This window comes from Psammomys obesus, unplaced genomic scaffold (assembly GCF_907164565.1).
Source record: "Psammomys obesus unplaced genomic scaffold, mPsaObe1.curated_primary_1811, whole genome shotgun sequence".
Lineage (NCBI taxonomy): Eukaryota > Metazoa > Chordata > Mammalia > Rodentia > Muridae > Psammomys > Psammomys obesus.
This window is the reverse complement of record NW_026585698.1, coordinates 13,972,857-14,027,042: the sequence shown is the minus strand read 5'-3', so window position 1 is coordinate 14,027,042 and position 54,186 is coordinate 13,972,857. Positions and strand designations below refer to the sequence as shown.

At 46.4% G+C, this 54,186-nt stretch overlaps 1 protein-coding gene across 1 annotated transcript; it reads right to left on the bottom strand.

The window, feature by feature from the left end:
- Positions 1-20,623: 20,623 nt before the first annotated feature.
- Upb1 (beta-ureidopropionase 1) lies at positions 20,624-48,001 on the bottom strand. Its single transcript, XM_055598950.1, has 10 exons — positions 47,846-48,001; positions 42,208-42,379; positions 40,303-40,390; positions 33,277-33,371; positions 29,771-29,932; positions 28,016-28,185; positions 24,287-24,368; positions 23,582-23,624; positions 22,255-22,409; positions 20,624-20,785 (listed from the first exon to the last, which is right to left on the bottom strand). The coding sequence occupies exons 1-10, from the start codon at positions 47,947-47,949 to the stop codon at positions 20,675-20,677; spliced, it is 1,182 nt and encodes a 393-aa protein (XP_055454925.1). The 5' UTR covers positions 47,950-48,001; the 3' UTR covers positions 20,624-20,674.
- Between the last annotated feature and the right edge of the window lie 6,185 nt (positions 48,002-54,186).

The window sequence follows — 54,186 nt, the reverse complement described above, 5'->3', positions numbered from 1 at the left end:
GATTTAAAGTAAATAAACAAAATAAAAATGAATTACTAAAAAAAAACAGTAGCAAAATCGTTGATACGAAGTAGCAATGCAATCATTTTATGGTTGGGGGATGGCCACGACAAGAGTAACTGTGTTAATGAGGCCGCAGCATCAGGAAGGTTGAGAACCACAGGAAATGGTTGCGTTAAGCCAGACATCCCTTCCTGGGTTGTAATTAGTCGAGCTCAGTGAGTCAGCCAATGACAGGCTTCTCCCCAGAGACCATTTCTTGTCTGTTTTCAGTGGTGTGGGCTGAGCTGGTGACAAGGAGAAAGCAGCAACAGAGACAGAGGGCTTGTGGCAGAAGAGAGGCAGGCTTCTGGTGGTGGCAGACACGCTGCTCCCAAATGATCCCGGCAAGCGCCTTGAGGGGTCCTGACTATGGAGGCGCTCATCTGGCCAGATGCCCAAAGCAACAGCTTCACAGTTTCAGAGCAGCCAGCCCGCGGAGCAGAAGGGCAGCGGAAGTGGAGACACGGGAAGGATAGGCAGAGAATGGAGACTGCGGAAGGATAAAAAGTTGTAGGAAGCCAGAGAAGAGAAACTGCAGGCATCTGCCACTGGGAGAGCTCCAGGGAGGGTCCTGCTGTGTTTCCAGGGCCAAAGGTTTTAAAACCCAGACTGTGAGCTGTTATGCAGGACCCTGCCATGGGCACAAGGACTGGACCGCTAGAGAGCGCTGTTTGCAGCAGCCGCAGCCTGAGCACTCCCTCAGCTCACTACTGCCAAACATGTGGGAGCAATAAAATCTGCCAGGGTGTGAGGAGCTAGCTTCTTGCCTGTTGGTAATGTCAGCCAGCTGACGGTTGACAGGACTCCCTTCTGAATTTGTGTGGTCTCATTGCTTTGGAGAATGATGCTTTGTGTCTTAGTAAAAGGAGCTGCTGCGTTTAAAGCTTCTACTTGTCCTGCCCAATCACCTCTTTACTGTCTGGCCTTCTCTGGTATGATGGAAAAATTCAGTCAGCACATCTTACCTGCAATTGACAAATATAATTAGCTATAGGAAACACAAGAGTACCAAGGCAGTTCCATGAGAGAATTTACTTCCCACCGAAAGGAAGTATCCTGTTCTTTTAAAATCCCACTCTTAGGTTCAAGTTCTGCATAGTCAGGTTAGAAAAGAGTCAGTTCCAAGTTTCAGGAAACCCCGTGCCTGCTGCCTTTGTTACAAGTCTGTAATGATGTTCACATATTCTGTAATAGTCTACCATCCACAGCAGTCTTAACTAGTTGCTGAGGGGTCTTAGGCTCCTGAGTGCTGGAATTGCCTGTTTTCAGTTGGCTTTGAGGCTTGGCTACCCTTGCTGCAATTGAAACCCCAGCAACACTTTATATTCAGTGAGGGGGTTAAGACTCTGGATGGTATTTTCCAAGCAAAATTCTTAAGTCAAGCTGGCAATGAGCAAGTTGTAGTTGGTCCAATAGAGTAAAATTAAGTGCCCCGAGTACCTAGCAGCAAGAGCAATGACAGAGAAGCAGCCTGCTTGAACATAGTGGGCTGGGGTAGTTTTAGTTTAGGGGCTATCTTCTTTGTGTGTGTGTGAATTCTCCCCTATAGAATTCCCACCACGCAAATGAAAGCCGTCCTGATCAGCCAGTGTTTGACTCTGGGTAGGAAATGGATTTACAGGGCTACACCTGTGTGGTACTGGGTTACGGTTAAATGGATTGTCCATGCTCAATTTTGTGATCTCTACTCATGCTTTGTACAGAGAGTATTATTATTATTATTATTATTGTTATTTTACGATGTTATTGGGAGTGTTTCCTGGATCAGGCCTTAGCAGAAGCTCATTTCTTTTTTGCTCTCTCCACCATGGTTCTCTTTGTACACAAACGATCTACTAGAGTTTCCTGTTACAACTAACTGTAACATTAAAAAACCATTAGCCAGTGTTTCTCAACGTTCATTCAAACTAATTGTTGTAGGGGTGGGGTAGGGTGGAGAGAAGGCTCACGGTCAAGAGCACTAGCAGCTCTTCCAGAGGACCTGAGTTCTCTTTTCCCTGGCATCTACATGGTGGCTCAGAACTATCTGTGACTTCAGTCAGATGTCCTCTCTGATCTTTGCAGGCACTGCACACAAGTAACGCACAGAGACATACATGCAGGCAAAAACCCATACACACAAAATAAAAATGAAGAAAAAAATTTTCAGGTAATTTGAGCTAACTTTTAAGCGGAGTGGAAAAGAATGCACCTTTTAAACCAGGCATAGTCAACTATTTGGAGGCAAGCTTGTTTGAAACCTTTTGCTATTTATCTATTTATGGATTTATTGATGTATGTATGTATGTCTGTATGTCTGTCTGTCTGTATGTATGTATTGTGGAAGCAGGGCACACCTATCCCATGGCCTGGAGGGGGCGTGTCAGAGCACAACTTTGTGGAGTGAGTTCTTTTCTTCCACCTTTTTGTGGGTTCTGGGGATCAAACTCAGGTCAGCTGGTTTGGCAGCAAGCACTCTTTTGTACTGAGCCATCTCGGCAACCCCAGAAAAGGCATTTACCAGGAAATAACCATAAATAATCATAAGGCACCGAAGAGCGATTATCCTCGGCACTTTTGTTAAGTGTAAGTCTAGAATAAAACAATAGTCTTCAAATATGGTTTTTCTTGCTGTGTGTTTGGTTTTTCAAATGATATTTTTATTAATTCATTGAGAATTTTATGCAAAGTATTTTATTTATATTCATACTTTCTCTAACTCCTCCCAGACCTACAACTCTGATCCATGCAACTTCTATTTTCATTGAAAAAATTAACATGATATATTTGATCACTATTTTCCCTTCCCTAAATTCCTGCCAGATGCTCTCCACCTCTCTTCCCATTCAATTTTATGCTCTTTTTCTCCTTCTTTCTCTCAAATAAAAACCAACCAAACAAAAACAGCAAAAGAAACACAAAATCTCCCACAAAATAAAAAACTAAGCCAACAAGCAAGAGACCAATAAGACAAAAAAATGATAATAAAAAGAAGCCTAGACAAAGCGAAATGCAACAGTAAGTTCACCATTAAGTTCAAATACCATTGAGTTCATTTTATATTGACCAATACTCCCTCAATGGCACAGAAAATGACTTTCTGGACAGAAAACTGATAGCACAGGCACTAAGACCAACAATTAATAAATGGGACCCCATGAAGTAAAAAAAATTTCTGTACTGCAATGGGAAAAGATCCTTGCCAATTATACACCTGAGAATTATACATTAATTATATACATTATACATATATAATTACATAAATTATACATCTGTAGTATCTAGAATATATAAAGAACTAAACAAACAAACCAAAATCCCCCAAAATTCCAATCCCCAAACCAAACCAACCAACCAACCAAAACCCTGAACATCAAGAAGACAAATAACCCCATTGAAAAATGGAGTATTGGTTGAACTAAGCAGAGAGTTCTCAAAGGATGGAACACAAATGGCCAAGAAACATACACATGCTCAACATCTTTAGTCCTCAGGGAAATACAAATTACAACTTTTTGATTTCATCTTACCCCAATCAGGATGGTCAACATTAATAAACTATTTCATTTATTATAAATAATGACAGTATGTGTTTTGGCTTCTATGTCAAAATCAGGTGTCCATTGGTGTGTGGACTCACGATGGCCTTTAATTAGATCCTGCTGATTAACATATCTGTTTTTATGCCAATCCCATGCTGTTTTTGTTACTATAACTTGAAATCTGTATTGATACTTCCAATGAGCTATTTTTATTACTATTCAAGATTGCTTTGGTTATGCTGGTTGTGTGTGTATTTCCATATGAAGTTTAATGTTTTGTTCACAATAATTATCAGGAGTTATGTTGAAATTTTGATAAAGCTTGCATCAAATCTGTAAATTATTTTTGTAGGCCATTCGAAAATATTAATTCTACTAATCCATGAGCATGGAAGAGCCTTCCATCTTCTGGTGTCTTCAGTTTCTTTCTTAGATGTCTCAAAGATTTTATCATACAAGTTTTTCATTTGCTTGGTTAGAGCCAAGTTTTTAGTTTATTTCTTTGTTTGCTTGTTGAGCCTAGTGTGAAAAGTATTGTTTCCCTAATTTTTTTCTCAGTCTGTTTGTCATTTGTATATAAGAAGGCTACTGATTTTTGTCTGTTAATTTGTATCATGTTACTTTGATGAAGTGTAGAAAACTTTGGTTGATTTTTTAAAGGTTGTGTGTGTGTTTAAAATCCTATTACCTACAAATAAAGATACTTTGACTTATTTTCTATTTTAATCCCCTTGATTTCCTTCAGCTGTCTTGTTCTCTGCCTAAGACTTCAAGTACTATATTTAATAGGTATGGAGAGAGTGGACGACCTTGTCTGTTCTGATTTTAGTGGAATTGCTTTGAATTGCTCTGTTTAGGTTGATCTTTACTGTGTGCTTGCTGCAGGCTACCTTTACTATGTTGAGGTATTTTCCTTGTATCCCTACTCTCACCAAGACATTTATCATGGAGAGGGGTTGGATTGCATCAAAGGCCTTTTCTGCATCTCATTAGATGACCTTGTGGCTTTTGTCTTTTAATTTATGTAACTTATTGCACTTATGGAATTACATATGTTGAACCATCCCTCCATTTCCAGGATGAAGCCTATTTGGTTATGGTGGATAATCTTTTCAATGTGCTCTTACATTCTCTTTGCAAATATGTTATGTTCGATTTGCATCTCCATGTGTGTGTAATATTCTTTTTTGTTAGGTCTTTTGGTGGTTTTGGTATGAGGCAATAGTGGCTTCAGAAAAAGAATTAGGAAATGTTCCTTCATTTTCTATTTTGCAGGATAATTTGAATAGTATTAGCATTAGTTCTTCTATGTAGGTCTAGTAGAATTCTGGGCTAAATCCATCTATCCTTAAGCCTTTCATGGTGAGAAGAATTTTAATTACTGTTTCTATTTCACTTGGTGTTAAAATTGCTCATTTGATCTTGATTTAACTTTGGTAGGTCATATATATCAAGAAATCCATCCATTTCTTTTAGGTTTTTTTCAGTTTGATAAGATTTTTAAAGTATGCCCTTATGATTCTCTGAATTTCCTGTTGTAATGTCTCCCCTTTCATCAGTAATTTTATTTATTTGGATCTTCTCTCTTCATCTTTTCATTAATTTGGCTAAGGGATTATCAATCTTGTTGATTTTTCTCAAAGAACCAACTCTTTGTTTCATTGATTTTTTTGGTATTGTTTCTGTTATTTGTTTCTATTTCATAGATTTCAGGTTAGAGTTTGAGCACATTTTGTCATCTAATCATGTTTTTGGTATTATTTCTTCTTGTTTCAGAGATTTCAGGTGTGTCACTAAGTTACTAATATATGCTCTCTCTCTCTCTCTCTCTCTCTCTCACTCTTTTTGGATTGGGTATGTTCAAGTTTGTATATTTCCTGATGTTTCTGTTGCCATTGATATGCAGTCTCATACCTGTTGAGACTTGTTTTGTGTCCTAGTATGTAGTCTATTTTGGAGAAAATTCCATGAGCTTCTAAGAAGAAAGTATATTCTGAAGTGTTTGTGGAGTGTTCTGTAGATGTGTTCTAGGTCCCTTCAATTTATGACATTATTTAACCCCAACACTTCTGTTTCATTTTGGTCTGGATGACCTGTCCATTCAGAAGAGTTTGGCACTGAAGTCACCAACCATCTGTCTGAGAGTCAGTATGTAATTTTAGCAGTAGCAATCCTCCTTTTATAAACTTGGGTGCCCTTGTGTTAGGCGCATGGTTGCCAAGAATTGTAATATCTTCTTGGTGGATTTTTCTTTGATAAGTGTGCAATGCCCCTTCCCTATATCTTATGATTAGTTTTGGTTTGAGGCATATTTTATCTGATATTAAAATGGCTACTCCTGATTGCTTCTTGGATCCATTTGCTTAGATTATCTTTTTCCATCATTTTACCTGAGGTGATGTCTGTTCTTGATGGTGAAGTGTGTTTCTCAGATGGAGTAGAAATATAGGTCCTGTTTTATAATCCAGTCTGTTAGTCTGTATCTTTTCATTAGAGAATCAAGACCATCAACATTTAAGTTATTATTGAGCAATGTGGGTGATCTGTGGTATTCATGCCTCTAAGTCTGGAATTCTGACTGTTATTTTTATAGAGTATAGCAATTTGAAAACTCACATAGAATCTCAGCACCTCACACCCAAGCTCTGTGACCAGGGACAAATTATTCAGCTCATCAATTGACTTCCTCATCTACTGGATGCTTCTAAAGAATTAACGAAAAAAACTGACTTAATTAGGGTTACTATTGTTATTATGAAACACCATGACCAAAAGAATGTTGGGTAGGAAAGGATTTGTCTTAGGATTTCTTATAGAAACCGGGATCACAAGCCCAAAGGTGACACCACCCACAATGAGCTGGGCCCTCCCCCATCAATCTCGAATTAAGAAAATGCCCTACAGGTTTGCAAACAGCCTGATCTTATGGAAATATTTTCTTCGTTGAGGTTCCCTCCTCTCAAATGACTTGTGTCAAGTCGACATAAAGCTACCCAGCACAAGAACCTGTAAAAACTGCCTGACAGTGAACAGTAGATAAATAATTTTAAAAACAACTATACCAATTGGAGTTTGCCAGGTTTGCACTCTGGGAAAAGAGAGAACCGTGTATTCAGGACCTCTGGGCTATGATTCAGACAGAGTCAGCCGTCAAATTTTCCCACAGATCAATGGAAAGTCACTGAACTCCGTCAAAACAGTGGCATCCTTCCAGCGTTAGTTAGTCTGCTAGGATCCACTGCTAACTCCTGAGGTCTGACACAATGGCATTTCTGTCAGGGATGGGAATCTAAGGAGGCTTGGGAGATTTTTTTTGGGGGGGTAACTAAAATGCTAAGTGTCTCCAACTGCTTTTTTGCTTTCTTTCTTTCCTTCTTTATTTATGTTGCTATACCAATGACACATTAAGACCAGTCTATTGTCATCCTAACAGTTAAGTCAAGGAAGAAAAAAAAAACTAGACTTTCATACTGTCTCTCCAACAGGGACATGATGTGGGTAGTGAATGTCACAGATTATTCCTTAGCCCTTGGTATCATGGGGTGGTGCCCCAGGCTCCAGGGATAAGGTTATGAACATGGATTCTAGGGTCACAGGTCTTGGTTGGCTGAGTCAGAAGGACTGAAGAGTCAAAGGACGCCTGGGCTAAATAACAAGAGATTCATCTCAAATAAACACAGAAAAGGGTATGGATGCCTCTTTAAAAAAGACATGTGATAGTAACTTGGATTTAAAAAAGAAGTTTTTTTGAACTGATACCAGCAAAAAGTTTATCTGTTAATATAACTGCCCACCGTTGAGACAGAATGGGAAAAGGAAGCATACACATTTTAAAACATGGCTCTAACACCTTTTGCTCTTCTGTGGCCAAGTTCTCCAGTTTGAATCACAAGCTGGGCATGAAGACAGAGGCCTTTAATCCTAGCACTTGGAATGCAGGGGCAGGCTGGTCTACATAGCCAACGAGACCCTATATTAAAAAGCAAAAACAAAATTTGTCTTGAATCTTCTTTAAAAAAAAAAATCAGACATTATTATAACACACCTATTTTTCTTTACAAGAAAATTATGTTGTGTATAAATGTGTATATATATGGTATTTTAAAATTTAATTGACACAATAGAATAGTACATATGTATGGGGCACCAGGTGATATTTTGATGCACGTATGTATTACATAATGTTCAACTCAGGCTAAGATATCTATCTTCTCATTTAGCACTTCTTGGTAATAAAAATATTGGCGTTAAGTACAAAGAGTAGAAGGAAAAGCTCTCTTATTGAAGGACATTTAGAACTCACGAAAGGACAGGGCTCTGGGGAGCAGATGACCAGAGAGGAGGTGGGGATCTCACTGTGGACAGACGAGGAGGTGCCACCGGGTAAGACAAGGACAAAGAGACAGGCGGAGTTGAGGGGCTTCCTCCGCCACACCCTCGGCCCACTTGAGAGGCTCACCCAGGCAAACAGATGCCCGAGCCCCTCCGGTCTGTGTGTTTCTACAGCTGCGACTCAAGAGCTGTTCATCTTCCCTCCGAGAGATTTCTTGGCACGAAGTCAATGGGAGTCCGGGCTCTGGGAGAGTCTCAACAAAGCAGATGGGCCAGCGGCAGCCAGCAGGCTTGTTGCCTTTGGCTGAGAGCACCGTCCTGGAAGGGGACAGCCTGTGAGTGGGTCCTGGCAGGCTCGGCCGTAGGCCTGAGTCAGGCAGCCCACTTCTACAAGCTTCCTTCTCTTCTCGGGATTTTCTGTGCCTGTTGAGAATGTAGTGCTTTTGATCCTTTGGAGTATTCACAAGTGCGTGGCACTCAGGCTCAAGGGTCCCCGGCTTCTGGTTGCTCTGTAGTTGCTGATTTCCCTCTGGATTCTTCTCCCTAGTGGCCAAAATTGTCCTTGCCTGGGCCACAGTGTTTTCCACTGTAAGGCTCTTTATAGTAAATTACGTACTCTTCTCTGGATTCTTTCAGCAGCCCTCGTGTGCTGCTACTGTCCGACTTCCACAAATGAGGAGGCAGAAGCTTAGACTTTTCATACCCTAACTACCCACTTAGACTTTGACCTCGTCTGGCATGGTGAGGTACATCTGCCATCTCAGCCACTCAGGAGGCTTGGAGGATCACATGAGCCCAGAGTTCAAGACCAGCCTGGGGAACCTAGCATCTCGGGGTTTTTTCGTCATTTATTTACTTAGCGGAGGAGGGAGGCTAGTTCCACAGTGCTCACTCGGAGGTCTGGAGATACTCGGCTGTGCTTGGTCTCACGTTCTATCATGTGGGTCCTGGAGACCCATCTCCAGTTGTCAGGCTTTGTGCCAAGCACCTGTTGTGTACCTTCTCTGCTTTATGTTGGTCCTAGAATTTAGTACCCCATCGTATGCTACGGATATTGCTTTTTCCTCTGCCCTCTCTTCTCTAAGACAGGAGGTTCCTTCCGGAAAGGTCTTTGCCGTTGTCTTTATCGTTTAATCACTGTGTTCCCCAAGGCCTAGAATTCTGAGTGGCACTTAAGCACTGGTCGAATTAAAGTTAAGTGATTCTTTGCAGGAACGTAAATTGGTGTAGATTCTATGGGAGTTTATTCAGCAATGGTAACGCTCGACGCAGTAATTGTGAATTCATCCTAGAGGTCAAAGGTTCACGCATGTGCACATGATCATAAGTGAATGGACGTTCACCACAGCTTGCTTTCTAGTGAAAGGCTGGAAGCAATCAGCTTGTTTATCAGTTTAGGGACTCCTTAAGTAAGTCCCTAGGTTCTTACGTGCATTCTAGAGAGGGCGAAAGGAAAGGTTTTAAATGAGCGTGTGTTGTAATGCCCCATCTAAGAGGCACACTATTTAGTAAGAAAACAAAAAACAAAAATCATACTGTTAAGTAAGCAAAGAACAGCATGTTACTTCTTTCTATTTATATTAAAAATATGTGGTAGATTTTAAGAGGTATTTGCTATGCCTGGGCTATTTCTGGAAGACAAGAAAAATAGTTGTCCTTACAGGAGGCCAGAAGTTCTTGGCTGGGATAGGAATATATTAATATTAAGATATACTTCACAGGTGGGTGGGCTGGCGCATACATTCTACCGTAAATCTTGAGCAAAGGCGAGAGTAAGATGAGTCATTCTGGGGGGGGGGGAGAGCTTAGGCTGTATAAGCTGATATGTCAAAAAAAATAAAATCAAATAAATCAAAATAAAAAACAGACGAAACAAAACAAGTTACGTTCATGAACCACATGACTGCAAAACTGCAATGCTTTTTAGCGTATTGCAGTAGTTTTGACATTGTGATAAGAAGTTTACAGATAACAAAATTATCCATTTTACCCTTTCCTGATGTAAGACTGAGTGGCGTTAAAGTCCTGAGATTATGCACACGTCTTCAGTAGTCAAAAACTTTTTCATACGCGTGTAAGCAATTATAAGGTAGTTTTACTTCTAAAAATTATGTGTGGGTGTTAGCTTTGTTTTTTCTAAAAATTACTCTAAAAGACCATAGCAGGTTTGGAAAACATGGTAGCATGCCTAGGTTCTCACGGCTCATACCTTGTAGCAGCGAATGTTAAGTTTATTATAAAATATTAAATATTCTGTGGCTGGCGAGATGGCTTAGAGCTTAAGAGCACTGGCTGTTCTTCTAAAGGTCCTGAGTTCAATTCCCAGCAACCACAAGGCGGCTCATGATCATCTATAGTGAGATCTGATGCCCTCTTCTGGTCTGCAGGTATACATGCAGGCAGAGTATTGTATAAATAATAAAATAAATCTCTAAAACTATTATAAATCCTTACAGAGAATCAACTTGTCAGTACTTCCGGATAATCAATGAGATGTTTGGTGTCGTCTAATGCTCCCAAGTCATAAATTACATACACAGCTTAGGGTAGGTGGTGGGGAGGCAAGGTGGAGGCTGAATTGAGGAAGCCTATCATTAGCAGGCGTCCAAATCCAAGGGATTCAGAGTCAGTCATCAAGAGATGTTTTGTTCCCTCATGTTTTGAGCCCCTAAAAGAGAGCGGGGCTCCAATTGCTCCCTGAACCATGGACTTAGTCAACTCTGGGTTGGGATCTCTCTTAGAAACCCAGGAGCCTGTCTGGCCTGTAATAAAGAATGGGACTTGGCATCCTGATGTCCTTTTAGGGAACCTTCAGGAACATTCTCATGGTCTATTCCTAGAAAAAAAAAAAAAAAAAAAAAAAAACCTCCTTGGTTTTCCCTCCAAACTCAAATTTCCATTTATGATCTTCACGGATGAACCTTTCACATATAGGATGAATTCACAGTCACATGTTCTAAGTTCCAAAATTAGCCTATGTCAATGTGCACCTTTATTTTATTATTTTGAGACAGGGTTTCACCGTGTAGTTTCTGGCTATCTTTGAAAGTAGATCAGACTGGCCTTGAACTCACAGAGATCCACCCACCTCTACCTCCTGAGTGTTGGGATTGAACATGTGTGCCGCTTTACCTTACCCAGGATAAACCGTTTCATCCTCACACCAAACCGTGAATTCCCCCAACCGCTAGCGTGAACTCAAGGAGGAGACGGAGCAGGAGCGTGGCTTCATACAGTACCTCCCCCTCGAGCTGGTGGTCGCTTGGTTTAAGCTGTGCCACTAGAGGAGGGCGGGTGAGAGGAACTGGATTTAGGAGTGTTTCTCTCTGCCTCCATGATGGATTACAGACTCTGACAGCAACTGTAGCTATCCCTCATTCACTGAGGGGGTGTAATCCTCCCCGCCCCCACCGTACCAAGCCTGGCATCAATAACACCATTCTGTGTTCCCCTGTTTCTTTTCTAGATGGGTGAAAAGTCTTGCTGTCTAGGGGGCTGGAGAGATGGTTCAGCAGTTAAGAGCTCTGGCTGCTCTTCCATAGGACCTAGGTTGAGTTCCCAGCACTCAAATGTCAGCTTATGATTTTCTGTAACTCAAGTCCCTGGGGGAATCTAATGCCCTCTTCTGGCCACCACAGGTACTGCACACACATGATGAACATACAAACAGGCAGGCAAAACATCCACATACATAAAAAATACATCTAACAAAACATCTTGGAACCTAGTCCAACCCCTCAATTTTTATAAACAAGGAATTGAGGCCCAGAATGAATGACATCCCCAAGGTCACAGAGAGAGGCCTGTCAGAGCCCAGCCTGGTACCTCATCTCCTGCCCCTTAGGCCAGCTCTTTCTTTGTAAAAGCCTAGAGAAAACAGAGCTGCCCTGGCTTCTCGCCAAGTCCCTGCAGGAGGTCACACAGCCAAGAAGCTCTCAGAGTCCTCTCTATTCTTAGCCTGAACTCTCAGTGACTCTGCTCTTCAGGCCTTTTCCTCCTCTTCCCCTTGCTTGGTCTGCCGTGTGTGTGGTTTGTGTTTTAATAAGTGGGGCTGCGTGTAGGAAACAGGCTGAGGCCAGTCCCGCTGCCGAGGCCCCAAGAAGAATAAACGTGCGACAGGGAGGCCTGAGAAAATAACCGGCTTCCTTTCCTCTAAGTGACCTCGAGTGTCCAGGAGCTGCTGTCTCTGTCGCCGGTCACAGTTGCCAACGGGGCTAAGCTGCCCACGAGGAGGGCGAAGCCACCAGAAGCAGGGAAGGAGGACTGGCCGCTGGTGCTTGCCTCTGAAGCAAAAACCAAGAGAGGATGGAGGATATGGCAGCAGTGTGCAAAATAACCAGTGAGAACAGCTCTATCACATTCAGTGAGGCAAGGGTTGCTCTGGGCAAGAAGTCAGAGGAGCAATTTGAGGAGGGTCTTGTGTATCCGTCGTCTATTGCTGTCACATATTATGCTACGTTGGGTGTTACTGTCCATTAGCACATAGCAAATTACTTTAATATTGTGGCTTCAGACAACAAGCATGTATTATCCAACCATGTCCGCGGTCAAGGATCTAGGTACAAGAATCGGATGCCATTGGTTGAGAGTGTGGCTGTGGTATATAGCTTTTATCCTAAAGGCTGGTTGGGGTTGGAGGAGATCCAGTGTCAAGTTCACTGACCTTTGTGGCAATTGAGCGGCCCCACCTTGAACTAGATGCTCAATGCCAGGCTCGGATCTTGTCTGAGTGCCTCACTCAACTACCTGATGATGTGGATACAAATTACGCCTACTTTATATTTTTGACCTTATGGTTATGGTAGAGGTATAAAGCAGATGGCCCAGAGACAAGCATGGTATCACATACAATCCCAGCACTTGAGTGAGGCAGGAGGATTGAAAATTTGAGTCTAGCATGGCTGGTAAATGAATATAGATGTGGAATTAATGTTGTCCTTCATTTCCTTTAAGTTCTTATTTTATTTAATCACTTTATAGCCTGATTGTCCTTTATTTCTAAATAACCATTTTTTTTTCAAGCATCCAGCAAGTAAAAAAGCTGGAATTTTGAGTTTAGCCATTTACCTGCATGTCCCAATTGATGGAAATCTGCTTAAGCACTCCAGCCGTCTGCTGAGCCTCACGATCTTGGGATATATTGATCAGAAGGCAAATGCAGCATTTGAAGGCAGACAGCTGATTTCCACGCTCCTGGAGGCTCAGGACCATATTCTATCCTTAGAGTGGGGCACACTGGAACAAATGACTCTGTTAGGCAGCATTTCCCTCTCCCTCTCCTGGCCGGGATGTTTCCCAGAACTGTATCTGTATAGCTACACATCCTGAGTGTGTAAGAAAACCTGCTCTGGCTGAGGTGTGTGTGTGTGTGTGTGTGTGTGTGTGTGTGTGTGAAGTGACAGCAAAAAGAATATATAAGTTTAAACAACATTTATTTTCTCTTTTGTGTGTGTGTGTGCGCACGCACCATTGCTGTCACCTTCTAGGTCCCCTGTGTCTCTCAGGGCTCCACCCTTGTAATCATCCTTTATTTATTTACCTCTTCAAAGGCCCCGTCCTGAAATGTCAGCTCGCTGGGGCTCAGGGCTTAAAGATGTGCCTTTCCAGTAGAGACCAATCAGGCCGCTAACAGCGGAGTTCTGAGTGGGCACCCTCCCCCTCATTCATTATCCTAGCAGGGTGTGATAACTTCCCATTTGTGCAGATGGGTCATTGGTACTTCTTAATGGCATTCGACTTTGATTTTGTTTATTTTGATGATGTACTTTAATCACAACATTTTGCCCCTTCCTCTCCTGACTTCAAACCCTCCCATAGACCCCTCCTGGCTCTCCTTCAAAGTCATGGCCTCTTTTTTCACCAACTTCTATTGCATGCATACATGAGTTTGTATATACATATATATTCCTAAATGCAACCTGATGAGTCTGTATAATGCTCCCTGTATGGATGTTTTCAGGGGCGTTTGACACTGGACAACCAATTGGTGTGTTCTCTCCCTGCGGTGGGGGCATATCTCCTGCTCTCGACTTTACTCAGCTGCCTGGGTAGCGCTGTTCTTTGTGTAGGGTTGGGGTTATCACACACACACACACACACACACACACACACACACACACACACAGAGAGAGAGAGAGAGAGAGAGAGAGAGAGAGAGAGAGAGAGAACAAAATCCTTAGCATCACTATGTTGCAGGAGCAGACGGAGATTGACACTTCACAGCACAGCAGCTTGGAGGAGACGGCTGGCTGTGTTTGCTGTTGATGGAGATTGGTATAGAGCCCTAAAAGAACCCATCGACCCTAAACAGCCAGGAGAAGTAAAGGGGTCTGTGACCCCTCTCCTCACTAACTTACTCTCTCCTACTTAGGTTTGGGGAGTTGGGAGGGGAGGCTTTAAGGAACCCCAAATAAAATAGAGTTTAAAAAATGAACGAAACACACTGGCCATTTTTGCTTTTAAAAGCCCACTTCTTCTCCTTGCTCTACTCATATCAAAACTTCTAACCTTTCCAGGTTCTTACATTTGATTTTCAAAGCTATAAGTATCTGACTAGGTCAGCTATCAATGAGCTATGTGGATGGGTCAACGAATTACTTAACAAACAGGTTAACGGTCTATGGCATTTTAAAGCTTGAAAAATATTCCTGGGACATGAAACACCTAACATATCTTAACCACGACAAAAATTGCATACAACTGAGGAAATCTCTTTCTGTACAATGAAGGAGAATCTGGATCAGCTCAGGATCATAGAGTAGCTGAGGTAGGACTCAAAGCTGTGAACCTTTGAGTTGTGCTAATTCATTTTTGTTTCTTGCAGTGCTAGGGATTGCCTCTGGGGGCTCTGAGCATGCCAGGCAAGCACTGTAGCTCTGAACCACTTGCTGAGGCCTTTTCAACTCAAGAGTCTCAATGCATAGTTCAGGCTAGCCTTGAGCTGGCTATGTAGACTAGGCTAGCCTTGGACCCCTGCCCTAGTTTGCTTCTCTGTCGTTCAGATAAACAGCATGATCAGAACCAAACTGGGAGAGCAAAGGGTTTGTTTGGCTTATGTGTCAACGTTACAGTCCATCCTTAAGGGGAGTCAAGGAGGGAAGTCTAGACGGGAACTCAGGATAGAAACCCGAGGGCAGGAACTGAAGCAGAGTTCATGGAAGAACAGTTTACTGGCTTGCTTCCCATGGCTTGCTCAACTTGCTTTCTTTTTTAAAAAAATGTTTTAAATGAAAACAATTCTATCACTTCCCCCTTCATTTCCTCTCTCCAGCCCCTGCTAGCTACTCTCCTTCAAATGTCTCCTATATGCTCACATTCTTAAGTTGATATCCTCTTTCTCATATATAGATAGATTGATTAGATAATGGCAGCCTGCTGAGTCTGTTTTTGTTGTTCATAATGGTTTCATGGCAGATTCACTCTGCACTGGATAGCCGATAACGGGTCTCATCTCTGGGGAGATGTGAGCACTCCTTCCCCAGGAGTCAACAGCTGCCTGTAGTTCTCTGTCTGGGAGTGGGACCCTGGGAAATTCCCCCCTTTCATGCTAACACGACCACTGCCATTGTTCCAGTGTTGTTTATGCAGCCATTTTGGGAGAGCCTGTTTCCCAGCACACTTCCTGGTGCTGTGGCCCTCTGCATCCTTCCCCCTCTTTCACAAGCCGCAGGTGCTGGATTGACGGTGTAGATGTAGCTCTGTGGGGGCTTGGCTCCCCATACTCTGCTGATGTCTCATTGCGTCCAGCTGGGGATTTCTGTGATGGCCTCCACGTACTGCAAAGAAAAGCTTCTTTGATCAGGGGAGAGATAACTACACTGATCTCTAAGGTTCCTGTGGGTCTGAAGCTCCCGTCCTTGGCCTGGCTGTGCCCACACCAATAGGACTTCATCTGTTTTGCTTTGTTTTTACACTCAAGGCATCTTTGGCTCTTCAGACTTGGCTGCTCACAAACACTGGGCAGTGCCCAAATGTGGACGCCACTCTTCGTGACAATCCTGGTTTTAACTTTCAGTGGATTTTACAGTTACACATCCATAAACTTCCAAAAGGGCGCCATTCCTACCGAATTTCTAAGAATGAAGAGCGGCTGGTGAAGCAGCTGAGTGGGTAGATGCAAAGGTGAAAACCTTAGCCTGGTCCTTCCAGCCACGAGAAGGTTGAGGAGAACCAACTGCGCAACACTGCCTCACCTCTACACGCCTGTGACACGGCTTGCAAGCACTCTCAACTGCTGAGTCATTCCTCCAGCCCTCTGCACCTTCACTTTTGAGCCAGGATTCCCCACTAAACTTACCAAGTGGCTGGCTGTGCAAGTCCCCGAAATCCTTGTCTCTTCCTCTTCAGCTCTGGGATTACAAGCATATGCTATCACATATCATGGCCAGCTTTCTTTCTTTTCTTTTCTTTTCTTTCTTTCTTTCTTTCTTTCTTTCTTTCTTTCTTTCTCTCTCTCTCTTTCTCTCTCCTTCCTTCCTTTCTTTCTTTTCTCTCTCTTTCTCCCTTCCATTTTTTTTTTTTGAGACAGGGTTTCTCTCTATAGCCTTGGCTACCCTGGACTCCATTTGTAGACCAGGATGGCCTTGAACTCACAGAGATCTGCCTCTGCCTCTCAAGTGCTGTCATCAAAGGCGTGTGCTGCCACTGCCTGGCTCACAGCCAGCTTTCTACATAGGTAATAGAAATCAAAACTCAGGTCCTCATGTTTCTGGGGCAAGAATTTTACCACCTGAGCCATCTCCTTAGCCTGTTGTTAGTATTTCTGTTGTTATGACAATAAAATGTTGGTTTCAGGGAAGCAGTGCAGTAGCTACCTCTCCAACATGGTTGTGTTTTATCTTGTTTTTCCATGCATTTATGTTTCTGGGCTCTTATCAGCAGTCCCTCTTATCACCCAATCTCTGCCCATTATCTCCATCTCTCTTCATTGTGCTGCTCATAGGATTGTTAGAGCCTGAGCTCCTACCCTGAGGACCCTCCTCGTGGCCGCCATGCTGGGATCTCCCCTCACCATCACCAGGGGAATTCCCTTGCCTCCTTCCTGTGATGGGGCATCTGCTTCCTGGACTCCACGTCTTCTCCTTTTGTGCTCTCCCCCCTTCCTCCTCCTCGATGACATAGGTGCTGCAGGAGCTTCCTGAGAGGATATGTGAGGTCCTGTCCTTCAAAGTCTTGCCTGTCTGAAGGTAGCTAACGCTTGGTTACAAACACAGCTCCAGTGAGAAGCCATCCTGCCTCAGGACAGCGAAGCCATCATCTTCCAGCACGGCCCGGGGTCTTCACCCCTCCGGGGCTGCTGCTGAGGGAGCCTAAGCCATTCTGACCACTGACTCTGTGTGACCCTGCAGGATTTCTGTCTCAGCAACAGGAAATGTCACCGTGGGATGCCACTCAGTGTCCCCTTCATATTGAAAACTCATGTCCTTTGGCTCTGGGATGTCTTCTTCAGTTGTTTCATGTTCTTTGTGGTGCTTCTAAAATCCCTGTTGTTCTGATGTTGCGATGCATTTTACTCCTGTTCACTCTTTGCCCTTTCACTTACATTCTGTGAAATCTCTAAATCGGTGTTTTGTGTGGTCTAGATAACAATCTATAACAGCTGTACTTTCAGTTTCCAATGCATGAGTTCTGTTACGCACATAGAAAACAGAAGCAAAAGAACAAACAGCACATAGCACGCAGACGACAAGCACCTGCTTCAAATCAGGTGCTTAGAGCTAAGTCTCAAAGTAACTTGTAACAAATGGCTAATTGAGATTCCTATTAACACATCAACTGGGACACTGGCCAACAAGCTCTGAGCATAGCACGTACCTGTTACAGAGTTGTCCTGGCTGGTACGCCCTGCCCTCAACCCGAAACCTCTCTCTTCCCCCCAGCTTCTCTGACTCCAATATAACTCAGCCATTTTGGCGACATGTCCTCTTTATTCTTGGTCTTTCTCTTGGCTCCTGGTTCCTCTCTTGGCCTTCTCTCTCCTCTCATGGCCTGGTTCAGGTTGGACTCTTCCAGATGCCTCTGGATGTGTTCTCCCTCATATCTATAGTATAAACCTTCTCTTAAACCACACCTAGGAGCAGGTGTAGCTTCATATTTTATTCGCTTCTAACATTCAACACACGTGACTGGAGCAGCCCGATTTAAAGAGCAAGCAAAGACGACACCATCATACCCAGGCTCACAGCATCTGGCAGGAACTGATGAAGGCAGCCACATAAAGCCAGCCAGCTAGGGTTCTCAACTGAGACTTTTCTCCAGGGATGAGTTTCTGACTTCCGGTCCCCACTGCAGACATGTCTTACTCCTGTCTGCTGCTAACAGCTGGCTCCAGCCTGGCAGCCCCTAGCTCTGAGGATTATCCAATTAGCCCATTAGCCCAGCATGTCCTTCCTTCCTCTGAGCCTTTAGCTCCCCTGCCTCCCTCTCCCTCCCCTGGGGCTTCTCGTAGCCTCCCTTACTATCTCCTTACCCAGTCCTGAGTCAACCCCCCAAGTCCCTCCGTCTGCTTCATGTTTAAACCAGGGTCACATGACTAGTTCATAGCAACAGAGAGCTAACACCTGGACTTCTCGACATCACAGTTGTGCTTTCTGCTTTGTCACGTGTGTGATGGGTCTCATCAAGCACTCGCTGGGCTTGCTCCTCGGATGGAGAGGATACCAACATGACCAGAGTAGCCCAGAGCCACAGAAGAGGTAGAACCAAGGAGCTGCAGGCAGCCGCCACAGTGGCAGAGGTGACGCCACAAGAAAGGTGGCCATAGGACCCAACAATGGAGAGAGCTTCAACATCAGCGAGAATGAGCAACACCCAAAACAAAGCTAAAACCAGGAGGCAGGGAAGAGGCGGACAAAGGCTGTGTCCGTTAGCTCCCTACCTAACCATAGCCAGAAAAGGGGTTTCGCACCCATCGCCGTGGGCTTTTGTTTGAAGGAAAGGCTGTGTTTTTATTCCAATCGTGGTACCTGTCCCCTCTGCACCAGCCACAGTAGTCCTGCCAGGCCACCAGGGGAAATGAACTTCTTCCGGTCGGGCTTCAGGGACATCTAGAGTTCACTGAGACTTGAGATGGCAGTAGGTGCAGCACAGAAGGCGAGAGTTGAGGCTGGGGTGTTACCTTCAAGGGCTGCATCGTGCTTCAGCAGTAAGCAGCTACAGCTACCGACAGCTTCCCCAAGCCTTCCCTGCCAGCTGACTCGGGGAATCTGGTCGGCTGCTTGACTGACTATACCTATCTCATGGGAGGTGAAAAGGGAGGGAGGGTGAGGTGGGGGGGGGGCTAGGGAGGGAGCTGCAGCTGGGATACAAAGTAAATAGATTGTAATAAATAAAAGAAGATATGAATGAAAAAAGAAAAGAAAATATTTAGTACGAGGAATTTCCTGGCGGGATGCTGGAAACTCTGGTTACACAAGCCTGAGGCCCACGGGGAAGGCCACCGGAAAAGGCGGGCTGGGACGCCTGGGAACTATCTGGTGATCCGCCTACACAAAGATGTTTCTGATGGCTTCCTTCATGTCATGGGCAACTACTTCCCTGTTCACCATTAAAAAAAAAAAAGTCTTTAAACCAAATCCAGTGGAAAGAATCCCAGAAAGCCAGAACCAAAGAGGAAGACTCATCCCTAAGATTCTGTTCCTTTGGTTGCTTCTGGCATCAAACTCGGGATCAGTTAGACCCGACCTGAGGCAGAATTCATAGCTATGTATTAGGAGATGTTCGGAGACGTGAAGGGAGGAGTGGTGGGGCTGTCAAGGAGGCAGACTGGACCTCTCACCGAGTCCTGAACCTGCTGTATTTACACAGTTCCCTCCTCCCCACAGAAGGCTCAAGGATGCTCTTTAGCACTGTAAACAGACGGAATGAGGCCCACCCTAGTTTTATGGCACAATCCCACTCAGTCAACAGGCTATAAACTGTAAGCACATTTGTGTAAGATACCTTTGCACAGTGCCGGGCACGGTGGCACGTACCTGTGGTCCTCGCCACTCCGAAGGCTATGGTGGGATGATGATTTGATCCTGGGTCGTATTTCAAGACCAGCTTTGGAAGTACAATGGGAAGTACCATGCCTCCCACCCCAAACCTTTGCATGACCTAGGTTTGTGTGTGCCTGAGTAACTGGGCTGTAGCTAACTCGACCCAGCTCATGCCAAGAGCAGCCTGCCTGCTCATAGTCATGCTGTGGTCTCTGTGACTCACATCTGCTCTCACCCTCTTGCTACTAGTATAGTTTTCCAAACGGACCCTCAAGGAGCTGATGGAACTGGGATGGACAAGAGGAGCACGGCACCAGGTAGGAGCAGGGAAGACTCGGAATCGGAACCTGGCTTGAGGCCTGCCTGGTCCATGCGGCTTCTCATCACAGACACAAACGGAAACCGGGGTTGGAAAACTGGAAAATCTGTCAAAGATTTTGCCTCCCAGGAATCCCCTCATCGTATTCTCCTCTGGACCAACTCCTTCTAATGGCCTGGAGATGAGCTCACAGCACCTGGGAACTTCTCAGCCTGAGATAGAGTTTGCGCTGCACAAAACGAACCGCTTCTAAAAGGACGAAATCCGGTTACGTTTAATGATGCCCCAAGAGTGTCAAGCCATCTTTTGAATCCCTAAACACTTCCAAGTCCCCAGAAGAAAAAGCCCACTTTCATCATTAGCCCAGTCCATTCCCCCTCCTGCTGCCTGGGTATTGAAACCTCCCTCCCTCCCTCCCCCCCTCCCCCCCTCCCCCCAGACATTTTAAAACTTATCCACTGGGGCCAGAGATGTCCCCAGACCTAACCCGAGCTAGGGGCTGGAACCAGGTCTTCCTTCACGATGTTGGGACTGTAGCTGGGCTTGACAGCTTCAGCCAGCTCTCGGGCGTACATCTCAAATCGGCCTGTCATCTGAAAAGAAAACATACAGGCTTGGGGAGATTTAAGAATCTATCCCTTACTCGCCACCACCTCTGGCCACTAGGGGGCAGCCACAGGACAGAAACGCCTCCATCATGCTGATTGACAGGGCTATTTGAGACAGTAGTAATGACAAAGTGACCTCAACATGGATTTCGGCAAAATTCATGAATGCGTGATGATTCTCAGTCTCTCCCAATTGACCTTGACCTCTCAGTCAAGACTGCAGGAGGTGTGGTCAGGCTTAGGGCAGGATGGAGGAGAGCTAGCAGCAGAGAAGACTCGGAATTGGAACTCTGCCTGCTCCGAGTAGCACCTTGTTCAAGACACAGATGGAGACCAGGGATGCTGGGAGGTCCGTCAAAGCTGCCCACTTTCAGGTATGCCCTCCCTCACATCCCCCCCCCCCCTGCCCGCCCCTCCCAATGGCCTGGAAATGAACTCACACCCAGCACCCTCCCAGCCCCCGCCCCGGGGAAGGCGTTTGTTCTAAAGGCTCTGCCTATCACTCTCGGAGATACTGGGTCAGAGAGCCAGCCGCAACCCTGGCTCTAACTTCTGACTGAAACAGAATCCTGCGTTAACCCCAAGCTGCCCAAGAAGGTGGTGGGGAGGTCACAAGACCTTCTCCCGGGCTGGGTCTTGTTTATCCGACGACGACGAGCATCTGAGTCTCTGGAATGTGAGCAAGGACTCACACTCGGGGAAGGTCTAGAGTGCACACCTGGACTCCCCGAGCCACACTTCACAAAGCCACACAGAGTGGGAGGTTCTTTTTTCTTTTTCCTTTTGCGAACGGTTCGAGGTGAGTGTAAGAAATCTTGTAGTCGGGAGCCCTTCCAGGGGTCCTGGCCATGGCCACTGCTGTCTCAGCCCAGAGGGGCAGGCACCTGCACTCTCAGACTGCTGACCCCACAGGCAACATTTGAGACTGTTCCTTGTTCTGAGGGACAGAAGATGCTTGCTCCAAAAGATAGAGTCAGAGCCAGGCCAGGAGCCAGTTTTCCCACGTGACCTCATTCCCACTATTGTCTCAATGCCTAGACGGTGGAGCCTGGACGCAGGCAGAACTAGACATATGCACATTTATCTTGTGACAAGTGCAAATGCCTGGAAAGGGAAGGAAAAAAAAAAAAAAAAAAAAACAGGCGACAGAAGCCAACCCGCTGCATTCTCTAGACAAATGAAATTGAGATTAATTTGGGCGAGGACGCCTAGAATCTAAATCAAATGAAGGGAGATTGTATTGAGATCTTCTGCCTGCACGTCAGTCCACACAGAGCTCCATGCCCACGGCCAGCACAGCCCTGGCCTTCTGCTCAGAAGAGAGCTGCATTTCGAGGGAGCTGGTGCCTCTTCCCAGCTGCCTGTGTGAGCAAACCTGAAGTCCCTGCAGCTGCAAGACTGGATGGAGGCCAAAGCAGAGGAGCAGGGCCACAGCCAGGGCCTCGGGTACCCACCTTGAAAGTCCAGAAATCATTAATCTGCTGGCAGAGATTGAGGTTGAGCTCCGTGACCAGCAGCCCATCCTGATTGCGTGAGAGGCCCGGGGTCCGGCTGCCATCGGGAGCTGCCACATAGCTCGAGCCATAGAAGTAGCCAAGGTCATGATGAGCTTTAGGGAGCAAGGGGGAGTGGCCATGAGCTTGTACACAGCGTGAGCTCTGAAGAAGGGGAGGCAGGCTGGCACGTGGCAGGACACCTGGGAGAAAAGTACTCAGAACGGCACCCTGGTGCCTGCCAACTGCCAGTCTCCCTCCTCAGGCCTAAAGGTGAGGAGGGAGGCAGGGCTTAGCTTTCATGTCACTCTCACCTAGCCCTGGGAACACGTCTAGGTGTCTGTCACATTTTGGTGGGCTAGCCCTTCACTTTCAACAGAAGCTGCCCAAATCCAAAGGGAGCGTCCAGCTCTAGTGTGACACACTTCCTGTAGTGGACCTGCCCATTGTCCTGTATGGTCCACCCTTCTTGTCCCGGAGCTTGTAGATTTAACCCTCTTCTGCATGCCCAAGCCCTTCACCAGCCACAGAGAGCTAAAGGCCGCCACAGCGGGGTGAGGTGGCCCCTCTAAGACAGGGCCAGAACTCCCTTTCCCACATCTTCTGCCTGTCCATTGTCAGGGCGCATCTGGGATGGGAAGTCCTGTAAGTGGGGGTTGCCGCCTGGGCCTACAGAGGGTGGGACCTAGGTGACAGTTCTGTTCGTCCTCCCGTGTCTTTCTGAGGGGGACCCAGCCAGCCAGCTGAAACACCCCTTTGGTGAACTAAAGCAGTCCTTCCCTTTCACAGTCTTGGCTAGAGAGGTTCGACCTCAGGGTGCGGACTTCTAGCAGAGGTGTGTTGCTTGTTGTCCTCAGATCACAACGCCCTGAGGACTCCTGAACCCATGACAACCTATGCTGACTCAGGGGACGTCATCATTATAGCTGGGGCGGGGGGAGAAAGAAGAAAGATGGGGACCTATGCGAGAGTCCCCCTTCCCCTTCTAGAGAGCTCACAAAGGCCCCCTCATATCTTCATGATCCAGTTTCACATAGTCCTGAGGAGGCAGAGAGGCCAGTTCCACTCCCATTTGATCCCCACTTGGGGAACAAGGTGCCCCCCGCATGAAGGATCCACACCCTAGCCATGGACTCACACACTACATGCAAGGAAGGGTGTTCCCTTCCAAGGTGGCCAGAGTGCAGGCACAGGCTGGGAGCAGACCCTGCCCAGAGTGAGTGGGTGGAATGGAGTGGGGGTGGGAGGAGGAGCTGAGGCCCACCGACAGGGAAGTTCAGGAACATACCTTTCTTTCCATCTCCAGAAGTAAACTCATTGGGGTAGTGTTCCTGTGAATTAAGTGCAATGCCAAGGTAAACCTCTAGGTGGCAGCACCAGGACAGTCATTCCAGATCCCTCAGCCAGACCAAGTGCAAGCAAGGAGCCCAGGCAGGAAACAGTTTAAGGGAGCCAAGGGTCTGCACTCACGGGACAACCAGCAAGAGTTTGTTCACTGTTCCGCAGGCCAGCAATGGGCTGTGAGGAAGCCAGCAAGGAAGGGGACAGGCAAGTTTGGGTTTATAATCCTGGAGCAGGGAGACACTAGGTACCCACAGTTCTCAGGGCTGGGAAATGCATGTGAGGTCAGCCTGCCTGCGGAAGTAAAGCCTCGCCTTGAATAAGAGAGAAGAGAGAGAGGAGAAGAAGGAAGGGGAGGGGAGGAGAAAGCCAAGATGAGGAAAGGAGAAGCAAGATGAGAAGAGGAGAGCAGAGGGGAGGGGAACAGAGGGAAGGGGAGAGGAGAGGGGATAGGAGAGGAAGAGAGGGGAGGGAGAGGAGGGGAGGGGAGAGGAGAAGCCAAAACCCAGAAGAAAAGTACCAGATCAAGCCATTTCCTCTCGGTACCCCCAAATTTGTGGCGTGTATGCAGAAGGAGCGAGAAGACAGGTGGAGCGTCCCTTCGGGGCCAGCAGTCAGTGGGCCTTTCCTCAGCTCTACCTCAGACACATACCCGACCCACACGGTTAATGGCACAAGTGAAGCAGTGGTTGGCAATGGCTGCGTTTCTGGCTTCGATGGGCCACATGGACTCACTGCGAGAGGACAAGGAAGAGCAGGCTGTAGACTCCTCAGCCCCGCCACAGATTCTCACCTCTGAGATGCAGGCCAGCTGTGAGCAGAGCTGGGCATGGCACCAGCCTGAGGCAACCAGTCCGGGTTACCCAGCAAGGGCCAGGACCGCCTGAGCTAGCTAACACAGGCTGGAAACAAGACAGCCAAGCTGACCAGCAGCCCATCAGCACTTTGCCTGCTTAATCAGCAGCAGCTTCCTAGGGGCAGAATCTGTGTGGCCCCAGTGTGCTGGGGGTCAGACAGCCCCGTATCAAACCTTTGTCCCAAGTCTCATTCTCCCCCCAAGACATCCCTCCAGGGAGATGAGGCAGCTTGAATGACCAGGAAGAGGATGTTCCTCATAGTGTAGTTCTATAACGGTCATGCAACAGAAGGCTGGTGAGTGTCAGAGAGAAGCTACGGGTTTAGGGGAGCTAGTGCATGGCCCGGGTGGGATGGGCTTGGAAATCATGACATGACATAGTGGTCTCTTAACGCTGTACTTAAAAAAAAAAAAAAAAAAAAAAAAAAGAAAGAAAGAAAAAGAAAGAGAGAGAGAGATCATTTATGCAAAAATCATATATTAAAGAAAACTTCCCAGCATGCCCACCAGCCTAATAAACTAGTTGCTATCACTTTTCCACTCTCTTTGACTATCCTTGCCCACAGTCCCCACCCCCACTCAGCCTTACAAGTCACCAAATTCTGACCACATATAGCAGGGACATATGTCACATCTTCCCATTGCTCACAGATCTTATCGCCACGCTACATTAGCTTCAGAATGACTCAGTTTAGTGTCACCAACCCATAGAAGAAATAGGTTGAAATTTATTTAACCCTTGACATTTCTGTTGTCGCCAGTGTCTCTATTACGGACGCCAAACCTACCGCCACAAACATCTCCCGCACAAACTTCACTCTCTCTGACATCACTTCCTTAGGCCACAGTTACGGAAGTACCATTAACTGGCTAAAGGGCATGAACTCAAAGGCTCATCCCATGGTACACTCTGCTTTCCCAGAGACGGGCACAGCGTCGCCCGCTCACCACACCCTCAAAAGCTCAAGGTTGGGCAATTCTTGGCCAGGGAAGGAAAAAGCAATCACTTTCATTAAGGCTGCTGTGGACATAAGAAGCTACAGTCATATGACATTGGATTGCTTCTGTTTGCTAAACTGAAGCTAAGAAAAGCTCAAGATAAGAGGCTGGGGCGGATCTTTGCCTACATAACATCAGGCAGCCTTCTGGGTTTTCCCAGAAACCGGTTCACACCCATGCGCCCAGGAAGTGAACTTCAGGTTCCTCTAGGGAAGCCTGAGGGGAAAGACGGAGCTCCCCTCCCCGAAGTCTTCAAATTTTTTTTAATTACATGTATTTGTTTGTCTCTGTGTACACATTTGGAGCTTGGAAGAAGTTGGCTCTCTCCTTCTACCGTGCGGGTCCCGGGGATTGAACTCAGGCCATCACACTTGGTAGCAGGCACCTTCACCCTCTAAGCTATTTTTCCCGTCCCTCTCTAGATCTTATACACAGCTGGTAGAATGGGGATACCCCACGAGGAGGCCCCAAGGTTCTACTAAGACCTACAGGACGGGTGACCAATGACCATCTTGGCTTTCAGCTGACAACGGACAGTTATGTGGATTCAAAGCACCACGAGACATCTGTTTTCTGAGTGGGAAGCCCTGAGGGGAAAATCCAAAGTCTGACCTTTTTTCCTTCTACCCAAACGCGGCTCCACATGCACCTAGCAAAAGCGGCTGGAGAACTACATTCTAGGTCTCTTAGGGGCCTTGCTGTGACGATTCTGAACTCGGAGGGATGCTATCCAAGAAAGGAGCATCAAGCCAACTAAAAGTTGCATCTGAGATTTAGATGAAACTGAATGAAAATCCACTGAGAGCGAGGAGCTTTTCCCATGACCCCCGACCCTACTGGGACGGAATGCAGACATCATAGCCACCAAATGGAAGCCAGCACTTTCTGCTGTACCCATCCGTCAGGCTCTGGAGGAAGGCAGTTCCAGGTTGGGATGTGTGCACGTAAATTCCTAGAGCTTTTTAAAACCTGTAGTGTAATTTGGAATCACCTAGGAGATACACTTCTGAGAATATTGATGAGGCTCTTTGCAGAGGAGACTTAACCAAGGAGGGCCCCACCTTTATCCCCATACTTGGGTGGTCCCTTGCCAATGAGCTGGAGTCCCAGACTGAAGACAAGGACGGAGCAAGAAGCTAGTGGACAGCGGTGTTAATCTCTCTTCTTCCTCCTCCAGAATCAGACCTCACATTCCCGCTGTCAATGCTTTTCCTGGCACGGTGGGCTGAACCATGAAACCACACGCTTTCAAAATAAACCCTACTGCCTTTGACTTCCTTCTTGTCTGGCTTTTGAAAAGTGGCTATTCAGATCACTGATACTGGAAGTGGGGCCTCTGCTTTGAGGACCCTGGCTGTTTGGCTCGTAGGCCTTTTGAGGGAACACTGAAATTTGGAGCTGTGGAACCTGACACGCCAAAGAATATGGTAGGGGAAGTTAATGGGCCAATTTGGTCAGAGTTTAAAAGACCTGAATGCTAATATAAATTCAGGTGGTTAAGACTCTATTGGCGAAGTTTCAGGGGGAGAATAAAGACTGTCAGAAAGTCAGGTAGACACCATAATTTTAGATTCTGGCACAGAATGAGGCTACATTTATGCCAATATATGTCAACTGGAATCTTTTGTTTCTTTTTTAAGATTTAATTCTGTATTTATTATTTATACAGTGTTCTGCCTGCATGTGTGCCTATATGCCAGAAGAGGGCACCACATCTCATTATAGATGGTTGTCAGCCCCCCTGTGGTGGCTGGGAACTAAACTCAGGACCTCTGGAACAGCCAGTGCTCTTAACCTCTGAGTCATCTCTCCAGCCCCTTCTTTTGTTTTTCTGAAACAGAGTTTCTCTGTGTTGCCTTGGCTGTCCTGGACTCCCTTTGTAGACCAGGCTGGTCTCAAACTCACAGAGATCCGCCTGCCTTTGTCTCCCTAAGTGCTGGGATTACCGGGCATTCACCACCGAATCTGGCTGGAGTCCTGTGCGCTCACCTACCGCGACCCCCAGCAACACCACAACAAAGCAGTTTTACCTATGTTACAGACAGGGCGCAGAGCCAAACACTTCCTGTTCCGCACATTGAAAGGGAGACTTTTCATTGGTTAACATAGAGCAGAGGGGTTATTCCTCTGCTCCACTCCCCTGGAGGAGTCCCCTTCCTGCTGGGCGTGGCGGAGTTAAGGCTCAGGATCCCGAAGACCCCTGACAGGAGTTCCTGCTGGCTCCGCTTAGAAGTCCTGCAGGAATGTGGGCACATTACCTTTGTCCCCAGTGTTCAGAATCCCAGAAAAGGTCGCGCCCAATGGTAGGGCGAATCTTTGGGGAGATCAGATTTTGCAATGGTCACACTGAGCAATTTCTTTCCCACTGAAAAGCTGGTTAAATGTGCAACATCCAGTCACTGGGCTGGGATCTAGACCAGTGCTCACGCCCGCTTCCCCCAGTTTACCAAACCCATGCCGGAAACCCACAGGTTGACCCTGGACCTGGAGCAGCAAATGAGCCCCCCAGAAAGACCCCCGAGTGACCTGAGTTCTCCGATGGTGGCCGAGGGGTTGAAGATGATCTCAGCGCCGTTCATGCTGTACATGAGCCAGTTGAGGGGGTGGTGGCGCCCGTAACAGATGTTCACCGCGATCCTGCCAAACTGGGTCTGGAACACGGGGTGGCCCAGGTTGCCCTCCATGTAGTAGGTGGACTGAAAAACCACAAAGAGCTGTACGCTGGCGCCCCAGAGCAGGAACGCTTCTGCTTCCCTTAGAAGGGAACGCCACCAGTAAGCTAGAAGGAACGTTTGGGCTTGACTCTATTTCAAGTTCCAGAATTTCGGTGTGTCAGGGCACACACAAAACCCAGACCCAATAACAAAGCCACAACGGCCTAAGTATTTATTTAACCCACAACCTGCTTGGTGGTCTAGCACGTGATTTCCAGGATAACCTACGGTAAGGCTTCAATCAGGATACAAGAGAAGGTTGTAGTTGGGCGGAGGTTACTAGGAGTCCTCTCCAACCGCATATCCTCATGCAGAAAACGGAGAGGTGAAGGGCCCAGACTCACCCAGGGAAACTCGCCCTTTTTGGAAACTGTGTGTCGCTTGAATTGGCTTGGGACTTTCCCAGCTGAGCAAGACCAAATCTGAGAGTGGAACCCATACCCTCCACATGGGAGCCTGGGTGTCCTGCCTAGGGTTGAGGACACCCCTGCAGGCCAGGCCAGTAGCATCCTCATTCTCCCCTCCCTTCTTTTCCACCTGAGCCCCGAGGATGCCTATCCCCGGACTTGATGGGGATATAGTTGAGGGGAGGTTAGAAGGCAAGGCAGGTTCCAGACAGATCTGCTCCGGGAGCTTTTGCCTTTCTCTCACTCATTTCAAAATTGGCTGGGTCAGGCAGCAACCAGGATATGTACTCGTAGCGAACCCTGCTCAGATCCTGCTGTTCTCAGCCCAGTGAAATAAGCAGGGAGCTAAAGATTAACCCCAGGGTAAACAGGCGAGGGGTAAATCTGTCTCACCCCACCTCCAGCCGCTACTTAGAAACACCCGCTCGGTGTCTCCCTGGATCCCTGTGAATGGTTTTCACCTTGTTGATCAGCCCGAGAGGGGCATGAATTCTCCAAACCAAGGATGAGCTGTGGGGAGCTCATGAGCAGCATATCCCGAGCTATTAGCCCTTTTGAAAAGTCAAGTTCAAATCCAGATTCAGTACCCTGGCATTGCGTAGAGTTCATTTTCCTCTTTCAAATGCCCCCCCCCATTCCATCTCACCACTTAAGAATTGGCATTTGCCAAGCAAAACAGCCCTTCTCTAGAATTCCTATCTCCAATGAGCTTAAGAAGTCCCGTATAACCACCACTGATTATATGCCAACAGACACCTACCTGAACACGAGCCAACTTAGACACCATGTAAGTCACAAAGAATACAACCCACTAAAACCAGGACTATATCATGGTTGCCTAGGAGCTCAGAGCCCCTTTACAGGGGCCTGCAGGAGTAATTTCATATTTGTGTACTGTTTGCTTGCATTTTAGTCTATGCACCAATGACCCCACGGGAATCTTGCAGAAAGTCAAGTTACCGCAAACACATACAACACACATGTATAAATCCCGTGCAGCTAAAATTTTTTGTGACTCGGCTATCTCATCTGTCCTCATGATGCAGGGCACTGCTCTCAGACTCTCTGGATGCTCCACCAGTACTGCCCCATGGTGTCACACACGTCAGGGACGGAACCTCTCCCCGAGGAAGGCCCACTGAGCTCTGACTGGCACTCACCTCGTTGAAGTCACCCACTCTGGGAATGTGGTTCTTCCTGGTCTTCCCCATGACCAGTCCCGAGTTGGAGATCACCACAGCCGTGTTCCACAAAACTCCCCCGTGATCTCCGTCTCGTTCCAGAATTGGAGACACCACCACCATGTTGTGTCTCTTTGCCAGCTGGGGAATTGAAAACCGTGAAGTTCCTCTCTCAGGCAAATGGTTACAACACTGTTTAACTGCAGAGGGATTTAATGATGTTTCTAAATAACCGGACTTAGTTTGCAGCTATCACTTAAAGCAATTATTATTTTTTTTAATACTAAATGCTGCTGTTGTCTTGATGCCCTACAGTTGCTTATAAAAGAATAATCAACAGCCAAATATGGCATGTATCTTTTAATTCTAGCGTTCATGAAGCCCTCCTCGTCTACACCGTGAGTTCTAGGCCAGCCAGGACTACATAGTGAGACCATGGAGAAGGGGGGAGAGAGGAGAGAGAGAGAGAGAGAGAGAGAGAGAGAGAGAGAGAGAACATCTTTGCACAATGTTGGGATGAGAATATAAAATGATACAGGAACTCTAGACTTAGAGCTTCTAGGTAATTCTATGGCTGCTCCTTAATGTTAAACAGGGAACTGTGACACAATACCACATGTGTACGCACACCTAAAAGACTGAAAAAGCAGGTGTCAGTGAGACAGATCTATGCAGTGATATTCAGAGAGGCGCTATTTGCTATTGAGAGCAAAAGAAGCAGCTTTGTTCAGTAAAGGGCTGAACAAAATGTGGTGCATGAAGGAAATGAGATACTCTCCACCCATGTCACGCAAGGAATTTCAAGGAATTTCCATCCCGTGCTATAAGGCTGATGGACCTTGAGGGCATGATGCTAAATGATAACACGGTGTTGAAAGGCAACACAGGATTTTTCACCTGTGGAGGAATCCTAGGGAAATGAAAGTCACAGACATGGACAGTAGAATTTGCTTCTCAGGGGCTGGAGGAAAAAGGCACCAGGAGACTCTCTAATGGACACAGTGTTTGAAAGGATTCTGATAGTCTGTGGCACAGCAGCTGGCACACATTTTACAGAGTTGAGCCATACAGGCAAAAGCATGGCGGATGAAAAATTTTATGTTCTTCATATAATAACAGATTATGAGTCGGACTCGAGTTACCAAAACCAAGGAGTGCTCTCAAAGGCTGTGGGGGCCATGTTGGGAGGTGTCCTATTGAGTGGGAAGGGAAAACTGAGGGGTTCATGGGATCAAGACACACTGTATACATGTATTAAATTGTCAAGGAATAAATGAAAGATATTAAAAAAATTCAGTAAGGGGTCAGGCATGGTAGCTCACACCTGTGATCCTAGGACTTGGCAGGCTGGGGTGAGAAAATTATGAAGCTGGGACTAGGCTGGGAAACATATTCCCAGGGACTACTAACCCTAGAGTAAGACCCTGTCTCAAAAAGATTCTTAAGGAATTATCATTGTTCTTCTCATCTATACTAAGATATCTTGCCAGTCAGTCTGTTCTGCGTTCTTACAACAGAATAACAGAGACCGAGCAACTCACAGAGAACAGAGATTTTCCTTGGAGTTCTTGGACCCCAGGTCAAGCATGCAGCAGCCAGCAGTTACTGGGCCTCTGTGCTGAACAGTCTGATAGTGGAGGGTGAGAGGGTACGAGGAGGCTGAGCTTGCTTTTATTACAAGAAAAACACCCTGGGGATAACTGATGCAAATCCACTGGCAAGAGCTAAATCCTCATGGCCTGACCACCTTTACAATGCACCTCCTCATGCTTGTTTTACAAATTAATTTTCTGACCAGTTTTGGAGAACATATTAAGCCACAGCAGGCACTAAATTTTTTCTATCCAATATGAACATCAGGACCTGTTGACTAAGTGAGTAACTTCAGATGGTCACTTGTCCTCAACACTATCTAAGCCTTCATTACTTGTGGCCATAATGAGGGCCTCTGGTCCCTTCTGAGGTTGACAAGTGTTCTCTGGCACCAGCTCTAAGAACACTCTTCCTCTCGTCCTAATCTAGGCTTACCAACGGAAATAGTCCCCTTTCTTCTGTCGCAGCAATGAATCAATAACTCCATGAGAGGTTTTCCCCCGTAACTTGAGGGAACGGATGTTTAGAGTCACAGTTTGGTACTGATAAAAACCACTAAGATTACGACTCTGCCCCAGACTCCCTTAAGTATAGTGCAAAGTCTGAATGAAAACAGAAAGTGTTGCTGCTAGAGCTGAGAAGCAGAACACATTATCACACACAATTTCTTGGGGAGCACCGGTTTTTCCGATTACAGCTTTACTGCAATATAATCTACATAGCACAGGATCAATTTTTCTTTTTTCCTTCCTTCTTTCTTTCTTTTCTTTCTTTCTTTCTTTCTTTCTTTCTTTCTTTCTTTCTTTCTTTCTTTCTTTCTTTCTTTCTTTCTTTCTTTCCTTCCTTCCTTCCTTCCTTCCTTCCTTCCTTCCTTCCTTCCTTCCTTCCTTCTTTCTTTCTTTCTTTACTTCCTTCCTTCCTTTCTTCTTTCCTTCCTTCCTTCCTGTCTGTCTTTCTTTCTTTCTTTTGAGACAGGGTCTCTCTGTGTAATCTTAGCTGTCCTGGAACTCACTCTGTAAACCAGGCTGGCCCCAAACTCACAGGTCTACCTGCCTCTGCCTCCAGAGTCCTGGGATTAAAGGTCTGGCCAGAATCATTCTTTTTAACATGATACATTAATATATATATATATATATATACACATACATTTGCATACCAGAACAGGGCACCAGATCTTACTATAGATGGTTGTGAGCCACCATGTGGTTGCTGGGAATTGAATTCAGGGCTTCTGGAAGAGCAGACAGTGCTCTTAACCACTGAGCCATCTCTCTAGGCTCAGAATCATTCTTTTAAGGTGTATAAATAAGCTGCTGGTGTTTAGTATATTTCCAGAGTTGTGCAATAGTCACAACAAGCTAATTTTGGCACATTTTGATCACCCGTTAGCAGTCACCCCCACCCCCTTCTTTCCTCACCCTCTTGCCATGACTTTTTTTTCCCCTCCTGCCTTCAGAGTTTTGGTTATTCTGAACATCTCGGATAATTGGGATCAGATCTCATGCATAACAAGGTTTTCTATTAGGAAAAATGAAAACCAGTTTCTACACTACGGGACGGACCATACGTGGAAGCAAGTGGGTAGGAAAAAGGCCTAGAAAAGAGAAATGTCCACCCCCCTTGCAGTGCAAGCTCCACCATGAAGTCACTCCAAACCATCCCTCCCCGGGTTGCAACTCTGTCACGGAACAAAGCCAGCAAGAGCCATCCTAGCTCTAAAACTATGATCTTAAGCGGAAGTAGAGTCTACAACAGTAGGAATGTCGAAGTCCTATCTACTCTTATCTGGTACATGCTTTCCACAGCAAAGGGACCTCTCAGACAGCCTCGGCTGTGCTCGAGACCTGCGTGGGTTTGCCAGCCACAGCCCAGGAGCACAGCTAACTTCTCACCTTCTGACAGAACCTGGTGGTGGGCCCATCCTCCGCCGACTCAGCAAACTCCGTCCAAGGAAGTTTCTCTCGTGTACAAAAAGCAAAGGGCATATCTGTAAAAAAAAAAAAAAAAAGAGGAATTAATCATGTGGGGGGGCCCCATGGTGGGTATCGGCAGCCCAGAGCAAGTTGCCTGGGGATAGGGAGACTCCTCCAGAAATGAGCCATCTGACCATCCTACAAAGGCTTAAAAACAGCTAGGCAGGAGGAGCATGCCCAGAGAGAAAGCCATTATTTTCAGGATTTCTAGCCAGACTCTGCCAGGGCTTTAGTTCAGTGAACATTTTTACTAGGCTGTGTTTTGTTCGTTTGGTTGCTTTCATTCTGGGGTGAGCGCACATGTACTTTTCTGTACAGGGGCGTGCTGGGTTGGATAAGAAAGGCCCCATAGACTCATGTGTTTGACTGCTTGGCCCCCGGGGAGCAGCACTATTAGGAAGCGTGGTCTGGTTCTGGGGCGGTGTGGCCTTATTGGAGGAAGGGTGTCACTGTGGGGGTGGGATTTTGAGGTCTCAGATGCTTAAACCCAGGCTCAGGGGTTCACATTCTCCTTCTGCTGCCTGTGCATCAAGGTGGAGACCGCTCAGCTTCCTCTCCAGCACCGTCTCTTACTGCGAGCCGCCTCCTTTCCCACCACGACGGTGATGGACTAAATCTCTGAACTGTAAGCCAGCCCCAATAAAATGCTTTCCTTTATAAGAGTTGCTGTGGTCATGGTGTCTCTTCATAGCAATAGAAATCTTAACTCAGGACAACGGGACAGAGGGTTCACACTGGGACTCTCAGCTATGTGTAATGGTGTTATGCTCCCCTGGGAAGATTGAAAGTACTAAACAATGCATTTATCTTTACAGCTACCACCGTGCTATGCAAACTGATATCTGACCATGATTAAACATGTCCTTCTTGTCCGGGAAGCAGCTCAGCAGTAGGGCACCTGGCTAGCATACTCAAGGCTTAGCTAGATTCAGTCCCAGCGCTGCAGAGATAAACATGGTTTCCATTCCTAGCCATGCTGAGAACCCTGCTGCATGTTTCCTGGGGATTCGGAACTCAGCCTCTCTTCATTGTTCACGCTCTCTGCCCACTGCCCTGGTTGCTTTCTACTGAGATGTCTGGTTTGTTGTCGTTGTTTGTCTGTTTTTTTTTTCCTGAGGTAATGAATGTGCTGACTGAGCCCAGTCAGCACTCTTTAGCTTCCTGTCTTAACGCGAACCCATCTTCTTCTGTTTCCAGCTGACTAGCTGAATGAATGTTTCCAGATGTTTGCTATTGTTCCTCTGGTTCCAAATTGACCTGTTTTCAAGAAACACATCACCTCATGATATGACCCCAGCATGGAGTTTCGGGCCCACTGAGGAATCATGACAACAGCCAACGTTTGCTAAACATGGCACCAGCCATGAGACCGGGCAGCTCAGCTCTCACACCTTGAAAAAGCAGTGTGACCCTCCTGCTTTCACATCAAAGGAAGAGAAGCCACAACTTTACATGGCTCCTGGTCTCAGTGAGCCTGGTCCTGAGGCCACTAGTGAAGAAGCCTGCTGTCATCCACTCAGATCCACAGCAGGCATAAGAGGTTGCCAACGAGGTCCAGGAAGTCTTGGTTCCAGGCTCAAGACTCCCTAAAGTCCTTTCAGTCCAGACAAGAGAACTATTTTAAGGAATCCAGCAAGAAGAGCTGCTAATAACAAAAATATTCCCTAATGACCATTAATTCTCAGCTTCCAGAACATAAGAAGTGACTTAAGTGTCCTCAGAGAACAACATTTCCCATGCTGATTTCATTTCAAGTTGTTAAGGGTTCCAAATTTCTGTTTCCCTTTGAACGGCTTCTTTTCCTGTGGACATAAATATCCCAACACAAATACATTTGCCAAAAGAAGATATAGAAAAGGAGATTAGAGAAAGTCAGGGGCTGTTTTTTTTGTTGTTGTTGTTCTGTTTTGTTTTCTTCAACTAGACGGGGAAGGGGCTCCACCACTCAGACCTAACATTGAGTCAGCCTCAGTTCTTAGGAACTATGGGCCTAGAGAAAAACAGATTGATCAGATCTGACAGGGTTATACACTTCAAATCCCAGGACTCAGAGGATAAGGCGGGATCATCCTGAGGTTGAGGCTAGCCTGGGTTACAGAGAGAAATTCTGTATCAAAAAAAAAAAAAAAAAAAAAAAAAAAAAAAAAAGCATAACCAAAAGCAACTGACAGGGGAGCTTATTTTGGCTTACAGTTCTAGAGGGAGAGTCCATGATGGTGAGGAGAGGTGTGGCAGTAGTCAGGCAGAACAGGAAGCTGGGGGATCACATCTCTCATCTCACCCACACATAGGAAGCAGAGAGAGAGGAGAGAGACATGGAGTCAGGCTGTAATCACTCAAAACTATCTCCCAGTGACCGACTTCTTCCATCAAGGTTGCACCTTCTAATTGTCCTAAGGTCATTCCATCACTTCCCACAAACAGTGCCAACCACTGGGGACCAAGTGCTCAAATATCTGAGCTTCTCATTTGAATCACCGCAGGTGCGCATACAATCCAAGCAGGACAGAGTACCAAAACTGCCTTGGAGAGCCTCTAGCGTCTCATAAAGGAGGAAGCATTTGTGTTAGGCATTGATGGTTGGGCAGGAGCTCCAGAACCAACAAAGCGAGAGTTGGTTCAGTCATCCAACAGATGCTTTAGTGCCTTCTGTGCATCAGGGATTATAATAGCCACTATAGATAAGGGAACCCCAAAACAAGAACAAACCCAAGCAATGGCCTCGTGGAGCTTACAGTCTAATGGAAGCTGTGGACAAGAGTCAAATAGGAGTAAAAAATAAATGTAGCAAGAATAGGGAAAATTATATAATGATCATCAAGACCTTTGTCCTTTCTTTTCTTGGCAGGAGGGTAGACTTTTTATTTTCATTTATCTATCTATCTATCTATCTATCTATCTATCTATCTATCTATCTATCTATCTAAGAAAATCTGACCAGTCTGTAGGAAATAATCAGGAGATACTAACATTGGAATTACCCATGCTAGAGCATCCCAAACAGCACTCAGAGGACAAAGTCTCTCTAGATGTTCATAGTAAATCATCAATTCTTTAATCCTCAGTCTCTAAAATAGAAGCAGGTGTATGGAGGGAGGGGTGGTTTAGAATAAGTAAGAACCATACAAGGGGATGAAAAGTTACTTAGAATTAGTATCTGGAGGTAAGAGAAGACGCAGAAAACATGAGACAAGGTCAAGGTATGATGAAATAAAAGAACTCCCACAAATTCAGAACATGACAACTGAGAGGAAAGAATGAGGGCCGGGAGGATGACTTGTGGGCAAAGAACATGCAATGTGATCATGAGAACCTGGGTTTGGATTCCTGAGACCCACCTAAAACACTGGGTGTCCTGGAGAGAGAGGTAAGGGCAGAGACAGGCAGACTCCTGAAGCTCATGGGCCAGGAAATCTAGCAATCTTGATGAGCTTCAGACTCAGTGACTGTCCTGGTTGGATTTTTGTCAAGTGACACAAGCTAGACTTATCTGAGAAGAAGAACCTTAGTTAAGACAAATGCGTCCATCAGATTGCCTGTGGACAAGTCTGTGGGCACATTTCTTTGATTAGCGATTGATATGGGAAGGCTCAGCCCACAGGACACCATACAAACCTCTGGGTAGGGGGTGCTGAGTTAAATGAGAAAGGCTGATCAAGACACGGAGAGCAAGCCAGGAAGCAGTATTCCTCCATGGCCTCTGCTTCAGTCCTGGTCTCCAGGTTCCTGCCCTGAGGGTCACTTCTCTCACTTCTCTCCAGGATGACTCAATAAATCCATATGATTTAATAAGCCCCTTCCTCCCCACATTGCTTCTGGTCATGGTGCTTATCACAGTGATATAAAAATAATTAATATGGAAGTTGGTACCAGGAGTGGGGCTGTTGCTGTGACAGATGCCATTTTTTTTTTAAAGGAATGTGGAAGGCTTTGGAACTTTGGACTAGAAAAGTGAGCGAAATCTGTAAGCAGAGCTTAATGGACTATCTCAGTAGGAGCTTGAGAGCCAGAGCTGAGAGCAACATGGACTCGGAAGGCCAGTTCAAGAGGTTTTAGAGAGCAACAGCAGCAGATGGGCTAGTGAGTGTATCTGTGACATTCCAGCAAAGAATGTGCTGGCTTCCTCCCTTCTATGAACTTGCCTAGGCTAACTTTAGGAGTAGAGGACTCAGTTCTTTGGTAGAGGAGGCTTCAAGACAGCATAATGTCAATTTTGTCATGTGGATTTTAGTGGCCACTCTAGTGCAGGTCTATGTTAAAGAAGAGAAAGCAGAGCAAGAAGAAATGTAAAATGTAGTTTGAAAAATAAAGGACAAAGCAGAAGAAAAAGGAGGAAATGGTGGAACTAGGACTAAAAACAGACCCTAATGGGATATCAGGAAGTAAGGACACAGAGGGGACAGAGAGATGGTAAATAAAGATTGTGAGAGGAGATCGTTTTAGTCTAGGCCCAAGAGCTCAGACTAAACCTCAGGATGACATCGCTCACACCAAAGGTCATGACACCAAGTAGCAACTCAGTTGTTCATCACCTATTTTGGAAAGAGATGGCAGCCAGCTTTCCCCAACAGCCAGTCTCAGAATCACTCCCTCTGCTTCCACCGACACACACACACACACACACACACAGTATGCACAAGGACCCTGAGGCTACATCTCAGTTTCTGTTCTCCTTGTCCCAAATTTACAAGGAAAATAGTATGAAATGCCTGGTCCCCTCTTCTAGAAGTATAGCCTGATTCTAGAATAAAATTAATTAAAGACTCTAAAATAGCTGGTGTTGTGGCACATACCTCTAATTCTAGCACTGGGGGGAGACAGAAGCAAGTGAGTTTGAGGCCAGCCTGGTCTACATAGAGCATTTCAGGACAGCCAGGGCTACAGAGTGAGACCCTGTCTCAACAAACAAAACAAAACAAAAAGCCAAATCCTCTAACGTTATAAATTTTCTTTTTTGCCAAGAATAAAAGAATACAAAAACAAAACAAAACAAAAACATAGGAAAACCAAAGAATCCATACTGAAAGACTCCTGTAAGCATCTAGAAGAAGAGATTGAAAAAGGTCCACCCTTACAAAACTAGCAGTCTAGTTTCTAGAAGACCTGCAGTCTTCCAGAGAGAAACAAACAAATCAAAGACAGTGAATGGGTCGTAAATCTAAGTGGCTTTGAGTCAGTCAAGAGGCGCCCAATGCAAGAGGTTGGTGGGACAGTGTGTTCAAACTTCCGAACAAAAATAATATCTAACCTCGACATTGGTGTTTATCAAAACTGCCAGGCAAGTTGTACATATACCCAGGTATTATGAGGCTCATGCCTCTTCTCAGGGAAGCCAGCTGAAGTAAGCAGAAGAGAACCAAGGCTGGCTCCCTCGTGGTGAAGGAAGATCCCCAGGGTATCTCTGAGTGGCCAGCAGAGGGGGCAACTAATTCAGACCAAAGCGAGGAAGCCTGGTGGACTCTTTCTGAGATGGACTTGATAGACCGCTTAAACAGGGTAAGGGGATTTAGAAACTGATAGAAAGCGTAGGGCAGAGCTTGCATCAGAACACAGAGCAGGCCGTAGGGAAAATAGTGATTCAGGAAAACCAAACATGGCGGAGATGGAATGGGGCTAAGCGGGGAGGATGTACATGTGCAGAGGACAGTTGTCTTTGCTGTGGTGAAGGGGGTTCGGATGATATAGAACTGAAGAATCGGGGGACTGACAGGGGGACTCAGCGGACAAAGGGGTCTGCCTGACAAGCTGAGGTCAACCTGCAGGCCCCGCGTGCTGAAGGGAGGTTCCCACAGGTTGTCCTCTGACCCCCAGACGACGAACCATGTGTGTACAAGTACAGACACAACACAAATAAATGTCCGAAAAGCAGAAAATTAAAAAGCAGCTACAGAAAGAAAAGAAATTCCAAGTATTGAAAGTATTCTCTTGGAAAACACTTACTCCACTTACTTTTCTTTTCTTTCTGTTTTTTGAGAGAAGGCTTCTCTGGGTAGCCCTGGCTGTCCTGGAACTTGCTCTGTAGACCAGGCTGTCCTCGAACCCACAGAGTTCTGCCTGCCTCCTGAGCACTAGGATCAAAGGTGTGCGCCGCCGCCGCCGCCGCTGCCACCACCACCAGGCTCAGAACACTTACTTTTATTTCATTAATATTATTATTTTTTTGATAATAGACCACGGGCTCATTTTCTCTCCCTGACAACGAAAACATAGGAAATAACATGGGGGAAAAAAAAAAAAAAGAGTACATGGGACCAAAGAGACTAGCTGGAAGGAATTCACAAGAGCCGAGGAGAGTCTGGATGATGCTCAGTGGGGGAAGCCTGTACTTCACATGTGCATGGCCCATGGTTGGGTCCCTCAGTGCTAAAAGAGAAAAGACCTGGCTACCGGTGATTTCACCTGGATCGGCCATCGTAGAGGCGGGGAGGGGTGGGAGGGGTGAACAACCGGGAGATCCGGCGCTTTGGTTTCTAGTGTTGTCAGATACATTGTCTAGGCCAGCCCTCCCGGCACATGCTTGGAATCCCAGCTCTTGAGAGGCAGAGGCAGGAGAGTTGTTGCAAGTTTCAGGCTAGCCAAAGGTACTTAGCCAGCTACCGTCTTTAAAAAAAAAAAAAAAAAAAAAAAAAGCCTGGTGGTGGCGGTGGCAGGGGTTCCGGAGCGCACACCTTTAATCCCAGCACACGGAAGGCAGAGGCAGGTGGTTCTCCATGAGTAGAGGCCAGAGTTGGTCTACAAAAAAAGTTCCAGGGCAGTCGGGGCTATGCAGAGAAACCCTCTCTCTCAAAAAAAAAAAAAAAAAAAAAAAAAAAGAAAAAAAAAGAAAGAAAGGAGGAGATTCAGAGATTCAAAACAAAACACAAAGACCCCAGGCAGTAGATACTCTTGAGAGAGGATGCCCAGCGGTGGAAAGGGGGTTGGGATAGAACCATGATCGAGACTCACTCCATGCTTCCTGGAAACAAATGATGTTGACTTCACACATGGCGGCTACCTCGGCAATAGCCTCTATGCGCTTGTGGAGGGCAGAGACCTGGCAATTTAAAAAGCAAAGATTAGCCTAGAGTCACCACTGTTGTTGAGACAACTTAAAGGAATCTGTCCCAACGGGACCTCAAAACTCCCGCCTGACCATGTGCAAAGGGAAAAGAGGTGGGTGGGAGGTTTGTGACCTGTTTGCTATTTTCATCAGACTAAAACCTGCAAGACAGATGGAAGAAAAGCAGCTCTGGGCTCCCGCAGACATGAACCCTGACCCCTCCCCACCCTTTATCCTTCATACACCATCCCCCATCCCACCCTATCCTACCTCCCTCCCCCCACCCCCATGATGGAGAAACAACACTGGTCTCATGGTGTGGCTGTACTTCCAGTATGCACGGCAGGAGTGTGCCCATATACAGACACACTCCCCAACACACAACCGTGCCACACCCTAGGCCAGCTGCTCTCTGAATGAAGGGCAGCCCGCCCTGTGCCATCCTGTACTCACATCTGCTGTCTGCTAAGACGTGGCTTTCTGGCTGGTTTACATCTTAAATGTACTGGGATGTGTTCTTGGCCGGGAGTGTGCCTCCTTCTCCTCTCTTCCAGAAGGTGGTACCCCTGTCCCACGTCACCCCCCATAAACTCTCTCAGCTCTTTTCAGGCACCCCTGTGGCAATACTACTGTGGTGCTATGGTTCCTCTCTTGTTTGTCACTCAGAGGACCCTGCATGCTCCTCCAGAGAAGGAAGAAACATTCTTGTCATCTGTGTCCTCAGCAAAGGGTCTGGCTCCCAGAAGGCAATAAGATAATGTTAATTAATAATAATTTTTTTAAGAGCCCAGAAGGCCAGGCTGAAAATCCAAGGAGCACATCCTTTCCTATGTCCTCACGCTCACAGTCTCTTCCCAAGAGGCTGTGAGCGCCACTCAGGCATAGGAATGTGTGTTTGCGAAGCACCATCAAGATGCAGAGCAAGCTTCCAGGGGCCATGTTGGTGAGAATGTCCCTGTGTTTATAGCCTGACAATGTAGAGTTGTTTACAAACAGCAAGCCCAGGGAGAATGGTGAACTGAGAATCACATCGTGTGTGTGTGTGTGTGTGTGTGTGTGTGTCCCCTTTTATCCTTTTTTCATATACATGGAAGTGTAGGGCCAGTCTGGCCTGGAATTCAAGTGACCCGAGGTTTCCTGAAAACCCTTAAGAACTACCACGTGTGCTGAGGTAATCTCTACAGACAATGCCACCAAAGTTCCAGAAAAACTGCTTTTTTTAAAAAAACAAAAACAAAACAAAGAACTACCGCCATATACTTATACAGCTGTATAAGCAAACTGCCTGCATCCGTGATGTGATATTTTAAGGAACTATAAAATACTACCACGTTGATTAACTATACGGTAAAGGAATGTCTACCAGATTCTCACAGCCTGTGGGACTCTTAGCAAGCACAGAGACCCACATTAGAAAACACTCTGGGCAGAGTGAGCTCCGGGCTTTATGATGAGCAGAAAACCCGGGTGTGACAGAGGTCAGTGCTCGGGCCCTGAGCTCCAGGAGGCATCCTCGGAGAGAGCTGGAGCTGCCAAAGGGGCGCTCCCCCAGTTGGCAAATGAAATTTCAGAGGAGTGGTAGGAACCGCTGACGGGTGGGTAGAAAGATGAGCAAGGTCTGAGAAGAGGAGAAAGGGCCAGAGCGGGAAGAGAAGAGCTGGGGATCAGACTGGAAGGAAGGACAGAGGGGAGTGAGCCAGCTGCCCTTCAGGAACCCTGGCAGCAGCCCTCAGTTCAGCCCCTGACTGCACAGCAGGACAAGCCAGAGCCCCATTTATGTGTGAAGAAAAAAAAAAAAAAAAAGACAGCACCTGTTCTGCCACAGGGGCGGAAGTGGGGAGCGGGATCCTGTTCTGAACCAGCCCCACGCGCACGACCCGCGGGCATCTCTGCTGCTCCTTGGCTGCCCCGAAGGCGTATCCCTTTAGCTCAAAGTTTCTCTCGGAGGCGGCTTCTAAAGCTTTTCTGGGCAGATCGAGATTCCTGAAAAGGCAAGAGAGAAGAGAGAGAGAAAGGCTTCTAAGAGTCTGATCTAGTTAATGCCCCGCCCCTTGGGGGGAAGGGAGGTCAGACCATGTGTGAAGCCCTGGGTCAGACCCAACACTGAAAAAAAAAAAATCCCCTAATGCTCTGTAGTTGTTTCTCCGATAAAGAAGCAGTGTAGGGTATCTTGTTGGGAAAGCTTCCAGCACATGGCCAGTCCTGACTAGGTCTGGCAAAGGGAGGCAGTTTTCTAAATCAACAGGCTAGAGTTTGCAGCTACACAGGATCAGGGCAAAGACTGAAGTCCCAGTGGCCAGTACAGACAGGAAGGAACTGGCTCCTAAAAAAACGTTTTTGAACCAGGATCAGAGGGCTGTTTGGATCCTAGAGTGTGGGGTAGCTGAGCTACCAAGAGGGGCTAGGGTTAGGGGGCTCAGGAGACAGGATGGGTGGAGGCCAGGAGGTTCTAGAAAAGAGAGGCTCTGTACTCATTTGCCCCTCAGGAAGCTGTATTTCAGGTGGCCATCCCACAGCCTTCTTCTCCATACTTCAGCTAGTTCATGCCTGGTGCGGAGCGGCTGCTGGGTGAGTGTGAAAGGGCGCAGGTATAAAGGTTTACCCACATTTGTGGTTCATCACTAACGGCTAGGGGATTATTTACTTTCCACCACAGAGACCACGGGTCAGGCAGCAAATCCCTCCCGATGCCTGCTCATGTCCAGGGCTGGGGTGAAACCCCAGGGGCACAGTTCATGGCCCAGGCCCAGGAAGGGCTTACCATCTACGGGCAAGCTGATTATGAAATGCCAAGAACACATCAAAAAATAACCTGACAGGCGTTACCTAATCATCATATTCCTCTCCTACTTGAAGTCACTCTCTTCAAGATGTCTCTTTCCAAATCACAGCCCTGTCAGTCCAAGCCCCCTGTCTCCACCCCCTGCCAGGAGCTTCCATGACAGCTCTGAGCTGGGTTCCGCCCCTGACAATCAGCCTGCTTTTCAAGCAGTCAAGGCTCCCTTTCCCCTGGCAGATTAGAAATAGCTGCAGGGCCCACACGTGGCCTCCCCTCACTGTGATGCCTCAGAGTCTTCCCACCCTGGGGGAAGGGGCCCTGCCTGTGGGTCTCAGGCCCTGGGAACTCTTCCTTGGTGAGAACAGTTGTTCCTTCCCACCTCCCTGCAGATACTGTTTCTTGAACCTGAGGGGAGGCGGTCCCGGCTGCTCCACGCTCCAGGCCACCTGCCTTTTGGCCATAGCGTTCTGTGTTCTGTATCTTCTTGATGACGCCTTTTTTTTTTTTTTTTTTTTTATGGTTGCCGCTTATGAGATCGCCCTGCCACCCTGTTATTCCAACTTGTAAATCCTCACTCCCTACCCTGCTTGCCTTCAGGAGTCCCAGCTCTACACTCCAGGAATGGTTTGGTTTCCTCCACAGTCTGTGGGACAATGCGTGGACACTGTGAGCGGCTGAATGCGTGCCTCCCACCATCATTGGAAATACGGAAATCCTAAATCTAAGAGGGCCTCGTGTGAGTACACTGTGAGCTTGGACCCGCTACAGAGGCGTTAGCACTCCTGCTAAAGAAGTTGCCATTTGTAAATCCAGAAATATATGTGTATAATGTATATAAACATAGACACATATGTATATGTGTGATATTTATGTATACACACACACACATATATATATATGGTTTTGTGTTTTGTTTTTTTTTGGTTTTTTTTTTGAGACAGGTTTTCTCTGTGTAGCCCTGGCTATCCTGGAACTCACTCTGTAGACCAGGCTGGCCTCGAACTTGCAGCGTCCCATGCTGCATACAGCTATCCGTCCCTGTAGTAGTTCAGTGGTTCTCAACCTTCCCAGTGCTGCAACCCTTTAATACAGTTCCTCACGTTGTGGTGATGCCCAACCCTAAAATTATTCTGTGGCCACTTCATAACTGTAATTTCGCTACCGTTATGAGTCCTAATGAAAATATCTGATAGGCAGGATATCTGATATATGACCCAAGACCCACAGGTTGAGAGCCACAGTTGTACTTGGTTTCAGCTTCTCTTCCTCTCTTGCGATGGAGACCCTCAGCTCCCCTCTGCTCTCCCTCAGCTTCAAGGAGGAAGGCTTTGTTACCCGGCTCCAGCACACACACTTCTAGGTGCCCCTCCTTACGAGAGTCGAGGTAGACCTTGCTTAAGGGCCCTAGGCTTCCGCTTCCTCAGCACCCTCTCACTTTGGAAACTTCATCTCTCTTCCTCTAGTGGCTCTTTGCCATTAGTACTTTAAATTATTAAACTAAAACACCGTTACAAAGGAAACGTGTGTCTGGAAACCACAGCACGGGGGAAAGAAAACGAGAAATAAATCTTCTCCACACTGTGGATCCAAAGCTCAAAGCGAGCCCCGTCAACGTTTTGTGCATCCTTCCAAAGAGGTTCAGAAAGTACACACGTGCTGGCAACACTCTGCCTTTCCTCCTCATCATCTTGCCCATCGTACCTGGTACACGGAGGCATGTGAACAGCGTGACTCTTCTGTCAGCGAGGGACTGCAGAGATTACTTCAGTCCCCTATGACTCTAGTGGACCCGGGAAGCTCCTGTCACCTTGTGACGTCCCAGTTGTCCTGCCCTCACAGTACATTATATCACTGTGTTTGCAGTGATCCTGGCACACGCTCCCACAGTATAGCAGTCGTGGAAAAGTCCGGCTTATGCAGTTACGGACAGAACACAACACTTGAGAGTGATAACCAGTAACTGTGTTGCCGGCTTTAAGTTAGAATGGACCATGATGGTATATATTTTTTTCTAATTCAAGTGATCAAGCAGTTGAACTTTAAACTTTTAAGCCCCACCCCAAATGTTGCGTTCTACCATTTTCACTGAATAAGACCTCCTGTTTTGATGATTTCTGTTGAACAGCAAGTTAGTTCTCTCCAATGGTTTCCATTCATCAGTCATGACAGATGGCTTACTATGGGTCCTACTGCCTTCGGGGAATTCTACCAGATGAAAACGGCAATTTCTTAGTGAAGTCCCTATCATGGTTGACCAAGGAGTCCTGTCTTGGCTTCCAAGGCTTCATTCCGCTCAATATGATATTCCTGAAACCTCACGGATGTCCCTTGTGTCATTCTTTAATATTTCTGTGAGTGATGTTCTGAACATTCAGGTTTCACTTCTGTGAAGTCCTTCATACATTCAAAAAAGTGGGTTTCTGTACATTTAATTTATGTTCCTAGCTGTTCCTTAAGGCATTTGGTCAGATTCTGGTATCTGTGTAGCCACGTTCAGCGCTTGCCTGGCATGAAGGAAACCCTGAGTCTGGGTCTCAGCACCACCAGCAAAAAATAAGATAAAATAATAAACAAAGAGAGCCCTCCTCTGCATGGGCAGAAATCATGTGTTACTAATGGTCCCTCTAATGTTCTATGCAAAAAAAAGTGAGCGACAAATGTTTAAGGGATTAGTGAACCCTTCTTGGTTCTGCTCTTTGGGGATCTCATTTGTCTGGTGTAGGCAACCCTCGCTCATGTAACCCTCTCACTCAGTAAATATTTAATAGGCTTCGTCAGTATATTAGACCCAGCAAGAAATCTGGAGCTAAGCTGACTGGGGAAATAGCCAGGTACAAGCTGGCCTCTGAAGAATGAACAAGAGTTTCAGTGGGAGGAGTTTTAAAGTATTTTAAAGAAAGAATAATTGTCTTTCTTCCGTTGAAAATTCTATTCATAGCCAAACCCCACCCAAGCATAAGAATTAAGCATGTATGAAAGTTTACACCTCAAGAGATAAAACATGAAAAGGTCGTCAGGGGAACAAAACCCAAGAGAAGAATGGAAAACAAGCCAAGGCACTCGGTTCAGCTACTGGGGGCCAGACCCCAGGGTCAGGGCCTGGTAGTCAGTCACAGGCTGGCACTTTACTCTCAGTTACAAATTTTCCCTACTCTGTGGTTCCTCAAATGCTGATACAGCCCTTCTCCCTTGGTCACCCTTGGCCTGGCCTCAGCCTTACCCAGAATGTATGCCCAGCTGCCTCTGTGGGAAACATTTCTTTCTTCATCATGCCTCTCGACCTTTTTTTTTTAACCTCTGACATCAACAAATTTACTCAATTCCAGGAGAACATGCTTTCTTTATCCTTAGAGCAGAGCAATTTCCTTCTCTAGAAATTGGGGTAAGACACCCCTTGCTTCAGATAAAAAAGGAAAAATCCTTCTTGGGGAGCCTCGGTTCTAATACTTCTCTTGTGACTGATGTGCTGCTGCTGATGTTTGGGGGGATTTTGTATGGGGTTGTGGAAACCCAGGCCTCTGGCATGCCCCGCAGGCCACTGAGCTATCACCCACCCGTATGACTGACTGCCGTTTGACTGACTGATACTGTAAATACAGTAGAAAGTAGAGCATTCTGGGGTCATCTAGCCCAGTACAACTTATAGAAAGGCTTTTGGTTGGGGGGGGGGTTGTCAAAACACCAGTGAGGTTGTTCTACCATCTACATGTTGTGGTAGACTTAGTGGATCATCGGGCCTCCCTGCAGGAATCCTAAGGGTTCCAGGAATTACTGATTTAGACACCGATATCTTCAGGGGATCAAGGTCCTAATTCGAGGTCACTGGCACACAGTCCTAGAGCAAACAAACAAGCTAGACCGGAGAATGCCCGAACAGGCCAATTTAAGCAAGCAACTGGATAGAGATTTAGCAAGATCAGAGTTCACATTTCATCCTAACAGCCTAGAAAAACCCCCTTACAGGGTTTTTATGCAAAGGACAAGGACATGGCCCATTTGAAGACCACCTTCTGCAACCTTCTGGTTGCTTCCCAGGTGGGTGGCAGGGAGGATTGAAAAGAAAGTCAGGGGTGGGGGGCGTATTTTATCTGGCAGCTCTGTTCTGCCAGATGCCCAACAAGCAACACTCTAAAATAAAATAAAATAATCTGGTGATCTGCTGCCAGCTTGCCCAGTATGGGAAAGCGTGTGCTAACAACTCTCCTGCCTCCACAGTCTGGAAGTTCCCTTAGCCAGTTTGATCCAGTAGGCCTCCATCTCAGAGCTGCTAGGTCACAGCAGGAAGGAGGGAGGTTTCAGGGGACCCTAGTTGGGGGCATAGGACAGATAAAAGCTGGGACCTGAGTCAAAGCTGGGAGCTCCTGGAGGGGAGGAGAGTTGGGGTGACCACAGAGCTAGCCTGAAGAGACAAATTCCCTTTCTTCCCTGTTTTGTCCCACACTAGGCGAGGGTTGGGCGAGTGGTGTGTCCCTGGAACAGGCAGTTTGTAAGGGTCACTCCCTAAAGATCGCCATCACACCGGACCTGTGGCCTCTGTGAGCCTGAAGGGCTTCTTCATCACTGCGCCCACAGAGCCTTTTGAATCCCAGAAGCCCTCCCCTTGCTCCCTCCCCCCCCAGCCCACCCACAGTGCCTCCAAATCCCCCAAACTCAGCCGCTGGGCCTCTGACCTCGTCTGCTTGCCATAGAGAATTCGCTTCACCTGGTCCAAATCATCGGGTGGCAAGTGCTTTTCCAAGCACTGCTCCAGGGACTGCCACTCAGGTCCCGCCATGGCCGGAGGCTGCAGGTTCTGCTGTCCCGCGCCAATGGCCTGCCCTCTGCACCCTTACGAGGAGACGGAGGCAGAAGCCTGGCAGTAGTCCAGAAGGACCGGATTTGGTGCTCTGGGGGAAGGAGGGCACACGTGCAGACAACACCCTCCTCACGCCTCCAGGCAGAACCTTTCTATTGGCTCTCTCTTCATCTGGTGGCCAGACTTGCCTTCTGGACCAGTGTGGGTCCCAGCTGCAGGCTTTTCCTGGCCCAGGTGTCTCCTTCTTCCTCTCTTTCCCTTTTCTCTCAGGTACAGCTGGAGATCTTTCCAATAGGTGGGCGTGGGGCCTGGGCTGAGGTGACTCGACCTTGGTCTTGGTCAGCAAGGCCCTCTACAAGGGGCACAGGTCAGATGAGTCAGATGATGGAAGCTGGTGTCCCAGGCACTACTCTGGAGAAACGACTGCAGGATGCGGGATCCCAAGCAGGGGTCTCCTTGTACTCCGATGATGCTACTGCAGGATCACTGCCTTTCTGCGGTACGCATGCGCACGTGGGCGCTTTGTTCGCCGCACTGGACTTTTCTCGGAGGTGGTAGTGGTGAAAGACCCTCTTGTTCTTCCCTGGACCCCACGGATGCTATACACTTGGGAGCTAGAGAAGAGATTCCTTACGTACACACCCCCGTGGATGACGTCAGCATAGCCAGACAGAAGGGTGGGGCAAGCAGTCCCTGACGCTGATTTAGTCCCGAGGCCTGGGGAAGTTACCCCGTCACACGGGCTCATCTGTTTCGTTCCCTGTGAGGTTGGAAGGCCATGACTACTTTCCATCCTCGCTGGAGTTTGCTTCAGTGGTGAAAGCACTAGCCTCCTTGCTACAGGCCCTGGAGCGCGAGGGCGAGGCTTAAGATGTTTAAGTTTTATCGCTGCTTTGATGTTATCAGACACTTTCTAGTGTCTTCCTTTTCTAGAAACTGAGCGCTTTCCGTCGGAGACTTCACAAAGACAGTAGAGATAAAGTTAGAAAGACAGCTGGCTCTCCGCGAGTGGAGAGCTCTCCCACAGCTGCCTGTTCAACCAACCTCCATCCAAACAACTTCCTCCAAGTTGTGTCTATTTTGAAAACAGACTTTTCCCCCCTCCACGTTATTTCCTAAACAATACAATTACTTGCTTCTACAGCATTTACATTGGATTGGTCTCAGCCTTACATAGGGTCACTATGGCTGTGGTGAAACACCATTACCAAAAGGAGCTTGGGGAGGAAAGGGTTTATTTCACTCAGTTCCATATAACAAAAGCAGGGAGGGCAGGAAGCTGGAGGCAGGAAGGAGCTGATGCAGAGGCCATGGAGGGGTGCTGCTTACTGGCTTGCTCCCCATGGCTTGTTCAGCCTGCTTTCTCATAGAACTCATGACCGCCAGCCCAGGGATGGCCCCACCCACACTGGCCTGGGCCCTCCCCCATCAGCCGTTAATTTAGAAAAATGCCCTACAGGCTTGCCTACAGTCCATCTTACGGAGGCATTTTCTCAGTTGCGTGCGGTTCCTTCCTCTCTGTCAACTTCAGCTTGTGCCACTTTTGACAGAGTTAGGTATTATAACTCATCTAGAGACCATTTAAAATAGGTGATATAAGCCGGCCAGCGGCACACGCCTTTAATCCCAGCACTTGGGGGAGCTGAGGCAGGTGGATCGCTTGTGAGTTTGAGGCCAGCCTGGTCTACAAAGTGAGTCCAGGGCAGCCAAGGCTACACAGAGAAACCCTGTCTCAAAAAAAAAAAAAAAAAAAAACAAACAAACAAACAAAAAAAAAAAACTAACTAACTAAAATAGGTGGCATAGCTTATCTGCAAATACTATACTATGTTAAAGAAGGGACTCGTGCTTCCAGGATTTGGGCTCCTTAGGGGTCCTAGAATCAGTTTTACGTGGATACCTACCCTTTAAACAATGTAACTTTAGAAGCCAGGAAAATTGCACATGTGGCTATTGTTAAGACACTTAACTGTCCCCTCCCTCCATTCCTCCATTCCTTCCTTCCTTCCTTCCTTCCTCCCTCCCTCCCTTCCTTCCTCCCTTTCTCTTTTTAAACTGGATCTGCCTATGTCTGTCTGTCTGGCCTGGCACTCCCTGCATATACCAGGCTGACCCCAAACACACAGGTCCACCTGACTTGTCTCCCCAGGGGCTGGGATTAAAGGTGTTCCCTACCACACCCAGAAGGCACACTCTTTCTTGAGATTCAGGATGTCCAGGTCTTGGGTGTCTTGTGCTAAAGAGTGTGTGTGTGTGTGTGTGTGTGTGTGTGTGTGACTGTGGCATGTGCACACGCGTGTGCTATGTGGGTGCCTGCCTGCCCCATCCCAGGGCTTAAATCTGTATTAAAACCTTTTTTTTTTTTTAAAGGAATTCATTTTTAAATTAAAAATTTTTCATGTGTATTGTGTGTCTGTGTGTTCATGACTAATATATGTGTGATGGTGCCCTTGGAGTCTAGAAAAGAGTGTCAGAACCCCTGGATCTGGGGTTGCAGGCCTTTCTGAGCTTCTGAACACAGATTCTCAGGTCCACTGGAAGAGTGGCAAATGTTAAGGCCTTGTCTTAATAAACTCCAACTTCACCTCATTCTGAAGACAAGTTTCCTGCTTTATCTCAATAGAGGTCTCTAGAAAGGACCTCTAGACCCCAGCTGCTGCAACCAATGCCTCGCTCTCCTGCAGAAGACTGTGACAGGTTACAAAGAAACAAATCTACATGTCTGTTATTAATAGCTATTTAATAAAAGAAAATACAGTTTGAAGTTGGAGAAGACTGAAAGAAAACTAAGCCTCTCAAAAGTCCCCGGCCACTCACATCAAAGAGGGCCACCAGGCTTCTGCAACATCAGGACCAGTTTTTAATGGATTTTCTTCCAGACTCATTCGCAAAGCTAAACACTGTCTTGTTAAAGCAAAACACCAGTCTAGAGCAATGGCAGAAGATTACTGAACACTGGATGCTCCTTATTTCCCACCAGAGGACTCCCTTAGATCTACTAATTTTGTTTTGGAAATGCCTGACCTTTCCCTACTCACCTGAAGGCACTATGATGCTAGTGACCGGGTAGAAGTCTTTGTGTTTGGGACAGTGAACAGGTTTCATCTAGTCTGACAGCTGATGGTATCATGATGCATTGGGCTTGTTGGTCATGACAAAAATCAAAGCTGCCATAGGAAAGGAACTGACTGTATGAGGGAGGGAAGCTTTGTATTCAGTCAGGAAAGAGTTTGTTTTGTTTTGTTTCAAGACAGGGTTTCTCTGTGTAGCCTTGTAGACCAGGCTGTCATCGAACTTATAGAGTTCTACCTGCCTCTGCCTCCCTGAGTGCTGGCTGGGACTACAGGCATGCACCACCGTGCCTGGCTAGACTTTTTATTTTTATTTTTATTTTTTTGTAAGTGTAGCTTGCGGGAAACTGGTAGCAATGAACGTGATTCACAGTGCAAGTCGGTTTTGCCCAGTGGAGAAGCAATTGTTCACTGCACTGAGTAGTTGTGAGTTCACTTGTAAATCAGTTTATCTGGTTTTAACACCTTACTCTTACTCTTGTTAATGAGCTGAATAGCGTTCCAATGACACACTCTCTGCTGAGACTATTCTGTGCGATAGGTGTGTTCATTACACATTTAGTTGTTAGCTCTAGAGCAGTGGTTCTCAACCTTCCTAGTCCTGCGACCCTTTTAATACAGTTCCTGTTGTTGCGCTGACCCCAAACATAAAGTTATTTTTGTTGCTACTCCGTAAGTAGTAGCAACAAAATTTTGCTACAGTTATGAACTGTAATGTGATATGCAACACTTGTGATAGGGTCATTTGACCTCCCAAAGGGGTCAGGACCAATAGGTTGAATACCTGGGGAACCTCCCAGGACTCAGCAAGACTCACCTTTAGGGTATCCAGTTGCTAACTGCGATGGGTTTAAGCACACATTCTTCCTAAAATGAATGAAACCTGCAATAAATTATAACACGAAGAGAAAACTTTAGAAAGGTCAAAGGAGGCTTTCCCAAGTTGGATAGGCACAGAAAATACTCTTTACCCTACTCACTGGAGAGATTAAAAGCAAACAAACAAAAAGATTCAAGCAGGGTGAAGTGGTGGTGGTCCAGGCCTGTAACCCCAGCGGTGGGAGGCTGAGGTAAGATGTTTAATTCTTGGAGGTTAGCCCGGGTTACATAGGGATAACTGTCTCAAAACAACAAACCAACTGAGGTTAGCCAGAACAGTCAAGTAGATAGTTCTTCCTTATTCTGTCTCTTCCTCATTTTTATTGGGTTTTATTTTATGCACACGGTTACTCTGCCTGCGTGTATGGCCACATATCACACGCATACAGTTTCTGCAGACACCAGAAGAGGGAGTTGGATCCCCTGAAACTGGAGTGACGGGCAGCTGGTAGCGGCCATGTGGGTGCTGGAAATTGAACTCTGGTCCTCTGTAAGAGTAGCCAGTGCCCTTAACCACTGGCCATCAATTATATTTACAGTAAGCATGTACACCTTCACCTAGTTGCACTAATCCTCTACCCCCTTCTCAGACAGGAGGCCTTTGGGCTAATTTTTGCTTCTCTCTGACTTAGGTTTTCCTTGTTTCAGCCAGGATTTAGAAAAGCAGATGTGAGACTAAGGGTCGCTTGTGTCATGGAGGAAATGATCGGGTTGATAAAGGAAAGAAAGAAACACTTTTTGAAGAGCTAGCAAATGATAAAATCTGAAAATTGTTTTTTTTTTTTTGTGTGTGCGTTATGTATTAAATCAACATATATGCTCATATTTGTAAGTCATTAATGTGGCTCTCAAAGTTGTCTGAAAAATGAGTGAGAGCTCCTGAGTTTAAAAAGACATGAACCCAAACACTTTCCAAGAGTTTATAACTTGTATATATATTTATATATCTTTTATATATGTTTACATATCATTTCTTTTTAGAGGTAATCTCACCAGAACTGGTTTGGAACTTGCTATGCGGGCCAGACTGGCTTCAAATTGGCCATGCTCCTGCCTCAGCCTCATTAATGCTGTTATTGTTAAGGCCCCTCCAGGACACCTGGAATCATATTAGTTTAATAAAAAGCCGCAGGAGGCAAGGGAAGCCCTTATGCTCACAGATAAGCACTAGGGAAACCAGGAATGTTAAACACACAAGGTTGTCTCTTCAAACAGAAAACTGTGTACCTTGTTTTCTGCCCAGAAGGCTGGGAGTGGAGGTAGTTAAAAGCCAGGTGACCTTTGTGCTATCTGTAGGACCAAGACCACACTAGATCCTCTCCTAATCCCTTTTCATGAGCTTGTTTTTCTCAGTCAGTTCATAGAACCTATCTCTATTGATGATGTCACATGTACTCAATCTACAGAACTTGTCTTTAGGCAAGGCGTCACATGTACCTTGCAAAGAGCTTCAATGTAGTCATGTCTTAAGCTTTATTGTGCATATGGGGTTGAGTTAATTCTACCAGGAAACTTTTTTTTTTCCAAATTATGTGTGCCTAAATGTGCCTAAAATAAACTACTTTATATGCCTAAAATAAACTACTCAGAGTCAGACTCTTTGAACCAACACCATGTTGAACCAAACTGCCTTAACTCACACAGGTCTCTACTTTGCTGGCTCTGATGGTCAAAGACACACCCCAAAAACAGCAGCTGTGTTCCTTGCTCAACAGAATACTCATGTCCTTTTTATACTTCTTGCATAAACATTGTTCAACATCCACATGCTAATACAACAAAAAAGCTATCTCCCCCCCCCAAGTAAATAAGAAAATACTTATAAATACACTTAACCATGGAGGTGAAATACTTCTTCATTGAAAACTTCAAAGCATTGCAGAAAGAAACTGAAGAAGGTGTTAAAAAAAATAGAAAAGTCTCTCTTGCAGACAGAATGAAAGAGTTAATATTCTGAAATGGCTATGTCACTGGAAACAATCTACAGATTCATCACAGTTGCTACCAAAGTTCTAGTGACAGAGCCGCTGGTGAAATGGCTTAGTGGCAAAGCCACTCGCCACCAAGCCTGATAACCCAACTGAAAACCGAGGGTTCTATATCTGTGGAAGGTGAGAACCAACTTCCACGAATTGTCTCCCGACAACTTGTTAATACATTTATTATTTGCTTTTATTTATTTGTGTGTGCAAATATATACATGAGCACATAAATATACATCTATCTATCTATCTATCTATCTATCTATCTATCTATCTATCTATCT

What these genes read in the sequence shown, in the direction of transcription:
- Upb1 (XM_055598950.1), bottom strand. Translation starts at nt 47,949, where the DNA reads ATGGCGGGACCTGAGTGGCAGTCCCTGGAGCAGTGCTTGGAAAAGCAC. An exon ending in CCATTAACCGTGTGGGTCGG is followed by an intron (nt 23,625 to 24,286) that starts GTATGTGTCTGA and finishes CTTAATTCACAG; the next exon opens with GAACACTACCCCAATGAGTT. An exon ending in TTCTGGAGATGGAAAGAAAG is followed by an intron (nt 22,410 to 23,581) that starts GTATGTTCCTGA and finishes TGCTCCCTAAAG; the next exon opens with CTCATCATGACCTTGGCTAC.